At 39.1% G+C, this 71,328-nt stretch overlaps 7 protein-coding genes across 11 annotated transcripts in view; 4 read left to right on the forward strand and 3 right to left on the reverse strand.

Annotated features, from left to right (window-relative positions):
• The first annotated feature begins 13,084 nt into the window (after positions 1–13,084).
• Positions 13,085–16,852, forward strand: LOC147865692 (uncharacterized). Its single transcript, XM_087317468.1, has 2 exons — positions 13,085–13,528; positions 15,433–16,852. Exons 1-2 carry the CDS (start codon positions 13,259–13,261, stop codon positions 16,606–16,608), a joined length of 1,446 nt encoding a protein of 481 aa, XP_087173594.1. The 5' UTR covers positions 13,085–13,258; the 3' UTR covers positions 16,609–16,852.
• Positions 16,853–20,316: 3,464 nt separating this feature from the next.
• On the reverse strand, positions 20,317–33,202 carry LOC147865693 (threonine dehydratase 1 biosynthetic, chloroplastic-like). The gene is made up of 9 exons (XM_087316022.1): positions 32,433–33,202; positions 30,658–30,837; positions 30,297–30,566; positions 23,622–23,828; positions 23,303–23,551; positions 23,134–23,207; positions 20,932–21,049; positions 20,688–20,822; positions 20,317–20,563 (listed from the first exon to the last, which is right to left on the reverse strand). The coding sequence occupies exons 1-9, from the start codon at positions 32,946–32,948 to the stop codon at positions 20,423–20,425; spliced, it is 1,890 nt and encodes a 629-aa protein (XP_087172148.1). The 5' UTR covers positions 32,949–33,202; the 3' UTR covers positions 20,317–20,422.
• A 1,630-nt stretch (positions 33,203–34,832) lies between these two features.
• On the reverse strand, positions 34,833–40,941 carry LOC147865694 (uncharacterized). Its single transcript, XM_087317525.1, has 3 exons — positions 40,848–40,941; positions 40,610–40,755; positions 34,833–35,173 (listed from the first exon to the last, which is right to left on the reverse strand). The coding sequence occupies exons 1-3, from the start codon at positions 40,939–40,941 to the stop codon at positions 35,108–35,110; spliced, it is 306 nt and encodes a 101-aa protein (XP_087173651.1). The 3' UTR covers positions 34,833–35,107.
• Positions 40,942–49,589: 8,648 nt separating this feature from the next.
• Positions 49,590–52,082, forward strand: LOC147865695 (zinc finger CCCH domain-containing protein 12-like). 2 transcript variants are annotated; one of them, XM_087316023.1, is made up of 6 exons: positions 49,590–49,989; positions 50,136–50,302; positions 50,450–50,521; positions 50,673–50,795; positions 50,981–51,322; positions 51,548–52,082. In XM_087316023.1, exons 1-6 carry the CDS (start codon positions 49,782–49,784, stop codon positions 51,872–51,874), a joined length of 1,239 nt encoding a protein of 412 aa, XP_087172149.1. In that variant the 5' UTR covers positions 49,590–49,781; the 3' UTR covers positions 51,875–52,082. The 2 variants fall into 2 exon arrangements, with proteins under 2 accessions (XP_087172149.1, XP_087172150.1); XM_087316024.1 differs by having other exon boundaries at positions 49,966–50,053.
• Positions 52,083–55,064: 2,982 nt separating this feature from the next.
• LOC147865696 (stromal 70 kDa heat shock-related protein, chloroplastic-like) lies at positions 55,065–59,007 on the forward strand. The gene is made up of 8 exons (XM_087316025.1): positions 55,065–55,697; positions 56,176–56,428; positions 56,509–56,588; positions 56,871–57,013; positions 57,299–57,397; positions 57,481–57,670; positions 57,754–58,152; positions 58,249–59,007. Exons 1-8 carry the CDS (start codon positions 55,080–55,082, stop codon positions 58,651–58,653), a joined length of 2,187 nt encoding a protein of 728 aa, XP_087172151.1. The 5' UTR covers positions 55,065–55,079; the 3' UTR covers positions 58,654–59,007.
• Positions 59,008–63,232: 4,225 nt separating this feature from the next.
• LOC147865697 (uncharacterized) lies at positions 63,233–65,841 on the forward strand. The gene is made up of 3 exons (XM_087316026.1): positions 63,233–65,056; positions 65,256–65,399; positions 65,521–65,841. The coding sequence occupies exons 1-2, from the start codon at positions 63,248–63,250 to the stop codon at positions 65,388–65,390; spliced, it is 1,944 nt and encodes a 647-aa protein (XP_087172152.1). The 5' UTR covers positions 63,233–63,247; the 3' UTR covers positions 65,391–65,399; positions 65,521–65,841.
• Positions 65,842–68,090: 2,249 nt separating this feature from the next.
• The window catches only part of LOC147865698 (putative protein ABIL1), a 10,755-nt gene continuing 7,517 nt past the window's right edge, over positions 68,091–71,328 (reverse strand). For all 4 annotated transcript variants that reach the window (XM_087316031.1, XM_087316029.1, XM_087316030.1 and 1 more), the window contains one exon: positions 68,091–68,341. In XM_087316031.1, coding sequence (XP_087172157.1) covers positions 68,195–68,341 — 147 coding nt within the window. In that variant the 3' untranslated portion in view covers positions 68,091–68,194. The remainder of the gene's footprint in view (positions 68,342–71,328) is intronic.

Consider the following 71,328-nt stretch of genomic DNA (forward strand, 5'->3'; position numbering starts at 1 on the left):
GAGCACTGGAACGCGGTCAAATGGATACTCCGGTACTTGAAGGGCACTTCAAATATGTGTCTCCGATTTGGCTCCGGTAAACCTCAACTTGACGGTTTTACCGATTCAGACATGTCGGCTGATGTGGATACCAGCCGGTCTACATCCGGGTATGTAATGACATATGCAGGGGGAGCTGTTTCGTGGCAGTCGAGGCTGCAGAAGACGATTGCATTGTCAACCACAGAGGCGGAGTACATGGCGACGGTGGAAGCCGGCAAGGAAATATTATGGATGAAGGACTTCATTGGAGAGCTCGGTATCCGGCAAGATGAATATCGGCTCTATTGTGACAGTCAAAGTGCCATCCACCTTGCTAAAAACGCAATATACCATTCCAGGACGAAGCACATCCAACGTAGGTATCACTGGATCCGGGAGCGAGTAGAAGATCGAGAGTTCGCACTGACGAAGATCCACACGGCCAAGAACAGGTCAGATATGCTGACCAAAGTACTGATACCCGACAAGCTAGATGCATGTCGAAAGCGGATCGGACTAGTACGACATCCCATGCCGGAGTGAAGGGGGATTTTGTTAGGAAACAGGTCCCTCCAGATGGGAAGTGAGAAGAACAAAGTTAATGAGCAACTCGGCAAGGATGTGGAGTACCCGGCAAGGAAGGCCCGGTGAGAACCGGATGACGAATGCCCGGCAAGTATCGGCCTCGGCCGAATCCGGATGTGGAGTACCTAGCAAGGAAGGCCCGGTGAGAATCGGATGATGAGTGCCCGGCAAGAGCCAGATGGTGAAGGATCGGTGAGAACCGGATAACAAGTGCTCGGCAAGAGCCGGATGGTGAAGGCCCAGTGAGAACCGGATGACGAGTGCCCGGCAAGAGCCAGATGGTGATGGCCCTGTGAGAACCGGATGACGAGTGTCCAGCAAGAGCCGGATGGTGAAGGCCTGGGGAGAACCGGATGACGAGTGCCCGGCAAGAGCCGGATGATGCAGGCCCGGTGAGGAGTGCTCACTGGATGAAGGGACATATTCGTAAATATGCTTCTGAGAGTCCATTGGGGCTATATTTGTAAATAGCTGAAAAGTCATATTAGTATAAATATGACTTAGGGCAAACTTAGTGTAGTGTAGTTGTCATTCTTGTTGGTGCAAGATTTGAGTGCAACCATATATATATATATATAGAGAGAGAGAGAGAGAGTGAGTGAGTGAGTGAGAGACGAAGAGGACGTTGTCTCTGTTGTAACCGCCGCCTATGGCGAAGACAGTGAACAAGAGGTTGTTGCCTCTGTGTTCATCTATTGTATATTGTAACATAGTGATAGTTTGCAGTCTGTGGATTGCCGTGGTTTTTCCCGTGTTTGGGTTTTCCACGTAAACATCCTGTGTACTCTTCTCTTTACTGTGTCGTGCGTACATTATCCGTTTTTCTGTGTTTGATGCTAGACTCAGTTGTGGCCGAGCGTTGTTTGCGGAGCGTGTAGTCCTTTCAGACACTCTCCACCTCCACCTCCAATTCAGCTTTCCACATGTGAGGAGTATGAGGTGGACAAGATTTTGGATTCTCGTTGGCATCAACGACAACTTCAATACTTAGTCCTATGGAAAGGGTATCCCATTTCAAAGGCAACTTGGGAACTAGCCCAACACTTGGAGAATGCACTGGATGTTGTTCATGCATTTCATCACCAATATCCACAAAAACCGGGGAGGCATCTTCGGAGGCGACCTTAGTAGGGGGATAATGTCATGGACATGACAACAGTCATGTCATGATTCTCCTTACCTATTGTATTTAATCGATATGTTTTAACCAATACATCTGATACATAATCATGTTACTTTACTAGATTATTGTAGATTATCTATTCTACATGTAGGATTTTAGAAGCTTCCAGAAAGCTCCAGAAGCTAGAACATTCTAGAATCTTGTGCATGAAAAGGAGTCTTTGCATGGGCTACATTTAGAGCCCATAAACATGTATAAATACAGGGGTTCACCTTGGCCTTAGTCAAGGTGAACAACACCAGTTACGGAATCATAATTCAGTTCTTGTTCTCTTGACTACTTTCTCTCTCTCTTTTTTATTATCATGTCTATGATCTCTCTCTCACTCTCTTAGTATTGAGCCTCGTCTACTTGTCCGTGACACATAGGCGATGCACTTGACTACATTGCTTCTCAGCATCTGATAAAGGCCCACAACGTTGTCTTGACTCTATTTCCATCGGAGTTGGGTCATCCCTTGTAATGGGTCTGGAAACTTGTGGAGGTGTTGCGACTACGGAAGCATAAGTCTATTCTGGTTGGCTACGTAACATTTGTTGGCACTCAGAACATCGCTCAAATAGGCGATTATCACATCCAACAACTCGACTAATGGCCTCTGTAAGCGACTTCGGATCTTCAGGGAAAGTAAGAAGAAGATCTTTGACATCATTTCGCAAACCTTCACAGAATTGATCCATTAAGACCGCCTCATCCCAAGGGATATAGCATGCCAAGAGACAAAAATCGGTTGCATAAGCCGACGCGGGATGATCTCCTTGTTGGAGCCTTCGAATCTTGTTTATCGTTGTCCTAGTGCTATCAGTGTCTCCGAAACTAGCTTGAAACTCCTTAACAAATGCCTCGAAATCCTCCAGCAACGGCGATTTCTTCTCGAGAAATGGTGCAAACCATGCTAACGTTGTACCGCATCGCAAAATTCCCACTTATCCCACACGCGTAGTGTCAGTTGAATATTGATTGGGTTGTAGTTGAATAACCAGACGAACTTGATTCAAAAAGCCTCGAAATAAAGACCTTGTACCATCAAACTTGGCGGGGAGGCTAATCTTTGGTTCTTTAGGGGAGTTCTTAGCCCCTGATGCTTGTTCTCGTAATGATAATATAGTTGCCTCGAGTTGGTAAACCCGTTGTGATAATTCTTCATACTATTGAGCTTTTTCGGCGCTCACATGTTGTAGGTCTCCAAGTAGCCTTTGATTTTCATGCTCTAATGCCACAAATTTATTCGTAAGCATGTCGACCTCAAAAAGAACACACATATACTCCTGTTTGCTCACGAACTGCATAGTTTACGAGGGGAGAGGAGAAGGAAGAAGAGAACTTGTTAGGGTTTGTGGAAGAGGAAGAAATGAAATAAATTGGTTCAAACTATCAAGAGAGAGAGAGAGAAAGAAAGAAAGGGAAATATTGTATTGCAGAGTAAAATGGATTACAAGGAGTAGGCAATAGAGTGCTACAAAATGGCGTTGAACCAATTTAGGTTTGGGATGATTGATAGATCCCCATTTATAAGTAATAGAGAACACTCTAGAATATTCTAGGTCATCCTAGAATGTAGAGTAACCTAGAAGGTTTCTAGAGTATTCTAGAATGTTCTAGTGTATAGAACACTCTAGAATATTCTAGGTTATTCTAGAATGTAGAGTAATATAGAATATTCCTATGATATTAGATTATATATACTAAAACTATATATATGAGAATATTAATACAATTGTTAAGGATTTGACATGTGTACAACAAGGTTGTGGGTTCAAATCTTTTTGAGGCATGATGTGAGTGTCATCATGACACCCACTTGTGGAGTTTTACCTCTTCCTTGGGAAGATCGTTTGTTGGCTATTAGAATTCGTCAATTAGTAAATAGGCCGAACGACATAGCTGAAACTACCAGGAAACAACAAGAAGTTCAATTGAAGAATAAGGATCGATTTGACAAGAGACATTGACTTCAGAATATTCCCAGTAAAAAGGGACATTGGGTTTTGGTGTTTGATAGTAGTTTCGAACATCAGCACAAATCTATTCGAAAATTCTCTCATCGATGGTTTGGGTCGTATCAAGTGGTAGAAGTCCGGTGAAATGGAACATATATTTTATCAGAATTTGATGGAACTCTTCATCGAATTCTGATTGTTGGTAAACGGATTAAACTCTTTAAACAAAGAGCCTCTCTTGTTCCTGACATTTTGCAGGATGTAGGATTAGTGGAAGCTAATTCAAATTGGGAAGAAGATGTTGAAGAAGAGGTGGTTCATGAAGTGGCAGCTACAAATATCCAATTAGAAGCGGTAACGGTAGTTTCTTCATAGGATACTGGTCTAGAAGAGAATGTAAATGACGACTTAGCTTTTCGATTAGAGGGGGTGAAGATGACTCTCGTGTCAATTCCGGAATTGAATGAAGATGATTGGTGTGCATTAGTTGTTCAAATAAAGGGAAAGAGGAATTTGGATGAATTTTCTCCACTTGGCACATACCGGACAATGTGTAGGTTAGGAGGGGGTGCATGTTGTAAAGGGATGCGACCGACTGGTGCCACAGCGATTCCACACTTGCCTCAGCTACAACCACGCATCCCGACTTGGTTCGGTGACCCAACACTCCTTGGAGATCCACCTGATTCGACTCATTGGAATTCATTTAAATTCTAGACTCAAATTTCTTTACTAGTATTGTTATTAGATATTTATCTGCATTATTTTATTGGAATAAATATTGTATAGTCGAAACCATGTAATGTATTGCATGCGCACCACATAACGCACACGCACATATCTCGTAAAGCGTTTTTCGGCAATAGAATTTCTCTTTTTTTACATTCTTTCTTTTTCCGCGTAATAGGATTAGCTACGCAAGCCATTTCGCTTATAACTCTCAACTCTGACGCCATTTTTTGACATTCTATAGCTCGTTTGAAATCTCCTTCTGAGGGCTTTCCAACAAGTGTCTGCACGATTAACTTGGTTACGTCTGCGAAATGTTACAAGGATTTTTGTCTTCATGGGTAGGGTTGGAAGCTGCACGTGGCTACTAGGATACTTTCGGCTCAATTGTTGATTCAATCCTATTCTTCCCTTCCTTCCTTGCTCTCCTGGTTCAGAACCCCAACGGTTTCGCCCGGACACGCAAATTTCTTCAACACGACAACGAGACAATGTAGTTATTGGAGCATAGGGAATATTTGAGAGAGCTAGAGCTGCTCCTCATCAACCTACATCTTGACATCATCAAGGTAAGCAAAACAAACCAAGTCGAAGATGTCAAGGTCGAATGTGTTGATGTATAGGAACAAGATTGAAATGTGTTCTTCAAATAGATCCCCATCGCTCAGTAAGGGGTCAACCATGAACCCCGAGTACATGTATGAACGCAATGCGATCGAAAACTTAAGGATGATGTCGTCAAAGAATTCGCCGTGTGTGGCAACTATTGAGCAAAGAAGTGTGTTAGTTTAAAATAAGAAATGCGGTGGTGGAAGGAGGACTGACCTAGGGTTAAGAAAGAGATGGACACATGTGGAATAATATGGCCTCCCAAAGCCTGATGAGACTGAGGGGCGGACCTCGCATCTGCATTCCACTGCGTCCATTGGAACTACATACATGCAAACCCTGACAATCGATCACATGCAAACTCACGTCTCCTCGACCTGCTCCCCATTCATTCATTCATTCATTCATTCATTCATTACCACTGTAACCTCATGAATCATCATCATCATCATCATCATGCTAGTACAGCTTCAACTTCTCGTTATTCCAAATCCATATAATATAAACACCAAATTCTTCTTTCAATCGCTCTTTTGCCTTGATCCTGGTGCACATAGATCTCAAGAATATCTCCCACTCACCACTTTCAAGGTATGTATAAACAATAAAGCGGAGAGGAGAGCCAAATGTAATTCATATGCCTAAAACTATAAGAGAAGCAGCAACAGAAGGAAGAAATAAATAATTATGCATTAATCTTGTTCTCTCTCTCGGCCCCATGTTCTGCATCTTTGGCCTTAGAAGACGTTAATATATCTTTCTTTCTCTCTCTCTCTCTCTCTCTCTCTCTCTCTCTCTCTCTCTCATCACCGTTAGTCGTGTCCTCATCTCTCTCTCATTCTTCTCTCCCTCCTTTTATGGCTCAAGGAGAAAGAGAGACCGTTACATCAAGCTGTTAAGACAACCGCTTTTGTTTCTCGATTCTCTGGACCCCAAATTTCTCCCATCAATCCCCTTTATTCCTCTCCATCCATGTGGACTTAAAGTACCTATCGAATCACTTCTACCTAGTATTCCTCAACACTCAACTAACACTACTTGATATTTACACGTTTGTACATAAAGACAAATTTCGTGTGCATCCGTGCACACCCCCATTCACACACATCCGGCTACGTGTTCTTCATATGGCCGGAATTCTTCACGACACCGGGTGTTAGGTTTGGGTTTGTCTTTGATGAATTGCTTGTCGACAGCAAAGGATTCTAAACCCTTGTGCTCTGATACCATGTGAAAGTTAATGTGCGAAAGCTTAGAAAAACCGACTCAACAGGATAGCAACAGAAAATAGAACTCGGGTTTAATGGAGAGCTTGAATTACACACACACACACACACACAGTATGTGGGAGAGATAGAGAGAACAAAACAGCATAAACTCAAATTACAAAATTTTCTCTATACATACAATGTGCTCAGAGAGCACTTTTATACAAGTCCTTAAAAGGACTAGCAGAAGTATTGATAAATACTTCAATGCTCGTACTGAGCTACTGACACTAACTCCTAGGATAACTACCAAGTAGTCTAGGAGTGTAGACCTCCAACGGCTTACCGGTTCGCATGTGGGTCTGGCTCTCCGATCTGGCCCTCCAATCTGGCACTCTTCTCTAGACACAAATCCGGCTTTGGCTTACTTAGTCGACCCAGATGAGGTTGAGCTTGTCCGCTCAACAACAACTGAGTAACGTGGATGAGTTGGTGAAGCAATTCATGGAGTGGAAGATTTCTTCCATGTCGAAGGTGCAACATAAGCCACAAGTGTGACGAACTCTTCTGACGAAGGATTTTTTATGCTTATGGTGTGACATCTTGGAGCATTGAAGATTGGAGTGTGTGGAGCATCAAGAGGCTATGCAGAAGAACCACATATTCTACAAGGATCGGTTGATCCACTCATCTGTGACTCTTCAACCACTGAAGACAAATTTTGGGTGAGGAGGAATGATATGTCACGATACGGTGACATAAAATAGGATTGAATTTGCAACCTCACATCAACAATATGTCATGCTCAACCATCTTGATATGAGCATTGTATGAGATTTACTTTGTCTACATATCATTGTATAAGATATACTTGACGTAGGTATACTCTCTAGACATCTAGAAATTTCTGGAAAGTTCCAGAAGGTTCTAAACGGTTCTAGAATTTTCTTCAAAATATTCTAATGCGTGTTCCTCAAGTCACAATATAAATACTTGTAACCTCCTTGGTCCCTTTCAAGGGATTCAACGCCATTCATTGACACATTAATCTAGTATTCTTGTTTCATTCCATCTTGTCTCCATCTTTATCTCTATCTTCATGCTCTCATGTCACTCACAACTTCTAAAGTTACTAACCTTGTCACTTCTAGCCCCAAGTTCATAGCCCGTCGCTTGTAGCCCCATCATCTGTGCTCCGTCTCAGTCCGTGCTTGGTATGTATGTGACATGAAAAAGCTCTTGGAGGAAGAAGAGCTTCGACATGCACAAGCTATTTTCCATTTTACTTCGGCTATTGTTCGACTAATTGAAATTCCAAAGCAAGATCCCACTATTCAAACTATTTGTATTGAAGATGGTTGTCAAAGGACTAGTTGGAATGATCCAACCATTCCCACAGATTATGATGTGATGGTAGAGGAGAAGAGGAGAAGAGAGGACGAGTTGGATCATGAATGAGTTCTGAAGAGGGCCGATTTTCATTCTCCATCCGAAAAGCAAAATTTGGACATACAAATGGCTGAACCAAAACCTGTACAGGCATCCAAGAAGTCATCTCCAGCATTCCAGATGCAAACTGAATTGGAACAAGAGGTAGATGCTTTCTCTTTCATTGAAAATTATGTTCTAAAATAACATATCTCGGTTCCATTAGGAGACTTGTCGGCGGTCTCCAACAAGGATGTAGAGGATGATTTACTGGAGAAGGTGCGAAGGAAGCGAATTTTGGTTGATACAACAATGTCTGCAAAGGAGGGTGGATGAAAAGAAGGATCTACACAAGTGCTAAAGCATGAAGATAATATTCCGATGAGCCACTTTACTCGGAATCATAAGGCTCAGGCAACTACAAAAACGAAACTACAACTTGGTGGTTTATCGGATGCAGTCATGGTTTTGATTGATATTGAGTTGGAGATCAACCTCATGTCCTTGGATGTTTACAAGCAAGGAGGGTGGCTGATAACTTCTAATCATCATTGGAGGATTCGAGTAGCAACATAGTCATCAAAGGAGTTATCGGGAGCTTGCCCATATGTGGAGGTATCAATTGGTGGTGTAACTGTGCTTCAACATTTCTTTATTCAGGATTCAGCCACATATCTAGTTATATTGGGTCAACCCTTCATGGTTGTTGTCTGCATGGAGACAAAGGTGTTGGATGATGGATCAGCCTATGCTAGGATCAAAGATATGGATGGTGGAAGGAGAATATAGTTTCAGACAGTTTGACTTAATCATGAACGAAATAATGATAGTTTACATGTATCCTCTAAATTATCAAGATTTTTAGATAGGACTATTGTAAAACAGTAGTAGTCTGGGACAACAGAAGTCCCTGTATGAGAATAATTGTTTCCGCAATAATAAAGTTTATGTTTCTTATACCAGAACAATCTCATTTTCTTCTGTTGATGATTTAAATCGTAAAAGCCTAGGAAATGTGGAAGACATTCGGGTGATGTTTTTTAAATATCAGATTCTAGAACCAGATGATCAAGTGTCAAGAGTTATGGAGGAATTATCCTTTGTGGATACCATTGGGGAGCTGGAAAATTCTTTGTATTCAAATGAAGGTCAGTCATTTTTATTCCGGCCAATTCAATGGATATGTATACTGAAATTGCAACATTTCAGAATCGGATGGATATGGTTACTCGCGTCTGTACAAAATATAAGACACTGGATTGGAAAGTTTGACCTATAGCGGAACTTTTGCCAACTGATAGCATAGATCAACTCAAAAGAAGAAAGCAAAAACCAATGTTACAGGATCCGAGGAAGATTGTTCTTTGCAAGGAAAGCTTCAAATAGGAGGGGGTGACTTCCTCAATCGAGCTGAAGAAACCCAATTTTGGAAGATGTTATCTCAACATGGTAAATCCTTTGCTTTTTCACCTTCAAAGATAGGTTGTGTGGACCGACAACTGGTGGAGCCAATCATTATCTTTATTGTCCCTCATATGCCTTGGAACTTGGTGCCTAGGATGATTTTGACAATGGATTCTTTTGTAATGAGATTGGTGTACAAGTGCCTAAATTTAGAGAGGAGGAATATGAAGGGGAGTTACTGCAAATTGGGAAATTCCCGCAAGCACAAGAAGGAAGCCTTGATTGGACACCAAAGGATTTTTGGCTATTCAGGAAGAAGGCTTATAGGTTTTTCTTGACAGATGGTTATCTTTGGAGGCTTGCAAAGAAAAGTTAAGGATCCTCCAACTTGAGCTATCAGTTTACAAGTTCAGAAAGATAAGATTATTTCATATTTTCATGATAGTCATTGGGTTGGACATAAAGGAGTGTTAAAACACTTTTTTGAAGATTAAGGATCGGTATTGGTGGAAAGGAATGTATGCAGATATTCAAAGGTATGTGGAATCATGCATTGAATGCTAATGTATTCTGATGATAGGGTGAGAGATGAGTTGCATCCGACGTACTCACCTTTATTGCATTATAAGTGGATGGTGGATATAGTTCATATGCACACTAGTCGAAATCAAATGAAATACTTGGTTTTTGCTCGAGAGGATTTGTCCAACTTGGTGGAAGGAAGACCTCTCTGAAACAAGTCTACATCGGCCGTTCTAAAGTTTTTATTAGAGGAGGATGTAATTTGTAGACATGGTAATGTTGGGCAAATTGTAACAAATCGAGGGGAGCTTGATTTGCATGAGGTTCGAATGTTCTTCCAAATATTCAAGATCCGATTGACTCTGACTATTGCATATAATCCAGAGGGAAATGGTAAAGTGGAAAGGGGCCATGGTTCAATTGTGAAAGCTTTGGTCAAAGCATGTGATGGTCGAATTTCTATGTGACATGACATGCTACCTTATGCTCTCTGGGCTGATAGATGCACTCACAACTCTGTTACGGGATTTATGCCATCAAAACTGCTTTTTGCTCAGAAGCTTATTATGTCAACAGAGCGGATGATTCCCACTGTCGAGAGAGAGTGTGTGTGTGAAAGAGAGAGAAAAGGAAATATTGTATTGCAGAGTACAATGGATTACAAGGAGTAGGCAATAGAGTGCTACAAAATGGCGTTGAACCAATTTAGGTTTGGGATGATTGATAGATCCCTATTTATAAGTAATAGAATGTAGAGTAACCTAGAAGGTTTCTAGAGTATTCTAGAAGGTTCTAGTGTATAGAACACTCTAGAATATTCTAGGTTATTCTAGAATGTACTATATATAATATTCCTATGATATTAGATTATATATTCTAAAAATTATATATATGAGAATATTAATACAATGGTTAAGGATTTGACATGTGTACAACAAGGTCGTGGGTTCAAATCTTTTTGAGGCATGATGTGAGTGTCATCATGACACCCACTAGTGGAGTTTTACCTTGGGAAGATAAGATGGAACGTGAAGGTTTGTTGGCTATTAGAATTCGTCAATTAGAAAATAGGCTGAAGGACATAGCTGAAGCTACCAAGAAACAACAAGAAGTTCGATTGAAGAATAAGGATCGATTTGACAAGAGACATCGACTTCAGAATATTCCCAGTAAAAAAGGACGTTGGGTTTTGGTGTTTGATAGTAGTCTCGAACATCAGCACAAATCTATTCGAAAATTCTCTCATCAATGGTTTGGGTCATATCGAGTGGTAGAAGTCCGGTGACATGGAACATATATTTTATCAGAATTTGATGGAACTCTTCGTCGAATTCCAATTGTTGGTAAATGGATTAAACTCTTTAAACAAAGAGCCTCTCTTGTTCCTGACATTTTGCAAGATGAAGGATTAGTGGAAGCTAATTCAAATTGGGAAGAAGAGGTGGTCCATGAAGTGGCAGCTACAAGTATCCAATTAGAAGCGGTAACAGCAGTTTCATCACAAGATACTGGTCTAGAAGAGAATGTAAATGACGACTTAGCTTTTCGATCAGAGGGGGTGAAGATGACTCTCGTGTCAATTCCGGAATTGAATGAAGATGATTGGTGTGCATTAGTTGTTCAAATAAAGAGAACGAGGAATTTGGATGAATTTTCTCCACTTGGCACATACCGGACAATGTGCAGGTTAGGAGGGGGTGCATGTTGTAAAGGGATGTGACTGACTGGTGCCACAACGATTCCACACTTGCCTCAGCTACAACCACACATCCCGACTTGGTTCGATGACCCAACACTCCTTGGAGATCCACCTAATTTGACTCATTGGAATTGATTTACATTCTAGACTCAAATTTCTTTACTATTATTGTTATTAGAGATTTATATGCATTATTTTATTGGAATAAATATTGTATAGTTGAAACCATGTAATGTATTGCATGTGCACCATATAATGCACATGCAAAGTTTCTCTACATGTGTGTCACATGACCCACAGGCTTTTATATAACGCACACACACATATCTCGTAAAGGGTTTTTCGGCAATAGAATTTCTCTTCTTTTACATTCTTTCTTCTTCCACGTAATAAGATTATCTACGTAGGCTATTTCGCTTATAACTCTCAACTCTGACGTCATTTTTTGACATTCTATAGCTCGTTGGAAATCTCCTTCTGAGGGCTTTCCAACAAGTGTCTGCACAATTAACTTGGTTACGTCTACGAAATGTTACAAGGATTTTTGTCTTCATGGGTAGGGCTAGAAGCTGCACGTGGCTACTAGGATACTTTCGGCTCAATTGTTGATTCGATCCTATTCTTCCCTTCCTTCCTCGCTCTCTTAGTTCAGAACCCCAACAGTTCTGCCCAGACACGCAAATTTCTTTAACACGACAGCGAGACAATGTAGTTATTGGAGCATAGGGAATATTTGAGAGAGCTAGAGCTCCTCCTCATCAACCTACATCTTGACATCATCAAGGTAAGCAAAACAAACCAGGTCAAAGATGTCGAGGTCGAATGTGCCGATGTATAGGAACAAGATTGAAATGTGTTCTTCAAATAGATCCCCATCGCTCAGTAAGGGGTCAACCATGAACCCCGAGTACATGTATGAACGCAATGCGATCGAAAACTTAAGGATGATGTCGTCAAAGAATTCGCCGTGTGTGGCAACTATTGAGCAAAGAAGTGTGTTAGTTTAAAATAAGAAATGCGGTGGTGGAAGGAGGACTGACCTAGGGTTAAGAAAGAGATGGACACATGTGGAATAATATGGCCTCCCAAAGCCTGATGAGACCGAGGAGGGGCGGACCTCGCATCTGCATTCCACTGCGTCCATTGGAACTACATACATGCAAACCCTGACAATCGATCACATGCAAACTCACGTCTCCTCGACCTGCTCCCCATTCATTCATTCATTCATTCATTCATTCATTCATTCATTACCACTGCAACCTCATGAATCATCATCATCATCATCATCATGCTAGTACACCTTCAACTTCTCGTTATTCCAAATCCATATAATATAAACACCAAATTCTTCTTTCAATCGCTCTTTTGCCTTGATCCTGGTGCACATAGATCTCAAGAATATCTCCCACTCACCACTTTCAAGGTATGTATAAACAATAAAGCGGAGAGGAGAGCCAAATGTAATTCATATGCCTAAAACTATAAGAGAAGCAGCAACAGAAGGAAGAAATAAATAATTATGCATTAATCTTGTTCTCTCTCTCGGCCCCATGTTCTGCATCTTTGGCCTTAGAAGACGTTAATATATCTTTCTTCTCTCTCTCTCTCTCTCTCTCTCTCTCTCTCTCTCTCTCTCTCTCTCTCTCATCACCGTTAGTCGTGTCCTCATCATCCTCCAGCCATTCTCTTAGCTTTTCTTTTCTGTAGTCACAACGGTATCTATTTACTATAAAATGCACAGAAGATGTCATAATTAGGGGGTTTGTGTAGAAAATTTTACTGATCAAATATGCGCTGTAGCTAGAAATCGAGCTGCATCAGAACTTCACCAAACAAGGTTCAGATTGCTGATTTTACTCAGCAGCATAAAATGCAAGAATCCGAGATCAGTTAATTGATTGAAAGGTTTGGCCCAAATTGCAGACAAATGGATATGGATATGGATATGGAAGTAAATATGCCTAGTCTGGAAATTTTGGATCCTTTCATGGAAGCCATAAATCGTTCAGTTCCAGCTCCGTTTCTTATCAAAACTTATCAGCTCGTGGATGATCCGGCAACTGATCACATTGTTTCTTGGAGTGATGACAACAACGCATTTGTTGTTTGGCGGCCTCCAGAGTTCGCCAAGGAAATCCTCCCCAACTACTTTAAGCACAATAATTTCTCAAGTTTCGTACGTCAATTGAACACATATGTAAGTAGCACTTATATTCTGAACCGTCTAATTTGAAGCTCAAGATAAGCACTGCTGAAATATTTCCCACATTTTGAATCGGATGAATTAAGTGGGACGTATTTAAATAACCTCTGTGTGCCCAACACTAGGGAATGAGCCTGGCCCATAATATAATTGACCTTCTTCCCACTTGTATTACACTGCTTAGGAATATGGAAATAAATCGTAATTGTGTGTTTTGAGGAAGGAGGGGTGGGGATAGATTAGCTTCACGGACATATTTATATCATTATGATCTTCATTCATATATGTAACTACATTTTGGATGTTTTGATTTCGATAAGAGAATGCGAGAGAAAGTAATAACCAGTCATCATGATCAATTAGAACTGGGACTAAACCTTAAACCCTAAAAACTATATCTTATTTAGGTTGGCTTGGGGCACTAGCGTTCTGTGTGCTAATTATAATTACTTCAATTGACTTAACTATATTAACATACGTCTATATGTCTATTCCCATCCACCACATCCCACATTATCTAATATTAGGACCAGTGTGCCATGATAAGGTTCATGTATAAGGTGATATGACTCTGTCGGAAGGTGTAGTTGAGCAAATTTTGAAGATTGGAATAATTGGCCATGATAAAAATAATAATTATGTATTGTTTGTCAGGTTTGAAGTTCACGTATTGTTTGTAAGTTCAAATTTGAATATTCCTTCCTTCCTTGGGGTGGGGGTGGGGTTTCTGCACATGAGGAAATTAATAGTGCTCTCACGGTTAATTGAGCAATGGGGACGCATTGGGTGCTGCACATGAGGAATCTTGTATTATTTATTTGGACATGGAAAGAATGTTTGCTTTCCTAGCTCCAATGTGGTAAGAATCGTCTCGTCATCGTCATGTAGTAAGTATGTATGTACATAGTAGTGATAATAAAAATATGCATAAAAACATCGCGATGTTAATGTCACGGCATCTTTTTTGAATTAGTTAGTCAGTATATTTCTTATATACATAGAATATAATTTGAAAGTCACTCATTACATACTAAAAGATCAGGCCGCAGCCGACACATTCATTGGGTCTCATAAGAATAAGAGACGTTCTCGGGTTCACCAGCAGAGAGAGAGAGAGAGAGAGAGAGAGAGACAGTGATGATGACCATATTCTCAAAAGCAGAGCAGAGCAGCATTGATTGGATCGAAGTCCAGCTAAACTTTGAAAAAAATGAATGACTAGTTAAAGTGCAGTCTGTCTGTATGTATGTATGTATGTATGTACGTATATAATAAATAATATGTAAAAAGTAAGAATAATTTCCCGGTTTCGGGACACTCGATTCGATGTATGTATGTATGTATACACAACGAACGTGTTTGATTCCGTCTCGTCTTCTTCTTCATTCACTCTTTACGAAAAGGCAAAAGCGAGACGCCACAGGACTTACACTTGCCCATGTCATCATATCCCACAGGTTGAAATACATACATACATAACTCACTCCATGACAGACACTACTTTACTACAACATCCGACCTTTGGGATATGTATGTAACCTTGGCTTAGTGTATACATATATATGCATGTATGTATGTATGCATATATGTATATGTGAACTTCCACTACTACATACGGATCGGATGTCTATTGATACATACGTATATAATATGTATATACATATATGTATATGTAACGTACTAGCTACTGGGATTGGTTGGGTGTCATTGTTGGCGTTTAAATTTTGTGATTAACTGCAGCCGCATGTGTGGGCTGGGTGGGGTAATGATATACGTACCATACCGTATATACCGTATGTGTATTTATATATATATTATATATGTAGTATATGTACATAATTATATACAATTGTATATATATACATATAACTCATGAACCGTTATGTTAGCTGGTGCAGGGGTTCAGAAAGGTTGTTCCAGACAGATGGGAATTTGCAAACGATTTGTTCAGAAAAGGCCAGAAGCACCTCCTCACAGACATCCACCGCCGCAAAGGCAGCAGCAGCAACAGCAACAGCACAGGCCAGCTACTAGTTGTACCCACCTCCACCTCCACCTCCACCTCCACGTCTAGCCACATCCCACCAGCTATATATTATCATAATTATGATGATGATAATGATCATCACCACCTTCTCTATGATTCCAACTCCTCCTCCTCCTCCTCCTCTGACATAGCTAGGAATGAGGAGGTTCTTGCATTCATGTTAGGATCATCGGGCACCAGAGTTGGCCATTTCTATTCTCATAATAATAATTATAAGTCAGCATCATCAATATGGGCAGAAGCTCCAGGGAACTATTATATTACTCACTCCGGCCATGGCGCCACAAATAATATGCTTAACACAGCTAATGGTACTAAGATGGATTCCATTCTATCGTGCAGTAGCCCACTGACAGGCAGTGCTGCTGGACAAACGCAGCACCTCAGAATGACATCGGAGGAGGAGGAAGAGGAGGCGCAGAACGACAGGCTTCGAAGAGATAATACATTGCTCCTATACGAGATCAACCGTGTCCGGAATCTGTACAACCATGCTATCTCTTATCTGCAGGATCAACATGAAGGATACAATCCAGAATTTAGGATTAAACAAGATGTTGAGATAGTTCAGGCTGCCCCACCACCAATTACTGCTGTAGGCATAGCGCCACCATGCCCCGAGGAGTCGGGGGCCATTTATCCTTCACCCACTAACATCATATCAGCAGCTCGTTGCAACCGCCACAGTAGCACAGCTGCTGCAGAATTAATTCAAGACTTGGTAGATTCCCATGTGGACCCCAGAAGTGCTGCAGCTCGTAATATAAGCTCCCACCTCCAAATTTCCAATTTGCATATCTCACAAAGTCATATAGCCCTACCATATGATGATGTTTCTCCTCCTCAGACTTTTCATTCAGATCATCATGCAGCCCCTAGTACCCTAGACGCAACGACTTCTCCTAATACTACTTTATTGCCTATTAAATGTAGGATTAATAATAACAGTTCTGATGTGAAGCTCTTCGGTGTCCGCATTGTGTCAAAGGGAGAAGTAATTGGTAATGCCACTAATCATGTGACTTAGTTCTAGTAGAGTAGGCGGCAGCAGCAACATTATGGACAAGAAGTAGCGCAATGCTGGTTTGGCTTGCCTTGCCTTGCCGTGACTCAACATATAGTAGTAGTAGTAGTATTGGCTATATGTAGATTTTCTGCAGCTTGCACGCCATGGCATGGCATGGCCGTGTAGGAGTTAAAAAGAATGGATTGTATGATGGAGACTCTTTACATAATAAACTTAATATATCATCGATCCAAAATTCAAATTGGGACAATGTGCAACTTGCCAATATGGATGGATGTCTTTTATCTTAAGTCTACACAACTTTAATGAGCCTCTATGTCCCTTTATATTTTTACCTTTAACTTGTTTTTTTATTTGTAATCTATTTATTTAATTTCACACTCTCCCTCAACCAATATCCTATTCTTGACTTTGTGGAATGCAAATGAACCCTACATCTTCTTTCTTGTAGTTCTCCATATGTGTTTTTTTACTAGAACGTGCCTCTATAAAACAAAAATGGCCCTCATTGAGGTTGATTCTATGATCAACTTCCATTGTGTCTTTCTTTTGTGCATTTAGGTCGCTAAGAAGGTGGTACTTACAAGAGATATTTCGAATGTTGTATGGGTTTTCGAACGAGCTTTATATATGATCGATTCCTACAATATTATAGCTCCAATGTATCATTTTATCACTTTGATCCAACTTCCTTCACTTACAACTATTGTAGTTGCAACATATTGTAGTTTGGTTGATGACACCGAAATTGTTGTTTGTTTCTTGGACCGCAAGCATTGTTCCACCTCCTAGTGTATAATAATAGCCATTAGTATATTTACGATTATCCACTCTCCTCCCTACCCATAAGTGAAGTTAGTCCAACTTATAAGTTTAGAGGAGGGATTATAAACCCATCCACTTAAAATAAGTTGGGAATATGAGTTTGATTGTGGGTGTTATATCTAGGCTTCTTTCTCAAGTTGGCCATCTAGAAACGTCATTTGAATGTCCACATGATATGGGCTTCAAGATCATTGAGCTCATTGTAAATGTCGATGAAACTTCGATATTTTGGGGGGTTTGCTTGATGTGGATGTGGGGCCACTACTACATAAGAGGGCACAAAGCAACATGCCCTTTTTAACAAGAAGGTTAGAAAGCATGAATCACTAATAAGACGTTTGTTTCGCATTGCTTGCCAAAAGTTAGTGACGTTCTTATACTGAAACGCAATACCAAACATTAGGGTAAAAAAGTTTTAAAATAAATTTATAAGGGAAGGGGAACCCGTAATCCCCCTTTTCTCATTCACTTGATTGTTTCTCACCATCAAAAAGAGCAGACCACGTCAAAGCAACCCCAACTATCCTCCAATTTCTTTACCAAATGACCTACACACATGTGCGTAGGTTTCAAGATATTCACTCATACACATAGATACGAATACAAGTATATACATACATTCATTGATATTTCATACATGCATACATAATTACATTACACATACCTACCATTCACTCATGCATACAAACACACACATAATATAGATAGATAGATAGATAGATATATGATATCACATCTAATATATACATACAAACACATTATACAGGCATTGATAACCTTACACACCAAGTATCCTAAGGGTAGGGACATATGGTGGATTGAGCGTCGTAGGAATTGTGCTATATAAAGGGAGGGGACCAGATGCCCCTCCTTCATGACGGCAACTTTAGAAAGACGGTAAAGGGCAAGCCTATGGGGTCGCTTCTGAGACTGGATCACCAGCACTGAAAATCGTATCGTATGTACATCGGATGGTTCGGTGTCTTAATCATTCCTGCGCTACTAACCACAACCTCTGTATTCATCATTGCTTTCGTTGCAAATCCCTTCGTACATATTGATGGTACTGTCTTTGGTTCCTTGCTATTAACATCTCGAGGCACTGTTGAAACTCTATAGGTGAGGTTATAGAAGCTACTTTCCTCAAATCCACGATTGAACTACCACGGTATAACATGACATAATATTACATTCTGGCACTATGCGACATTGTGGGTACATATTTTATGTTTGTCTCATGTCCTTCAACCAAGCTTGATCGATGTGGTTACGCATCCTAGATCCATTCTTCTCCTTAAGCTCTTATTCTTTTCCTCCTCATCAGTTTGATGCGTAATGTTACCTTCATCCACGTACATAATCTCATACAATTATTCATTTATACGCATGTATATTATAACTTGATTCATGCACATATATATTTTCATACACATTCCATATACACACATCATTTATAATATACATAAACATACATATACACATGAGATGAACGGGACTTGGCTGAGGAAAAGACAAAATCATTAGGTGGGGGATTGAAATTGAGATCGCTTAAATAGGGAACTTAAAAACTTATGTTCAAAAGCATGAAACTAGCATTTACATTGTATCTAGAGTCCTCTACTTATCCTACAAATTATCTAGAATTATCCTTCATAACATCTAGGATACGCCTAGATAAGTTGATAATGTTGTCATGCCCTTTGAGACATCGTACATGCATGTACTTAGAATAAATTCTTGGTTTACTTCCTCTTGTTCATAGGTTAATAAGATATGTTGATCTATGTTATCCCAAAGTATCAAGTATACACAAAAATGAGATCACATTAGGAAATATACATCATGTTTGAGTTGGTCTTTTGCATCTAAACCACCAAAAACACTTGTAAGCAACATGTTAACTAATGTAACAGCATAAAAATTCTACATAATGCCATAAAATGTGTCATGTTTCATGCATTCACCAATGACATCTCCATGCAATGAAGTAATCAAATATATCATATACAACATAGATAATGGACACCTGATTACCTTGCTCCACCTAAAGAAAGTAGGTAATAGGCACCCAATTACATTCCTCTAACACTAGGACGAGGGAGGCACATACACTGTTACTTTTCTATGAGGTCAAACAATGACAGTTTGAGATATGCTCATCATTCTCGCTCTTTTATAATAAATATAGCATGCCTTACATTGATTCAGATTTCTCATTGATGTACCTTACACAACATAGCATACCCAATTAAGATATAAAATTTATCATTGGACAAACATATCATCTTCCATTCCTGGATATATGATTCTCTCTTCATGAGTACAAAGTAATTTTATGTCTATCAAACATATCATCTTCCATTCTTGGATATATGATTCTCTTCATGAATACAAGGTAATTTTATTTCTGTCATAAAAGCACAATGTTGGCTGATATTCAGAATCATTTATGACTACAATCCTGTCTACCTAATGTTATGCCATAAAATTCTACATAATCTTGTTCATTCAGAATCATTTATGACTACATACCGCCCATTCTAAACCCCACACCCTTTGGCTTTAATAATCGTATGCTTGCCACAGCTTAGGTCTCATCTAACTTTGTCCAGAAATTTTAGAAACTCAATATGCAAATTATTAATTCAAATCTATTATTTTGGAAAGTGACTTTCTCCATAATAAGTTAGAATTAAATCAAATCCAATAAATATCTTAATAATTATAGAGGGGCAATGATCATTTTAAACACTGCTAATACAATGAACTCCATTTCAAAAATATATATATTAAAATCAAATTCAAATTCAAACATATACATTCCAATCGTGTATAGTAAATGAAATTCAATGAATGACTTAATAATTTATGTAGGGGCAATGATCATTTTAAATACTGCTAATGCAATGAACTCCATTTTCAAATATATAAATTTAATCTTATCTCACATTGAACAGGAGCTGTGCAGTAAACCCAGGATAAAGTTAACTCAACGCATTAATAGCTTAAATGCAGCATTGTTACACTCATTTGCATAGTCATAGCCTAGGAGATTTGCACATTCAATAAATTCCATCTCATCTTGTTCCAATATTTGCATGGCAACCAATACATTCGCACCCATCTCACCCTGAACAAAATTATATGGTTTAGTTAGAATGACTTAGGGAACCCACAGAACTGGTTTAGCCTTCATCTGATGCCAATAAATATAAACACACCAAAAATGGTACATATGAGAGAAAACTGTTTACCTGACTGCGATAGTGAAACAAAGTGATGTTCCACCTAGGACTGAAAACATTTAAGAACTTCATGAGGGCTCCTGGCCTCTCTGGAAAAACAAACCTATATAGAATCTCGTTCAGCACATTGGTCCGCCCACCCATCTGTAGAATATGATACATCATGAGAAAGAAAAAAAAAACTCTAGAAATGAATCTCAATTTAACCAATAGAATTCTGTAGGCAGTTAAGTGGTAAAATGAATATGCTTACCAGATGACGGAGATGATCTTTTGCCAGATCATTACCCGTAAGGTCATGTGTTCTTAATCCAGAACTTTCCAATCTTCTGAACATCAAATCAAGTTCTTCTTCCATGTGAAGACCTACACTGGAAAACACCCCCTTTCTTAGGAAGGAATCACACACAAGTTATGTTGATTTCGTGCCAAGGTCAAAAATGGCCTCATCATGGACGATAAAACATCTATTCTATTCTAATCTTTCTCTCTCTCTCTCTCTCTCTCTCTCTCTCTCTCTCTCTCTCTCTCTCTCTCTCTCTCTCTAAGGAAATGTAACTTAAGGAAATGCAAACATGGGCAGAGATGGCCAAAGATGCCAAAACTCAAGCTGAGCATGCCCAAAAAGAAAATAACGCAAATGCTCCATGGATAGAAGTAATGAAAAAGCAGAACGGGGCATCAGTGGATAGGCTAGAAATGATGAATGCTACATTAGGCTAGAAATGAACTTCTTAGGGCTTTTCTTACTAGAATTCAATGTACACAGGGAGAAGTTGAAGGACAACAACAGGGCCACACAAGCTCATCAACAATGAACTATAACAGCTTTCTTTAGCTCCATTACAACTACTCATGCGACAAGTCAATGTCTCCGAACTAGGATATTGTAAAGAGGTTACAATACATCAGGTGGAGCAATTTTGCAGTGCATATAAGTCCACCATGATGGACCAAGATCTGACCACCGTTGGCATCGACAGATAAAGGCCATTATCTCAAGCCATTGCTGGTTTCCCTAGATTTGTAGACCTGTCCATTCTGGATTGACCTATGCTAGAGACAATAAAAAATACAAAAGATCTGACTTGAGAATCTTACTTCTATAGATGACAAGGCCTTAATTCTATAGAGTGACATTCACAAGGCCTTGATTCTCCTTACAGGAGGCTTTCCGTGCTCAACTTTGTCATGGATATGCAGTCGTCAGAGCTCCTGAAAGACAATAAATATTTCCAAATAAGATGTGCAATAGGGCATTGAATATACTGATGTATATTAACTATCTTCCAATTGAACAGTACGAAAGAAGCATGTGCTTGATGCCAACCCTCGCCTCTTGAGGGCTGAACCTTTAGTTTTAGGAAGATCCCCAATTATCATTCTCCAAATTGACACCTTGGATCAAAATGGCAATTGATATTGCCAATTACACTGTAACATATTCCATCCTGCTGCATCACGCTTGCCTACATTCTACTCCCTTTGTGATTTAGATGAGGGCCATGAAAGTTATGCCACAGAATGATGATACAACATACTAGTGCTTAACAATAACAATCTTGTGCCATACTTCAAACACCAATCCATCCAAGGTTGGTGATCTGCCTTCATAAGCAAACATCCTCATAACAATGTTATGCTTTGCATGTTTTGCAAGATAAAACCATAATTTGGTGGACTACATAACCATCTTTTAACATCATCAAACTCTAAAAGCCTACTACAAAGATCTTTTAATGAACTTTTTAGAGTTTGATGATGGTGACCTACACTTACCCCAAAGATGGCCTACTACAAAGATCTTTTCATGAACTTTTTACTGTGCAGATTCATACAGAGATGGAGGTTCATGGAAGTCTACATGCCCCATACTGCTTTCAAACCAATAGGCCAGCTCAGAGCTCCTCCAATCATCTAGAGATCAAGGCAAGACAAGTACTTAACATACCTAGAGCGAAAAGAGTTAGCAAATTATGTGCAGGACAGATCAAATGTGAGGAAAATTTAGTGTGCTGATGCATAGCTTTCAACCACATCATTAGAGTATGGTACCCTCTACACAGCCTCCACAACAAATTCAACAAATGATGGAGAAGGTGAACCCACAACAGTTTGGCCAAATGTTTCTCAAGATTCAAAAGCAAAGGGAATCAAGCCTTACATTACCATGCAGGATTCATTTAGAAGCCATAGAATGGGACAAGACATTTTTTTTTATCCCTTGCTACTCAGAGGAACATTTAATTGCAGAAATCCACCTCATGGGTACAGGTATGTTCATTAACCCTGAAACTTCTTCTTCCTTTTAGTCTCTGTAACATGATATATGAGCATATGTTTGACAATAGAATGCCTATTTGACATTTAGAGTGTAAAACATGATAGATCAGAACCACTGAAAGAAAGACTTCCATTATTATTCCTGTCATGACGTGTGAAAAGAAAACTATACCTGCAAAGAACGAGAGCGTTTTCTTTACTATCATCATACCTATACTTAAATTCAGTAACATTCATGGGGCCAACCTGAAAAAATGCTCAAATTTATCAATCTTCCATAAAATACCATTTATTTGTGGAGCTATAAATGAAGACCAGAGATACTTGCAATAGTCCAATACCAGTTCCATAAACCTTTTGAATGATCCAACCTCTTCTGGAATGAATGTGACAAATACAGCTTCTCTTTTTGCACCCACATCAGCAAGCTCTGTTACCAACCTTAAACGTGCAAAATTCATGTTTGCTCCACTTGTTATTGCCACAACATTTTTGGAAGATATCCCATAGTATTTGCAATAAGCCAACGCACCAGCCAAAGAGAGAGCACCAGCTGGCTCGAGGATATTTCTTTTCTCTTCAAACATATCCTGATAAGAAGAATAATCCACGTTACCCCAACAGTTGAAACAACATTCAACGCCAATGTATACATCATACCTTTATAGCAGCACAAATTGCATCTCGATTCACAAGAACAACACCATCAACCAAGTCTTTACAAATATGAAATGTTTCCTCACCGACACACTTCACAGCCACACCATCTGCAAAAGTTCCCACTTGCTGAAGAAAAATGCGCTCACCATGATGTAGTGATAAAGCCATTGCATTTGCATCTGATGGCTCGACACCAATGACATGCACCTGTAATTAGCAAATCCTTCAATTATGCAACGTTGTGTTCGAATGGGTTTGTCGGGGTCGGTCCCCGATATGGCTTGCGTCGGAACCCATTGGCTTGAGTCGTAACAGGCAGTCCGCCGACTACCCCATGACAGTCGGTGACACGACAGAATTGTAAATAATATTTTTTTTAAATTAAAAAATAAAAATAAAAATCAAATCTTGGCAGAAACAAACATAACAGAAAAATCAATCTTGTCATCATTAATTCTTGGCACTGTCCCTTTCAGACTATAAATGGACAGGCACGCTTATGATTCGGTATTCATTACGAGTGGTGGCCATTGAAGAGCTATTAATAGCAGATTCTATTTTTATAACGTTCTGTCTTGAAAAATGGATCATTTTTCACAAAAACTCTTTCGGCTACCTTCTCTGTCACAGAAAAGCACAAGAAAACACAGGCGAACAACGAGCGCAACAGACAACAGCACACGTAGAGCACTTTGACTCTCAACAGATAATGCATTTCTCAACAGATATGACAGATGTGCATTTCTTCACATCAGTTAGAGATTGAGGTAGGTAGATAATGCACGCACACTCCTAGAAGAAAGAATTTGCTGATTGTTGTCATCAGGGAGTGGAATTTGAGGAATATTATATTTTCCATTGCATTGTTTTTCATGAAATAAGAGGGAGATTTCATTGCCTCTTTATCCAAGGCTTTGGCCCACTACACAAGGTAATGGAATATGAGGACGAATGACGCTTGGGGCTGTTCTTGCTAGATCAAGAAACGCAAGAGAAGTTGTTGGCCAACAATACAACCACACACGCTCATCGACAAAGAACAATCTGAACTTCCTTTAGCCCCATCACCCTTACTCATGACACAAGTCAAACAAGGGCTACACAGGTGGGCTTCCAACCAGGACATTATAAAGGGATTACAATAGAGCAGGTAAATAGATATTTGTGCATGTCAGCCCCAGTCTCATGGACCAGTATCATCGACAAATAAAGACATTATCTCCCCCCATCATAGGTGTAAAGAATCTAACTCTAGTAGAGTTTAGTATTCAGAAGCGTAGTGTGTGTGTAAGAGAGAGAGAGTGAATGTATAAGCAAGAGAAGGAATTACAGAGAATAACCAGAAAAATAAGAAAACACACAGTAGGGGGATGACAGCTTATGCACTTAAGAGAGCTATATTAATTATCTAAAGATCATCAACTAAACTAAATGGCCAAAGGGGGTTTTATATACAAGTCCTCAAGGGACTGCCCTATTAAATGTGTTGGTGGAATCTAACCAAGATATCCACTTGAGTACGATTTTGTCATAAGAATATCTAATATTCTTTGACCACACTAACACTCGACAACTACATGGATTACAATAAAGTGTGCTCACACACTTTTTCACACATCGTCCTTTTCTTCATAAACACATGTTCACACAAGTTGAGCTTGATTCTCAACACGCCCCCTCAAGGTCAATTGTGTGTCCTCTTAAGCTTGAGTGTCTTGGTGTAGTTGAAGACCCAACTGCAGTTGGTCGGACTACTAGACCGTGGTTTTCCCATTGTTCCTATGTACTCGATCTTGATCTAGCAATGTCAATCTTGCCAATCCAAAATTTCGAGCTTCAAAAAATCCAGGCTTTGGAAAGTCTTCCTCTAACTTGCCGGGTCAAGTCAATTAGATGTGCCGGCCTTACTTTGCCGATGCCGGTCTCACTCTTCCTCTTGTATCCTGCTGATTCTCCATGTTTTCCTTCGTCTTTGTACTTTTACTCTCCCCCAAGCTCAGCATATCGAGTGGTCTAAGGCCTAGATCCACTGAGAGTTGTCGTAGCTTGTCGAGACCTAGCGCCTTAGTGAAAATATCAGTCATCTGCATGCATGTGCTCACGGATGTAATGATAGTGCACCTCGATGTGCTTAGTCTGGGCGTGAAACACCGGATTCTTTGCAAGCTGGATGCTGCTGAGATTATCACAGTGGATTAGTATTGGCTTGTTCACCAATTCGTTGAAGTCTTTCAGCAGTCTTTTAAGCCATACAGCTTCGCAAGCAGCTACAGTTGCGGCCCTATACTCTGCCTCAGTGCTCGATAGAGCGATTGTTGGTTGTTTCTTGCTGCTCCAAGAGACTACTCCACTACCGAGTGAAAACATAAATCCCGAAGTGGATCGCCTATCATATGCATTGCCTACCCAATCAGCATTCGTGAAGCCTTCGAGTCGAAGTGGTGCTCCACGCTTATAGAAGATACCATAATTAAGTGTTCCACTAATATAACGTAACACTCACTTAGCACAATCCATGTGAGTGTTGCGGGGGATTGCCATGAACTGGCTAAGAACCCCGACCGGATAGCTGAGGTCTGGTCGGGTGATAGTTAGGTAGATAGGACTCCCAATTATTTGGCGATACTGTTTCGGCTTGCAGAATTTTCCAAAATCTGCAGTTAGCTTCATATTTCGATCAAGGGGTGTCGAGATGGACTTACACTTGGTCATTCCGAACTTGTAGAGCAAGTTCAACACATAGTGTCGTTGTGAGAGTAGGAACCCTTCTAGAGTCTGAATGACCTCGATGCTGAGAAAATAATGTAAGTCATTCAGATCCTTCATCTCGAACTTTTGTAAAAGCGGCTTTTTAATCTTTTGTATCTCGGTGAGGCTTTCTCCACCGATGACAAGGTCATCGACATACAAGATTAAGAAGATGGCGCTTTTGGGATTGTTCTGAACATACAATCAGTTATCAAATTTTGACATCCGGAAGCCAATGTCGTGAAGATATGATGTGATCTTTGAATGCCATGCTCTTGGGGCTTGCTTCAGTCCATAGAGCGGCTTCTTCAATCGGCAAACTCCATGTGGATGTTTGTTTGATTCAAAGCCAAGTGGTTGCATCATGTAAACTTCCTCCTCGAGCTCACCTTGGAGGAATGCGTTCTTCACATCCATTTGATGCAAGTGCCATCCTTTCGCTGCTGCGAGAGCAATTATTGTCCTCACAATGGTCATTTTTTCCACCGGGGCAAATGTCTCCTCATAGTCTATGCCATGGGTTTGAGCATACCCTTTGGCGACTAGACGAGCCTTGAACCGATTGACCGTGCCATCCGTATTATGCTTTATCTTGAACACCCAGTGGCAACCAATTGGCTTTTTCTTGATTTCAGAGGATGGGACTAAATCCCAAGTATCGTTGTCAAACAACGCGTGCATCTCCTTCCTCATTGCCTCAATCCACCGGGGATCTTGGGCAGCTTCTTTGTAAGTCTCGGGTTCTTGGTCTGCTGCGAGGTTTACATGGCCAACCCTTTTGTGCAACAACTCAATATCAGACTCCGCCTTGAGTCCCTTTGCATACATTGTTGTGTTAACCTCAGTCGCATCAAGAATAAACATGTGACCTTCTCTTCTTGCATGAGCGATAAGTTGGCCTTTATCCTCGATGAAGCAACCTTCCTAGTTGAATCGCACTTGCATTCCTTGTTCGACAATTTGGCCAACTGAGACCAAATTCTTTATGATTGTCGGGACATGCAATACATCCTTCATGTAGCCCTTGTTGTCGTGATTGTTAAGGGCCACATCTCCAATGTGCTCAATCATGTGTGTGAAGTCATCACCGGTCTCCACCACGCCGGGTCTCTCGGGTTCCCTCAAATTCATGAACCATTCTTGATGACTTGTCATGTGATTTGAGTCACCTGAGTCCACGAACCATACATCATCAGGTTGGGAAACACTTGTTATCATGCTATTCGCCCGGTGTCGCATAACAAACATCGGCGCTTTGTTTTCTAGGTCAGCCATCACAGCATAGTTTGTTTGCTGCCGGAGTGAGGCCGTTGAGTCATTCTTCTTCTTCCGACACTCGGCTTCAAAGTGGCCAGGCTTTCCACAATACCAGCACTCGGTTTGTTGGTTCTGCCTGGTTGATGCAGGCTGGTGGAAGCTCCCCTTTCTACCGGAATTCCCTCGGCTGTTTCGACCTTCTTGCTGCGTGGAATTAAATTGTTGTGGACCTCGTCCACCTCTTCCTCGGCCATTCCTCCCCCGATTTCCACGACCACGACCGTGACCTCGACTGAGATCATCATGTGTAAATAGCATCTGCCCATCGGATGCTGTGCTTTTCGACCGTGTATGGTTCTCCTCAACCATTAGCATGGATTGCAAGTCGAAAAAGCTTGGGGGGTTCTCCCTTGTTGTTATGGCAGTTCGAAATGAGCCATATTTTTGTGCAAGGCCGCCAAGACAGATATGCACCATCTCGTCATCATCAACTGCTACATTGATGGAGCCAAGTGAATCGCATAAGTCTTTGATCCGGAGGGTATAGTCCGTCACGGACATATCCCCTTGCCATATATTGTTCAACTCCTGCCAGAGTCAAAGTTTTCTCGCTGTGGTTGAAGCCGCGAAAATCTTCTTCAAGTTTTTCCACGCTTCTGTTGGGGCTTTCGCATCTCGAATATAGCTTAACATGTGATCTTGCACACATGTTGCCAAACAATACATTACCCTACTAGCGCCTTGCTGCCATGTGGGGTAGTTGGGACTTGTAATATCGGGGGCTGTTTCCTGAGCTCCCTCGATATAACTCCAATACCCTTGCCCAACTAAGTACTGCTGCATCTTATATTCCCAAGATGCGTAGTTGTGCCTGTCCAACTTCTCTGTTGGAAGTGCGCTACCCATCTGTGCATTCATTTTTCTGATTTAGCTTGACTCGTATGATCCTGTTAAGGTGAGCCTCTTGCTGTGCAAAACTGCAGCGACAATAGCAGGTTTTAAAACAGCGTCTCTAGCTGCTCACACAGTTTCAATGGTAGAGCTCAGTGAAGGATCTCTAACCCTCATGCTCTAATACAATGTAAAGAATCTAACTCTAGTAGAGTTTAGTATTCAGAAGCGTAGTGTGTGTGTGAGAGAGAGAGATTGAATGTATAAGCAAGAGAAGGAATTACAGAGAATAACCAGAAAAATAAGAAAACACACAGTAGGGGATGACAGCTTATGCACTTAAGAGAGCTATATTAATTATCTAAAGATCATCAACTAAACTAAATGGCCAAAGGGGGTTTTATATACAAGTCCTCAAGGGACTGCCCTATTAAATGTGTTGGTGGAATCTAACCAAGATATCCACTTGAGTACGATTTTGTCATAAGAATATCTAATATTCTTTGACCACACTAACACTCGACAACTACACGGATTACAATAAAGTGTGCTCACACACTTTTTCACACATCGTCCTTTTCTTCATAAGCACATGTTCACACAAGTTGAGCTTGATTCTCAACAATAGGTGCTTCCCTCACTTTGAAGATCTCTCCATTTTGACTCAACCTATGCTAGAGATCTTTCAAAGAAAAAAATTACAATATATCTGACTTGAGTATTGCATGTGTACATGACGAGTCTTTCATCAATTTTAAGTTACAATTATTTTGGTTCACCGTTCTCAAAAACAATGTTTTAAAAGATGTTAACGTTTCTTTCTTTCTTTCTCACAGGCTGATTTCAGCCTTTAATAGACATTTATATATCTTTCTTTCTGTCTTTTTTAAAATTTCAGATATAATTTTCTCAAATCATAGAAATCGAGTCCTGATGGCAGAAATTATTACTGATGAAACTAGTATCTCAAATCTTTTTTTATAGCTAAATTTATCATAGAAATCGAGTCCTGATGGCAGAAATTATTACTGATGAAACTAGTATCTCAAATCTTTTTTTATAGCTAAATTTATCATAATCTATCTAATTAATTGGTATTTAGTGAATCCTAATATATAACACCAAATAAGAAAAATGATGATGCCCAAATGAAGCTCCAATAATGAAACATGAGAGAATGTAATGTTTAAAATAATTTATGAATTTATTTATTTTAATCCATTTGATACTTTCTGAAACAAAAGGAAATTCCAGAAACAAATCTTACAAGCCAGGAAACATTTCTAGTGGCATGGCTTATGTATGCTCATAGAATATACAGAGAGTATACTACACCAAAGATATCAAATCTAACAGATATGAAATGGATGAGATTAGTCAAGTAAACAAGACTATTGTCAAGATATACAGCTAAGAAAAAACTTAAGAAAGGAACTCCTGATATCAAATGATTTAATGAGACAAAGTCTCTACTACTAGCATTCAGTTAACGTGCTTACCCACAAAATAACAAAGATCTACTAAACATGGAAAAAGTCAAGAAAAATAAAGAAAAATCTCATCACCCAAATTTCACCAAATCTAAGACCAGTCATAAACGAAGTATTAAACAACCTATCATAAAAAGTTCTTATAATTCAGAGGCACACTAAATGAAAAGAAGTAAAACATTCAGAAAGATTACCTTCATATATTATCTTTTTACTGTTACTTGATTTGTAGTCAAATGATTAGTATATGGAACATAGTTTGCAAAAGACTAAAGTCACAGAAAATTACCTCAGGTCGGACTTGCTTCATGTAAGATGCAATCCCAGCTATCAAGCCACCACCTCCAACTGGAACAAAGACAGCATGCAAAGGCCCTGAAAATTGCCTAACTATTTCCATTCCAATGGTTCCTTGTCCAGCTATTACATCTGGGTGATCAAAAGGTGGAACAAATACAAGGCCCTCTTTACAGCTCCTTCTTTTGGCATATGCTTGTGTCTCATCATATGAATCACCTACTAGGATAACAGTTGCCCCCAGTCTTTCCACAGATTTCCACTATGAGTTTTACACATGCTCCAAGAATAAGAACACAATAAAATTGCACAACTTCTAAACCCAGAGGTTGTTACTCTACTGAAATTTGAACCTTAATTTCCGGTGTTGTCACGGGCATTGCAATGACAGCATGACAGTGCAGTTTGTGGGCTGCTAATGCAACTCCTTGAGCATGGTTACCAGCAGAAGAACAGATAACACCTCTCTCTAACTGCTCTCGAGAAAGATTTGCCATCATATTATAAGCGCCACGTAGTTTGAAAGAGAAGACCTGCACTAGTACATATGAGCATGTTGTTGGATAAATTCTATACTCTTTCACACAAAGATATCATTCTTTAATAAGATGAGAACTAGATTTTAAATAAAGTTGTCAATAATGAGGTTAGCAATATCAAAATATGAGAAGACAAATCAAAACCTCACTCTCAACAGAGATAGCAAAAGATGTTTGCAGAATCAAATAAGAACATGCACATGTGAGGGGAATCAATGATGTTAGAAGATTAATCTAGACTAGGACAGGAAAAATCAAAGAAAATAATGCATTATCAAAGTCAATAAATGTTGCACATGTCAGAGCTAGACCACAGAACTGAATCCGCTTAACCAAATCAATAGGAGATTTACAATTCACACGTATCCTGCCTTCTCCCTCTGTGAGGGGAATCAATGATGTTAAAAGATTAATCTAGACTGTGACATGAAAAGCAAAGAAAACGTTATGAAGTGAAGGACTAATGTCACAGCATAGTGTAAGTAGCTGCAAAGAGGAAGGTCTACAGATTGTTGGTTATAACAGTTCAAGAACTCTGCATGTGTGCATTTATAGAGGGCCTTGGTAACATATATTTATTTTGATTTGTTGGTCTCAAAGATAAGACAACACTTAAGATGTAATGTCTTGTTTGGTCTTATAGGCCATTTTGGCCTCTTAAAAGACGTTACTATATTTTTCTTCTTTCTTTCTCCTAAGAGCTATTGGACATATTTAGGCCATTTGACTAGAGTGAATTGAAGTGCCATAGATGGCATTGTAGTAAAACAATATACGTTGGTTCTTAAAAAGATATTTCTTAGGGGGCTCCAAAAATTTAAGAGCAAGTTCTCCTTTATTTTTTCTTTTCTATGTACCTCAGCCTTTTATTTCTCCTATCAACCCTGCTCCAAGTCTACCATTACACATAGGTATTACCAGAACAAACATCTTGGCCTCCTTTCAATTGGTATCAAAGCCAGGTTATATCTTTCACAACAAAAGTGCTGCAAACAAAAAAGAGTATTGATACTGGTTTAGTTTTCCACACACTTGAAACTTTTTGGAGAAGTTTCATCGCAATAACAGGTCCAAAACAGGAGGAATCCAACAAATACCTACTGTTTGTGAGTATGCCAATGCTAGAAAACTTTGTTGTGACAATATACATGAAATTCGTTCAAAATTGTTCCTCACATTCCTCTTGGTGCCTAGTACTCTTTTAACTATTATTTTTACATAATAGCAATAATACTAATTGTTGTAATTAAATTTTAGATTCTGGAATTTAGTTTTAGAAATTAATTCATTAAAATACAATTTGAGTGAAAATGGCCAACACCATGAGTGATTTTCAATCATAAGCTTTGATTCGTGGAAAGTTATGATGTGTCGCACCCAATTTCTTAAGGAATGTGACCATACTTTGAAAAGTGAGAAGCCAACTTAAGGAATGTTTCACAGTTCACGTTCATTTAATGCATGGCATATCGTTCTGTGAGAACTAGCTTTAGTATGAGTGAGCTGTAAACGTATACGCATATTTCCTCACATGTTTCCAGAAGTTCACAGGATAATTATACAATATTAGCTCAAAAAATGGTGCATACCGATTGCATATCTTCCCGTTTCAGAAAGATGTTTGCACCCATTCTCTCGCTCAGCTTGGGTGCTAATTCCAAGGGGGATTCAATAGCCACATCATAAACTTTAGAAGAGAGGACGTGAATGAGATAATTAGACATAGATGAGGAGGGGAGGTTCTTATATTGGCGGTTGACCAATAATAAGCCTGGAACCGCTTGCAGAGATTCAGGAGCAACTCTTCGAAGAGGAAGACGATCCGAATGGGCAGGTGATGATCCCTGAACCGGCCCTTTGATGTTCGGATTGACAGAGACCAGTGCATTTGCATCCTCTTGCACATGAGACATACCATATTTTTCCGAATTGGTCATTCCATTGATCCAAAATCCTTTCTTCTCATGATGTGAAGATGAATTGCACGAAAGAAAACGTTCGAGCTTCCTATGCCTATCATATGCAGCCAGTTGCAGAAACTCTGTACCAGAATGCCCATGAGCGCCGAAGAGGACAGGACAAGCCAACATGCAGACAACACCCATCGTTACTCAAGAAAATTCAAAACAGATCAGATCGGGATGTTCCACATTACAGCCTCCAGATCAAAAATCAATAGCAAAGTTGTCTCTTTTTTTTCTAAAGATTCTTTCTTTCCTCCTCTTTATGCGATCGTGCACACATGGTGTGTGAGATAGAGATGCAGACAGCATCCATCGTTACTCAAGAAATTTCAAAACAGATCAGATCGGGATGTTCCACATTATAGCCTCCAGATCAAAAATCAATAGCAAAGTTTGTCTCTCTTTTTTTTCTAAAGATTCTTTCCTACTCTTTATGCGATCGTGCACTCTTTTTTGTTCTAGAATTTCTTTCCCCCTCTTTGTGCGATCGTGCACACAGGATGTGAGAGACAGAGAGTTACGAGATGTGTAGTGAGAGAGAGAGAGAGACAGAGAATTAAGAGATGTGTATGAATGAAGTAATATCGAGTTGAGGAAATTGGATTTCAAACCCAAGACGTAGTGCTTGTATTGCAACAACTTACCACTAGAGTAGGCCAATCACAAAGAACAACCTGAAGATTGGCCACTACCCAAGAATTAAGAAGAGAATAAGTAACATATGAGAAAGGCCGGATCAAATATGTTCGTTCTATCTCTCACTCTATGTGTGACCATAGGATCATATCTACTTCTCTATATATTTTCATATATATTGACGTTTTAAACATGAACATGCAATAGAGTAGGGATTTCAGTATGACACTTAAATTGTCATGTCCACCTAACAAGCCACTATGCTTCTCACTAATTACCTTATATGTTGTGCATGTGAGAAGTAAGCGATATTCATCCATCACTAGGTTTTTCATTGCGTACCTTGCATACTTTTATAATAGAGTAGTTATGCCATGATGCTACCTCAATACCTCACTTGTGTGAAATGAGTTTGAAGAAGTATTTAGGCTTTTTGAGAGCCAAGTCTCATGGGGTAGTAAGATGTGGTTGGATTTATTTCTAGCATAACATACATTCCAACTATTTATTGATTGGACACTAATACCAAAATATATGAAGCTTTGCATCACTAGTATTAACTCTCCCTGACAAGTTAAAGTGGGGTATTGTCTTGGTTAGATTGCCTTAATTCCAGCATTTTTGTTCTGTCCATGTTAACAATTAGCCCATCGATTTTACAAGACGTTTCCAATACATCAAGTACTACATATCATCCAGAGTATATGAGAATAAAATAGCATAATTGGCATATAGGAGTATAAAATTAAGGACTTGCACGAGTTTTGGGTAATCTAATCCTTCTTATTTTGCAGTCTTGAGAGAAATCTCTAAGGAAACAAGGAAAGAGTAGAATAAATGAAACTAACTTGGGGAAACTAGGAGAGATAGAAAATTCAGATAGCCATATGTCATTTGTAATTTGAACATCGACAATCACAAGATATTTGGATTCAAATTGCTCTCATTCACTAATTTTTATTAGTCCTTTGGCCTGGTTTGAAAATCGCCAGCTATAGAATGTAAAACATAGGACTGGACTCGTGATCAGTTTGTCATCGTACGACAATTCCTCCACCTGATATTTCGCTCTCCCTCACCTGTCATGAAAGGTATTAAAAATAAAACATACAAAGGTGCAGATCACGTGACAACTGCTGACTATAACTATGTTACTTTTTCTATATTTGTGTGTTTCTCTCTCCCATGACCAATGTCGACTCTAAAATTATAGCAATCCACAAAAATACCCTTTCTAAACCTTTCGAACTCCTTATTAAACCTAACATAAACACACACACAAAAGATTGAAACCTACAGCAATCCACAAAAGAATGCCCTGTGTAAACCTTTCAATTTTCTCAGCAAAACCTACATAATATGTCACATGGAGACAATTCATGCATCATATTGACATAAATAAATTTCTTTCACGGGATGCCATAAAATTCATTCAGTATGACAACTTTAATGCTGCAATGTCAAATTTTCTTATATGCTGATCTTAATGGAAACGAGAAAATCCATAGGAATGATGGGTAAAACGTTTTTTATCAAGTCTGTCTACAACTCTCTGACAGGACATTGAATTGAATAAGATAAGTGAATCTTGTTGTATTACTTGCTTCAAAAACTTGTGGTCGCATGCATGAAACCTCCCTGGTACATATATTCATCAAGACCAATCATTCAATCTTTGGCTTCCAAAGATTTTGCCTGTATTTCTCTGTATACCTCATAATCAACCTCCTCTGCATGTCAGCACATGATTATTAGCTCGAGAATATGTAGCGTTTCTCTTGATTTAACATGACCAGGTAACCATACATGCAAAACCAATTGTGTGTAATCAAGATTCAAACGTTGTTAATATCACATTAAATCAATTTAGGGAATGTCATTTTCCGTTCCTTATGACAGCAATAGCACGTCTTGTTATTGTTTGCATGTTTGTTAAACTGTCTCTGAATATAAATGTCAAGGAGAATTACTAAAGTATGTTAGATATGCAAAATAAATTTTAAAAATATGCTTTTCTAAACTACCGATATATGCTGTGTCAAAGTTAGGCACATGAAAATTCCGAAGCAAAAAATACTTCTACTTTTAGAATATGAATAAAGTTTTTAATTTACAATAATTAAAAACTTTATTTCTCATTATAAGATTTAACTAATTGGTCAAATTAGAAGCTTCAGTTTTTAATTATGCTTGAGAGTAAAAACTGGACACGTTCAAATTTAGACAATTCAAGACTTCTGTCAAATTTTGCCTTGAAGTAGAATCTTGCTTTGCTAATGTGAACTTCAATTCTATGCTAAATTAATCAAGATGACTACATAGATTAATCTAATACCCTTAAATATGATGATTAGGATGATTAAAAGTATACTCTAAACATATCGTAAGCTCTATGTTACTTACACTTGTTCTTGATTATGTGTTTGATCTTAAATTTCATGTGATTAAATGCATCAAGATTGACCGAGCATAAGTAGGTAATTTTAAATACAAGCAAGCATATTTTTGAGTTATAAACGTATTTTAGTAATCTTTCCTATATACTAGCTATGATTATAACTCTTTTCTAATCAACATGCAAATACTATCAATTATGATTAATCCAACCTTGAAATGTTATGTTGGTCTTATCTTGCACTTGTTCTCAATTTATTGGAACTATACATGTGACATGTAAACAAATATTCAGCAAACTATTCGCACATGATACATCTTATCTATCTTGGTTACTCTAAAGTTCGTACTATTTCTCATTATTAATGTACGTTAATCTCTATCAGGACATCAGCTATGAAATGGTTCACCTCTCAAACAATGCACTCACATAACCATTTACGAGAGTAAAGTTCGCAGTTTCAAAACAACAGTTTAATGTTTGTGTGTGTGCATGTCTTGTGTACACAGGTGCATATATATCTATTGGACGAAACTGTTCTAGAGTATTGTTCCACATTCTCCCAAAGTTATACTAGTCGGAGGAGGATTCTTCCAAATTTGGATAACAATGTAGAAAAAATTAGGATTTTCACATAACAATGTACACATGTTTAGAAAGAGTCTGAAACCTACACATCCTAAATGAGGAAAGAGCATCACTGCAATCAGGTCATGTGAACTAGAAGGAAACTACTGATCTCTAGAATCCCCTACTTACATTTTGATGCTGTCAAGGTCTGGCAACGTCGTGTGTGACCCTGTTTTCAAAGTAGAATAGGTTTTCTTTGTTAAGGACAGAGGAAAGATAGAAATGCTAGATTTCTGTTGGGTAGAAACATTCAGGTTGCATGAAGTAACAATAAGGCAAGGCCACTAAAATCACGCTAGAAAGAATTGCCCATAAAACTTTTGAAAGATTGAGGAAATAAATAAAAGTGGTGCATGCTTACTTTTCAGAAATACAACACAAGTAGCAATAAGGAAAGGCCACTAAAATCACATTACAAAGAATTTCTCATAGAACTTTTGAAAGATTGAGGAAATAAATAAATAAAAGTGGTGCATGATTACTTTTGCAGAAATACAACACTATTGCATAACTTTCCGCATCACAAACACTGTGTGAGAAATGCTGTTAATAGCAACAGCGGAGCAATTGTTAGAACAAATTAGACACAGCCAAGCTGTGAGAAGGCTGTTAGACAACAGTAGAAAAAATGGTTGCAAAGAGTAGAGACACAGCCAAAGAATAGAGCTTATTTTTAAGTAGCAACTGCTGGTATAGCCTATTTATACAAAATTGGGAATGGTTGTTTGGTAGTTAAGAGACTCTTGTACTACCAAACAACTACAATAAACTAGGAATAAAAGGGAATATCTTGGAAAAAGTGGAAGAGAAAGAAGGCATTTAAAGCGTTGTAGATTCTAGAGAGAGAAGGCATTTAAAGAGTTGCAGATTCTAGAGAGAGAAGAATCTAGGAAGAGTAAATGTAAAAGAGAGATAAGAATGATGAAAGAGAGTGTAGGTCTGGAGCATAGTTCTAGCCATACGTCCCATTCGTGTCATACTCAAACGCCAATATTCATATCATACTCATACGTGAAAAGGCTCCAAGTATGATTGAAATCCATACGCGGTACATAGATATATTATATATACATATGGTGTATATGGTGTACATAGTGTGTGTGTGTGTGAGGGGGAGAGAGAGAGAGAGAAAGAGAGCGTGTGTGGTCTAGAGAGAGAAGCCCTGTTTTGCATGTGTGAGGAGACAGTGATTGAGTGTATATCTAGACTCTAGAGAGAGAGAGAGAGAGGAGCTATGGGTTTTGTCTGTGTGAGGGAGTATGTAATATGTATATTAGATATCTAGATTTTGTAGAGAGAGAAAATCTGTCAGTTCTCGTGTGAGAGAGAGAGAGAGTGTGTATGTGTGTCAGATGTCACTTTTATTCACAAAATATTATGAATATCAAAAATTAAAAAAACCCAAAAAAAGTCAAAAAAAAAAAAAAGCCAAACGAATATCGCGTATCATACGCGTACGTTTGCAAACGTTCGCGTACGTCCAGTAAATTGGACGTACGCGAATATTAGGAACTATGGTCTGGAGCTAGCACCCTCCAACACAATGTATAGACTTTAGGGACTGCCTTACCCAGTTATTGAGGTTTCTTGTGCTCTGCACATGTTGCTGCTTCGATAAAGTTTCATGGCAAAGAGTTGCCTCTGAAAGGGGTAGAAACTTTGTAAGCAGGCTAGGAAAGGCTAGCTGGTTGAAAGTTAGACAAAAGTCAGAAAGGAAGAGATCTATTTATAGACCCAATTTGAAGTAGTTGGCTGGCTGTAGCCTTCCAATAGCCAAGTCCCACACCATGCCATTAAGAACAGTATGTTGCCAAATGATGAGCATTGTAATTCTCCAACATACCATTCCAGCTCCCAAGTGACAATGTGCTTGATGGCATATAGTCCTGTATGCATAGCGTCTGGCCAAGGCTCATCACAAGAGCCCCACCCACTAATGTAGGCCGAGCTAGTTGTAAACTGAATGTGGGATCTAAAGAAAAATTGTAAGAAATTGCCCCTCCCCCGTCAAAATTTATTGTTTTCTGCAATGGAGAGGTGGGATGTGGCTGAATCAGATCCTCCGGTTGGAAAAAATCCATGCAGCCAGATGAGAATATGATGGAAGACAACCATGGTCCCCATGGAATATGTTTCTCCTCAAAAGGTGAAGGTGCCTGAATGCCATAGAAGATTCTCATCATCAGATGAGATATAATCAGGATAAAGGGGTTCTCAAGGACATCAGGTGCATGGAGAAGAAATAGGAATAGATGTGGTAGCAGAAGATGTCTCCCTGCAGCTGAAGGTGAGACAAAAGATAACATCATGGCATACCACTGCAGACCTCATGTCCAGATCATGAAGGTAAAAACCTTGACGTCCACGCTATTCCAAGAAACACTTCAAAACTTTGGACCTAGCTATTGTCGCTGTCTAATGGTGAAAACCTTTTTTCCCTTGCTTTTTTGAACAGGTGGTCAGATGAGTTTTCTTAAGCATGTGATGAAATGATATGTGAATCGACCTATGGATGCCATTCTCTATTTTATATTTTAACAAACTACAACTTGTGGAGGTGGCATATAAAGATTTGGAAGTGAATGATGGTGGATTCTGACCACCGTAATATTCAAAGGGTCTCATGTCTTTCACAATGTGCGTGGATATAAATAAACCATTGTAGAGCATGCCTCAGCCCAATACACATGCTCCAATGATGCACACTAAAGCATCTCTGGAGCCACCTCCATGATGGTGCTGTTTTTGGAGCTTTATAGAATGTAACAGCTGTTAGCTGTCATTAGTACTTGCTCTTTGAAAAAGTTATGAATCTTGTGGAAGTGAACTCTCTTAATAAAATATGGATATTTGATATTTAAAAGAGAGAATCAGAAAATAAATCATATGTATTTTTATAATATGCTTTAATCTATAGCAAGAGATATGAAACACCTTCAGATCGTGAATGAAAAAATTGGCCTATCAATGGTGAAAGATGATAAATATAAATACAAAGATAACAAGCTCAGCCGTCCAGGCTTAGCATTTTAAAGATAAATAACAGTGCTAATCCTCTATTCTTTTATACTACAGAGGGTTTGGATAGCTCTCTTACTGTTGGATGTTTTATCTAGTGTGGGCTCAGCCGTCCAGCCTAATCCTCTATTCTTTTACACTACAGAGGGTTTGGATAGCTCTCTTACTGTTGGATGTTTTATCTAGTGTACTTCATGTACAATGTAGGATTGTTTTTTCACTATACAATGTGGTTTCAGAGAAAAGTCACATCCATATCAACAAGGAAATACATGTTACGCCAAAATGGTGCTATGTTGAAGCTATATAAATATGGATTCATGTGAACGGAAACTTCGAGGTTCATTACATCTTAGTAAAGATAATGGAGATGATAAAAAAAACATTGAAAAGAATACTTGGTATGGCATTAAACATATATAATATACTTGATATTCGGTCATTTCGGTTTAGCCTATTTAAGGGCAAACGAGATATTTCAAGGCTGAAATGTTTCACCGCAACCACCCCCAAAAGGCTACGTTTTGTGTGGCGAATTTGAATTTGGCTCTTGTTCCTTATCTCCAGGGTCAATCAATGCATTATAGCTAAGATTGTCTGAGGAAATAGAGGTTGGATGTTCCTAATATTAAGCTCAAAGCAAGGGTCCTGTTTAAGAGGGGATCACTTTCTCAGCTTTTTCAGTTTTCTTGCACTTAGAGCTTTTTACGAGCTTTTACTCCATATTGACCATTTTTTTCTTGCAAAATGGCAAAACAAATCGGATTTGGGTTTAGCATCATTACCATCTTCAGATTGAGTCCCAGGAAACCTTCTTCCCCTTACCAAAGTTAAGTGATCACTTCACAAGTTTTAGCTTTATGTTACTAAAATGTATTTGAGCTACACATAAATTAAATTTACTTAGTGTTCATATGCACTTAAGTCCGAGAATAAAATATCAAGTGTTAGCTGGGAGGATTGATAAACCTAAGGAGAAAATACGATATTAGGAAATATACATCGCCTGTTGTTTTTCTTTCTTATTGGAAAATATTCTAGATAAGGAAAAGAATACAGCACCTACTTGATTCCTCCTAATAATGGAATTTACTTTTGCAAAGATTCAAGTAAATGGACCTACAAGTTTACAAGGAACCCCGATCTTCTTTAGCTTGGTTCTCTTGACTAGGACCAACTGCTCCACGCTCTGCACCTCGGTGGCCACCTTCTCAGCGTGTACCTCGACACCTTGCCCAATGCCTTTCAAGAAATCCGCGACACTCAAACCTAAAGTCAGGATTTTATAACGTTAGAAAGATAGATATATTCATGAGGGGAGCGAAGAAAAACAGAGAATGTGAGAGATTTATATAGCATGCCTTTCGCTTCCTGGGATGCTGCTGCTGCTTCTGAGGTGAAGAGACGGGTGGCGCAGGCGGTTCGGTGCAGGCGAAGGAGATTGAGCGCTGCCATAGCCGCTGCTTCCTCTTACAATATTTGAAGACGGAATGTTCGATGGGGTAAATTGTAATTGATTGAATTCGTCTCACCACAGAGATGAATCGTTCATTCTCTGAAGCTTCCTTTTCCTCTTCTTTTTGCTTTTCTTATGGGAATCACGTGATGTGAGTGAGCTTCCCAATCTCATTATTATTAACCCACCACTGCCAGCATCTCAAGTTGCAGGGTTTTTTTGAGACAAGATGTGGCTAGTAACCATGAAGTAATCCATGATATTAGGCCTAAGGCCATTCTCATCACAACAACATTGGATTCCATAGCAAGCATAAGCATATGCAACAAAACTAGTTCATCAACGATTTGTTGCTCATTTTAGGAGGATGGGCTATATATATATATATATATCAAGGTTCCTCATGTCCATCCTTTAGTTCTCTCTGTTGTTCTAATCGATGTACATGGTGCCATGACATATGGTCTATTCTCAAGACTTCCTTCTTTTGTGAGCAATATCAACCTAGGAAAGATTGAATCAAGATGGTGTGTGCTCTCTACAATGGACTACCTGACCATCCTACATACTTGCTCTACTAACACGGACACCTTAAGTTGTTTTTTTGTAGCAAAGCCATATTAATGTTAGGGATTTTCAGTTTTTACTCATCACAAAGGGTAGAGTGCATTTCAACCTCTTGCACATATTCATGTGGACTTTGCTTAATTATGTATCAAACGAAAGGAAATCATTAGCTCTTGGTTCAACCAAATTCATGGTATCTTGGTTTGATATATCCCGACTATGCACATGTTGCTTCTTATGAATAAGGTGAACACATATTTGCATTTTTCAAACTTCAACTCGAGGTTTTGGATAAGCATCCATGTGAGGTGGTAAGGATTGTGTCTTGTTGGACTTCCTCTATCATTGAGGGAATTTTATTCCTTCCAATTGTGTGTGTCAAGGTTTTCTACAAGTAATTGTGAGCCATTTGTTTCCTCTTCCTCTTAATGATGTCATGTGCTTTTGTAAATTTAGAGACATACATTAGACACATGTGTCTACTTATACTCCAATTTGTTTTTAGACTATAACTACTAACAAGTGCACACTCATCTTCCCTTTTCGATTGGGCAACCTAGTAGTAAATTATCCTAACCAAAACCAGGACACATAGCCTCTCATTGGAACCATGTCAACCAACCGGTTGTGGAGAAGGTAGTCTTGGTTTCTTAGCTTGTTGCGAGTTGGAAATGTCATAACATGATCAATTGGCATTTTGCACAATCATGCTTGGTGGGCGCTCACTAACAATGTGGGAACCCTAGCAGTTGAAGCATTTTATTTTAGGCAAATGTATAGGCCTCAGGGTTCACCTCTTTGGTCACGAGTGTCATTTGTCAAAATATACACAAGATAGATGGCGCCATTTATTTATATCTAATGTGAAACACTTCTCATTGTAGCCACATCAAAGGTCCTATATCTAGATATTACAAGGTTCCCTCAACCAAAGACTTGTTCATATAGAAAATATTCAAGTTTTACCGGGCATGCCACAATCCTAGATAAGGGTAGTTGTTCAAGCAGGAATATAACAGGTGAATTGTGTGGGAGGCCCTAGGATATGATGTAGTCTGTTCAACATATGATGCTTGTCTGAATCTCCCATTGAGGGCCCTCCAATAATTCTCAAGGCTATGAATCACAAACGCTTTACATCAATTGCAAATTGGCTATGTTCTCTCAAACAACATATTCGAAGGGTTTCTCTAGTGTTTTTTCGAAATGGTGAGTAATCATGGGTAGTTGTGATAGTTGTTCCCATGTTTTTTTGTCGCATTAGTGGGTGTCTACAAACTTATCATCGAGTCTTTAAACCTCATAGATAGCATGCATGCTTGAAGTTTTAAACTTGTTAGCAATGACGTTTCATATTTGTCCCACCTAAGAGTGGTTCATAAGTTTGTGTAATTGCCTTGAATTGTTCTAATGTTCGTAAGTGTTGCTACATGGGGCAACTTCTTGTTGTCATTCACATAACCATTAGGGGAGTGTTTCTTCACTTGCAATTCACTAAGGTTAATAACATTCGATAGATAGACCAGAGAGAGGTAACTAATTCTAAGTTAAGCATGCTAATCGTTGGGAACATAGCCTTCTCATTCTTGTGGGTATTTTGTGCTTTGGTTATTGGTGGAGTCTTAGTGGTTTGGTATCCTATTAAAGGTTCCTCATGGCTAGTAGAAAGTTCTCGCAAAGCTAGTCTTGGTTGTAGTGTCAATGAATGCGGTGGTTGGTATGTACTTTGTGTTGATAAACCTTAGTTATTTCCACATTTCAACATCTCTATCTATATTATCAGGTTATTGCAAGAGTCCATGCACGGATGGATTTGATCTTAGCTAGTATTTCTTCATGGAGTTTTCCATTGGCTAATTGGTTGAACCAAAGATGAATCTCTTTGTTTAGGGATTTGGGTTTAAGGAGTGCATCTTCTTTAGTGCGCATGAGGTCATTTAGTGTCAACTTTGGGCAATCCATCTAAAGGGAGGGAAAGGTGGATATACTAGTTGATCTCATCTCACGATTTTCTTCCAAGCCCATCATAAGTCTTTTTGTAGTTGGGTGGTATGGGAGTCACACTTTCTGTACTTTCCAAAGGTTCATTTGAACCTTCAAAACAAAACCGTTCCATAAACCTATTAGCGGACATGGCTACCTTAGTGTAAGTTTGAGTTTTTGGATAGGGGTGGGGAATTGTATGCAATAATCCTACACAATGAGACTTACCTAACTTGTGTATAGAGATACGTATATAATGTATTTTACTATATTTTGTATATCAGTGGTGCGTTCTATATATTGCCAACAAGATGATTCACTAGGATGGCTCACCATGATCAAAGTTATTCATAACTTTTACATGATGACTCTGAAAACTCAACAAGATGGTTGAAGACAACTCTGCATGATGATTTTAATTGAGGATGTTAATCATAACATGTTGGTCCATAGTAGGATCTACATAATAGTTGAGGTTGAGGTTTAACCTCAACAGAATGCTTTACTATGAATTCTATACAATGGTTCAAATTGAACACTCCAACTGATCTATTTGTCTCATTCAACTCAATCTACTTGTCTCATTCAACTCAATGAGGTCTTCCATTCCATGAACTTCGTGAAAATAGGGAGGCCAACAACATAAATTTAATAAAACTTTATTGGAATAATGAAGGGAAATTAACGATAATTAATCACACAAAATACAAATTTAATCAAAACTAACCAAATTACCAAAAATGGGCAAAACAATTAGGGTTTTGAAAAAAATGTTTCTTTTCACTAGTTCGTCATAGTCGCATAAATGATGATGCTCAATGTAGTGTTTAATGAGATACAAAGACATTAGGTATAGCGTTGCCCTATGGGTCACATTTCAACAATGCTAACACCTTGTTTCATAGTGGTGAATTAGTTTTCTTCCTAGATGAAATAGAATCCTATCTTTTCAGCACACAACATTGGTTTTTCTTTTGAGCACATATTGTCTTTATCTTGGTATGGGCACATAGCTTTAGCAAAATGTATTTTGACGATTCAAATCTAGCAAACATTGCCTTCACACCACTTAGCCATTGTTGCTCTACCTTTGCCTTTCGATAACTGGTAGTGGGTTTTGAAACCTTGAAGCCTCTACAATGGTGTGATGTGGATGGGCAAAGGGAGGAAAGTACTTCCTTGGCACCATTTATCTATTGCAGCTCTGCTTTTTCATTTCAATAATTGTTAGTAGTTTAGAACCCTTGAAGCCTCTACAATGTCGTGATGTAGATGGACAAAGGGAGGAAGGTACTTAAAACCCCTAGTTTGGGGTAGGACAAGGTTCAAGGTTAAGAGAGATACTAAAGGCAATCAAAAGGAAATTAAGATTAAACCAACAAGCCAATATAGCGTAATTGAAAAGATATAACTATTGGAATGGTCAAATCTAATATAGACTACAAAATATGGACAATGTATGCTACAAAAAGAAAGTTACTATCTTGGTAAGTGGGCTCTTAGAACCTATACAAGGCGAAGGAGGGCTCGTTGCCATGGATTATCGTTTTGGTATTGAAGAAACTATTGGAACCACATATCCAACGACATAAGTGATTTGTGACAATCAAGAAACGACCAAGGCTCTTCACACTTACTCTCAAGTCTTTCTCGTTGTTCCATTGATTTCATTTCTTCCTTGAATCTGACTGAATCTACCCTATACAACAGGCGTGATCTTTGTAAAACTAGGTACTAGAATGAGTTGAGCACAATATTTTGATTTTGAAGAATCTATTTTTTATGAATGATGTAATTTGGTAAATTGTAATTGTTACATGATTTGTATCTTTTTGACGATTGCTAAGGAATTTCGTATCGAAACATTTGAAAATTAAGCAAACTCTAAGTAAAATTTGTTATTTCCATGGATGATGAAATTCAAGTTCAAAACTTGGAAGGATTTATTGCCATTGCCAACCTCACACTAAGACGATTGTGATAGAATTTTTGGCTAATTGGTCACCTTCTTTTGTGCATAGCAAGAGAGAATTTTCTTTTGGCTAAGTTATCTTTAGGGAATTTTCTCTCTAATTGGTCACCTTCTTTTGTGCATGTTTGGTTTGGATATTTTACTCTTGTTGGTGTTATGATAGGAGTAAAATGAACATCATCGCAAGGAGACTATTACTATTTTGATGTATCTAAGGAAGGAAGATTATGGCAAATTGATGTGGAATCGTCAATTTGGCAAACGACATTGCAATATCCAGTGAGAGTGATTGGAAAATGAGGTAAAAGGTGGATTTTAGATCCTTCTCCTTCTGATAGTATGTTATTTTGCCAACTATGGGTATTTAGAAAAAAAATCGTTGTTGGACTTGCATCGGGATCCATCAGATTATCTTTGGAAACATACAAATCCTTCGTTTCATACTAATTTTTTTCAATTTTTTCAATATTCTGTGAAATTGGGAAGAAAGTTGTTTTTAAGTAGGAAATTGCATCCACCATCCGCTTTGAAAGTGTGGTTGGCGAATGGGGCCTCTTTAATGGATGATCTAAATATTGGAAGTTGGAGTATGCAGATTCTCAGGAAGATTGTACTTTTCCATTGGTTAGGATCCATTATGCACTACCAGTTTAGGCTTGGTTATGACAAGTAAATAGTAAGTTGTGTGGATTTGGTTATGGATGTATGATGGAATCAATTAATCATGTATTGTGGTCTTGTCCTAAAATTATGCAAGTATGGATGAGAGTACTAAGGTTGTTGATACTGATACATGTTAATTGTGTGATCACTTGAGGTGCGATTAGGTGGGGCATTCTAGAGGGACAATTGTTGTTATATGAAAAGGAGGATATAGTAGAAGCCTTTCACATAGTTCCTCCTCATATACAAATGGTTCAAATTGATAGTTTGCAATTTAGGGATGATATTATTTGGAAGACAATTTCATCTATTCTGATGTGGCTAATTTGGAAGGCGTGATGTACATCAGTTTTTGACAACGTCACTTATGATGTTTCTATTATAATTGTTGAATTTAGGTCGTTACTTATTCATACATTACATAGTTAGTACGAAAGTTTTACAGGCAATGTTGATGCTATTTTCAGGAAGCAAATGCATTTTAAAAGGTTATGTGATTCAATGCTCATTTTTAGGGAAGATGGAGATCATATAATATGGATGTATATTGTTCCTGTCATTTTGGGAAACAATGCCTACTAACTTCGTTTATGGACTCTGTTACTACAGATGTTGGTGGTATAGGTTACATTGCATGCTCAATTGCAATTTGGGTGGAGTAGACCATAAAAAATCTTGGAGATATGGTGTACAAATATGTGTAGTTCTTATATATTCACATCAAATCGGCTATGATGTGAGCAGAATGGAGTCGGTTGGTATACTCCTTTATCCAATACAACTTTTGTATTTCTTATGATTTTGATAATACTTTTGAGTAATCGTTGCGGAATATAAGTCATAATGAACAAACACTGTTGAAATACGAATCACAGGAATATGCCAAGGAAAAACAAGATGAACAATGGTGCACAGAGATTTACGTGGAAACCCTAAAACGGGGAAAACCACGGGTGAACAGAATTTCTTCACTATACGAAGTGGATATACAACACCGAGAGGAATACAACACTCTGTTGAGTGTATCAGCCACACAGGGCTCTTCGCGTCTACTGTTACTCACACAACTATGGCGCGGCTCACACCTCTCTCTCTTACACTCTCACAAGTTCTCTTACTCTGTTCATCTCACTAACACACACACACACTAAAAGTTTTCCCTAGTTGCATATATGCTTACGCAACTTTCTGGTTATTTACGTACGTAGCCCTCATGGGGCGCTCATTCAGACTATTTACAAATATAGTCTCCCGAGTTGGCTATATACACGATTCCGGTTTCGGCCTCGGCCAGTCCCTCATCAACTCGGCTCCTTGACTGTCGGCTTTCCGAACGGTTGGATCTTTCTCTCACTGGAGGGACATATCCCAACAAATACCAAGGCATATCTCTTTAGGGGAAAAAAAAACATTGCAACAATGTGGGGGTAAGGTAATCCATGCCCAAATATAGTTCATCATCAATACATAGTGATGATTATGGTCTCATTCACAATCAATGCTATGTAGCCAAGAATGTCAAGGGTTGTGCATCTTGGACATAAAAAACAGTTCTAGAGTATCGTGGCAGAATTTCATTACCAAAGTTTGGACATGCCAATGCATGTTGTATTTGGCATGCACCATATGTTCAATAATGGAACATAGCTAGTCTCGTTATAATAGTGAGTGGGGAACAAATGAGGTATAGAAGAACAACTTTCATAACACCAAGTACAAAGAGAGGTAGAACTTCATGGGCACCTAGAAAAGAAGAGAATAACTAAATATAAGTTCTTCATTCCTTGATGAATCTTCATGTTACAACAATGGATTGTTATTGCGGCCCCTTTGAGGCAACTCCACAAATACATAAGACCATTCCTATATAGTCTTTTCACACATCTTAGGATAATCCCTATTCAAGTCCTTACATTCCCATAAGTTTGTACACCTTAGCCAACAACGATGATGATTCAGGTTTTCAAGGGCTACATACTTGGTAACACCGAGCATCACAACAAGGATGTACATAAAATTAGCATAAATGTGAATGATGATCCCTATTGCATAAGTAATAAATGTTTTGTAGGAATCCAAGTTGGCTTGTAAGAAAGTTTATGAGAGTATAAATTTGGAAAATCACATGTAATTATTCCTCTGGCATATATGTGTGTCATCTTAAATGGTAGGTTACTCGCAATTGAATATCATCTCAAAAATATACTCGATTCCCACTCCCAAATCAAAGAGACAGACCATAGAGTAGAAATTACAAGATAAGGGTAGACTTTATCTATCGAGCTTGCCTTCGTTTATGTGTACACGAGGGGGGGGGGGGGGGGGGCACATAATGAATGAGTTGGTTGTTCAACATCCTTTAACCGCAATGTTAGGATCATCCGACCATGTATACATAGACATAGGTTAACCAAACATGTTAGGACCCTGTAATCAATCAACATGCATTAACTACTACACTAGAAATTAGTCCCATGCATCTAATAACCTGCCCTTTTCCTCCCAACTTGTCCGGCCTTCATTGAGACCCACTATGTTTGTTACACTTAGTCATTTGTGCATACATGGAGGTATTTTTGAAATGGCCTTCTCTCGATGTTAATGGACGAATCTTATTAGGTGGTTCTTGACTATGACTACGGGCACCCTACCCCACCCTCTCAAATTTCATGGGGGGGGGGGGGGAATAAGGTGGTGCATAACGCACATGGTCGTGGTTGTAAATCGCTACTCCAGCCAGTATTAACTATGTTGTAGTCTACTATTGTGTCTTGATAGATAGCGCGAGTCTCTTCTTCTTCTTCTTCTTCTTCTTCTTGGTTGGCTGGGCTTTCTTTCGTATACATAGGAAAAAAGAACAAAAAAGAAATCTCGTGGGGTAGCAGCAAGCGAGGAGCTGCCACGTGGCCCAAAAACATATCCCCACCAAAGCAAAGATCAAGCCCCTCTCTCTCTCTCTGTCTCTCTCTATGTGTGTGTGTGTGTGTCTCTCTCTCTCTGTGTGGGTCTCTCTGCATCTCTGCCTTTTCGCCCTTTCCTTTATTTATACTTTCCTTTTCCTTTTTCCTTTTCCTTTCCTCTTCTCTCCTCTCCTCTCCTCGCCTTTCCCTTTCCCCTTTTGTTTTTTTTTTCTCTTTCTTCTCCCATTCTCCCCCAATTCGCTTTTCGTTCCTTGTTCTTGTTCTTGTTTTGCTGGGCTTCTGCTACAGCAGCAGAGGCAGCAGCTCGCCTCGCCTCGCCTACTGCTGCTACTGCTGCTACTGCTGGCGATCGTAGTTACAATAGTAGTAGTAGTGATCTTTGTCCCTAAATTATATCCAATCCGCGATCGCACATTCCTAAATTTATGCAATTACGGTACTAATGCTCTGATCTCTTTATTCTAGATACTCATCCCTCCATCAAGGCGGCTAAAACTTGCTTAAATTCATACATCCATAGCTAGCTAGCCCCCCCCCCCCCCCTGCAGCTCCAGTCTCATCTCACGCTGGATCCCTCACACCCGTACTGTATCCTTAGATTCTCCCTCGCTCCGGTTTTCGCAAGCACAGTACGTAGTACTCAACCTCTGCTACTTCCAGCCGACCATCATCAATATTATGCCTTCGTCGTCGCCTCTCTCCATGGTCCAATGTCCTGTGGTCTAATCAATCAATGGAGACATTCACCAGATACTCAGTCCCCCAAATTAATCCCAACGACACTAGTAGTCCAGATCAGCAGCACTACTCTGATCTCGGTACTCATCATCGTCATAGTCGTCATCATCATCATCATCATGATGCAGATTGGGCAGTGCAGCAACAGCAACAGCAACAGCAGCTCTCACTTGAATCTACCCATGGTGATGCTGGTTTGGAAGGTTATTTAACAAATACGAGCTCTCCTCTCCATGTTCCTACAGTGTTGGGCTGCATTTAGTTGGGGTAGATCTGTTACAGTGTGTATGCCCCATCTTTCCATGTCTCGGAATCAGGAGAAATTGCTTTTTTGCTTTGGATTTTGCAGAGGCAATGTGGCGAATGACCCTGCAGCCGCCTCAGATGGAAATCTCGGCTGATGATTTGCTATACCCAGAGCGGCCTGGTGAGCCGGATTGTTCCTATTACATGCGCACTGGCTCCTGTGGCTTCGGCACCAACTGTAAATTCAACCATTCCCCTGCACGGAGGATGGTAGCACTTCCTCTTTTTGCACATACATATGTGTATGTACATACATATATATACATACATGAGCCAATGTGGCGTTTGCATATTTTTGTGCATTGAAATTTGTAAGCTGTTGGTATTTCTTATACATGTCAAAGCTCTAACAATCAGGTCAAGGTGGGCCAGGCCTCGATTCGGAGCAGAGGAGAATACCCAGAACGGATCGACCAACCAGAATGTCAAGTATTTAACTGCTGCTGTTGTTTGAATTAATGGAATGCCCAGAAGTTACTCTTCATACTCATGCAAAAATTGGTCTTTATTTCACATACATAATCTGTGTGCTTTCAGCCCATACCTACACTTTAATACATTTATCTCCTGCATTTGTCAGTACTATCTAAAGACGGGCACCTGCAAGTTTGGGGCAAGCTGTAAATACCATCACCCTCGGGACAAAGCCGGAATAGCCGGGAACTCCCTGCAATTGAATGCACTAAATCTGCCACTGCGTGAGGTAATACTAATTTAGTTGAAATGCTTCATGATCCAGACGATTTAAGTTGCTATTATAGTTCCATAACCACCCAAAGGAATCCATAATAATATTATATGGCATTGCCGGAATCAATTTTGGACATTCATGTTAAGCATGCATGCATGAGTAGTAATGTTTATCATGGTGAAATTTTTGGGTGGCAGGGAGAGAAGGAGTGTGCATACTACATGAGAACAGGGAACTGTAAATATGGAGTGACTTGTAAATTTAATCACCCAGTAGTGCAGCAGATGGGCGTGGGGCGAGGCCTGCCGCTACCTCGTCCCATGTTGGTGCAGAATCCTGCAAGTGGTCCCCGATCAATAGCACCGCCCTCGGGATTATTGAGGAGCATTTCGACCCCACATATAGCATACCGACAGGCTGGATTAAGCAGCTTACAAGCATGGCCCCCTCCTTATAGTTTAATGCAGCCACCCAGCTTTAATGCAGGCCCATCAAGCTTTATTATCTCCTCTCCACAAGGAGCATGGAATCCATATCAGGCAAGCTATAATTATATTCCCTTGGTATACAACCCATGTTTAATGCAACGGTAACTGCAAATAGCAAACAATGTACGTGTACATAGAGGAGGAGGAGCAGAAGAAGTTGCATGTGCATAATTTGATTGCTAACTCAATGCTCAGGGTCTAATTTGGGCTCCTACCATGGTGACCTAATTATAAATGATGACTATGAGCTTGTGACATTTGCATTTAATCTTGCAGGCTTCTCTCCCAGGGATGATATTCCAAGAAGGACAACAAATATTGCCCTCAAGCTATGCATATGCTGCAGCTGTTAATCCATCGCAAGATCCTGTGTCCATGAACGCGTATCCTTCGTTCCGACCAGCTGGAGGGGATCAATTCACAGCCACCACCATTCGACAGGCTGCTACTAGTAGTAGTACAAATGCCTCCCTTGGGCAGAATGAAAACACATACCCTGAGAGACCGGGTGAGCAAGAATGCCAGTATTACATGAGGCGAGGGGAATGCAAATACGGTGCACGATGCAAATTCCATCATCCAGTACGTGATCAAAGTAAGTAATTCAGCTCTACATCATCAGCCTGCGACGTCTTTGTGATTCGGCTCATCTCATCGAGTTCGACATGGAATTTTTCACATCCTCTGTATATGGCTTGCCTTGTACAACTCAACTCATTCATTTTTTGGTTTAATTTTTTTTTTTCCAAGAACATGCTGGAATGTCCTGCAATTAATTTTTCTGGAAGCAAAGGCCTTCCTTAATTCGCATGATTCATATCGCCGGGCCAGCAGTCAGCGTTTCCTATCTTAAATTAATACCGGTCTTTGCCATGGTATATGGATCCAATATCCTAGGTTAATATGCTTTGAGCTTGTATCACATCATTGGTGTACAGGCCCATAGAGATGTTGTTAAGTGTCTGCATGATAGGTGCTCCATCAAAATTTAGTATAGTGATGGAATGTGATCATGTGTGGGTTGCATTTGTTTTGCAGAGATATAGCAAACCATGTTTTCCTCATCCCAATCGGAAGTGGCAATCCAGCAAAATGATGCCAAGTGGTATCATTTCATAGCAGAGCCCCTCCCCTGCCTGATAAGCCCCAAGAAAGTGATGCTTGCTTGCTATCTCGTCGTCCGGGCCCAAATAATTCTGTGTGTCATCAGTTGTTATGATACTCTCATTTCAACCTTAAACATAGGGATCATGGTATCCACAATATCGACACGACGTCTGCATCCACTGAGATATCCGCCCAATGAATAAGTGGTTTTGGGTAAGGCTATAACAGCTTGGAGAAATGGAGCCCTTCTTAGTTGGAGAGATGGGAGGAAAAACATGTGTATAATTCATTAATTGGATAGAGTTATTTTTAGTTAGCAGAGCTCCTTAAAGAAAACACATCGATGGCTTTCCACCAAACCTTCTCCATTGCAGGAATGGAAATATATTCTAACATACTACTATTATTTTACTCCCTTCTTCCAAATCTTTTACGTTTATTGCAAAGTCTTACTGAAGGAAATGATCTATTCAGAGGGGAAGAAGAGAATGCCTGTAGTGCAGAAGAAATCAATACATACAAACAAGCCTAGGAGAAGAAATTGTTTTTATGGGGGTCCATCCACGTTGTTGTGTAAATCTTTAGATCCGCTTGATAACTAGGCATTTTGTTGGGGGCTAAGCCTAGGGGGTTCTACCTGGGCGATGAACACTTGCACAACAAACACAAAGCCATTATCGAAAGAGATCTTCACAAGAACAAATGTTGGAATCCCATTTGTCAAATTTTTGAGTGAGATGAAACATAGAGTAGCTGCAGCCCTTCCCTTGATGATGGTGTTTTCCAAGTCTAGGTCTTGTCATCGCGTGTGTATGTATAATGTGAAGATAGGAAGGAGAGATGGATTGACGGTTGAGAGGGAAGGAAAAAATGGTGCTAGTGGTTTCTCATGCCACATTTGATGACTTCTTATCCCACAAGAGCAACATGGAGGAAGCGGCAAAGTGTTGGTAACGAAGCAATTTAGGTCCAACCATTAAGAAGAAGGCAAAAGTGTTCACCCACGTATATTTTTCTAGGTTCCCCTTGCCTTTGGCTCAACAATTGCAAACATCTAATGAGCATGGAGATTTCTAGAAACTCTTGTGTGGTTGATGTATATTATCAAGTTGGTTGCATTTAGACCCAACTTAAGGCTTACTCTGTTGTTTTTATTTATTAAAGATGTCCATACATGTATGTATATAGAACCACACCCATGTGTTATGAAGAGATGCTCAAAGTAGTGTAGCGGGAGTGGATTTTACATTATGAATTCTTGAGAATAGTAAAGCCCATGCTATGTGTGACATGGAAGCATTGTGCATGGTTTAATTGGCAAATCATGTAAATTGTTCAAGTTTTACACCTCTCTTTTTAAAAATGGAAGTAGAGAATTAACCTTAATTTCCAAGATTTCCCAATTTGGATATAAGTAAAGAATGAGTGACTATCTATGACATAGGTGACCAAGCACATCCTCACATTGCTGGATATTAAATACTTGTGGATGATTGGCAAGCATTGTAGGCATTTTCACACAATACAATTATCCCTCACCTCTCCCTCTCACTTACCTAGTTATTTCTTAAATTATCTCAACATGCTTTAGTGACCAATTTCTTTCACGAGGAATTCTTTCGTTGTGAAGCTATGCTATGGTCAAATGCAAGTAGTTGGCACACGAAGTTGATATGTTGCTTGTGTCTGTAATAGTGACCAGTGGTGTTGTAACATCACAATTGTTAAAGGCCTTGCGGGGCCATTGACCTAAAAGTAGACTCAAGTAGTTTGATGGATCCAATAATGAATCACATGGTAAAATAATGTTATGTTTTGCTTTAACTCGGAAAAAAAGGCGTCATAACATGAGAAATGTGGCAAAAGGGGCAATCCCTCAACAATTTTGAAAGCCGTATGGCTACCGTACGAGAGACCAATTTGTTGGGGGAGAATCAACAAAATGGGGGGTGCGTGTTTTGCCACGGATCACTAGAAAAGAGACAACCACCAAAAGGAAGAAGGTGAGAGTACCTGTACACCCCACACCAAACAAACAAAAAGGAGTTTCAAAGATATTTTAAATAAATAAAACCCTAAACACAAAAATGCCTCATATATGTATATGTCCACGTGTTCTTTTATTGAAAGGATGGTCATGATTCATAGGCCTCTCTCTCTCTCTCTCTCTTCGTAATTGGACTTGTACAAAGTATGTAGTAAGTGGAAGTCCGATAACAACTCAGTGGTGAGTTGTGACCCCATGTGTGTGTGTGTGTGTGTGTGTAAGGCCGCATTGCACGTCATCGAAGAGAAAGGAGGGGCAAAGGGAAAAAGGGGGGAGGGCACCTATCCAATTTTGTAAAACTGGACTCTCTCTGCCTCTGTCCTATGCCCACTTACTTACTACCACTAACTACTACTAACTCTGTATGTATGTATGTATGTATGTATATATGTATCATATGTATGTATGTATGTATGTATGTATCATATGTATGTATGTATGTATGTATGTACTAAATAAATATAGCAGCAGTAGCGAAGCAAAGATAAGAAGAAGGAAGGAAGGAGCGAACGACATCCCCCCTTCCCTTTCCTTCATCGTCTTCTTTCTCCTCCTCACGCACGCACCCTCGCTCGCTCACACAGACACACAGACACAGAGAGAGAGAGAGAGAGAGGTACGTACGTACGTACGTACGTAGGGAAGGAAGGGAGCATGGCAGGCGCAAGCGCTCAAATCCTTGGTCAGTCAGTGGGCGACACCCCTGCAGCAGCAGCTGCCTCCTCCTCCTCCAGCATGGCGGCGTGTTGTAGGCAATCTCACCTACGCACTCCCTCCTCTTTCTTCGGCTTGTCTCTGCCTCAGAAATCTGGACTTTTCTCTCAAGCTTCCCTCCGCCACAGCATAGACATGGGCCGCACCCCCCTTACATCTCGGCGCAGTCACAGGGTGGGCAGAAATGGCCCTGTTCGCGTCGTAAGCGAGAAAGTGGTGGGGATTGATCTAGGCACCACCAATTCTGCCGTTGCTGCCATGGAAGGAGGAAAGCCCACCATAGTCTCTAATGCAGAGGGGCAGAGGACCACCCCCTCTGTTGTTGCTTACACCAAGGCAGGGGACCGTCTCGTGGGCCAAATAGCCAAGCGCCAGGCGGTTGTGAACCCTGAGAACACGTTCTTCTCTGTCAAGAGGTTCATCGGACGGAAGATGAATGAGGTGGATGAAGAGTCGAAACAAATTTCGTACAAAGTCATCCGAGATGGGAACGGGAATGTTAAGCTAGATTGCCCGGCCATCGGCAAGCAATTCGCAGCAGAGGAGATCTCTGCCCAGGTATTATCCTTGCACCCTTGCCCCTTCTCATCTTGTAAAACAAAATATTGACACATATGCCACTGTGATTCAATAAGTTCCCCAAGTTCCAAGTTGTGGTAAAGATACTGGAATATGTCCTTTACTGATTGTGCCAACCATAGTGGTGTGAAACACTTGAATTTAAGGGCATGGTTTAAGACCTGCAAGGAAACTTTTTATATGACATTCAATACAAAGGATATTTTTTTGACAACTTCCACTGCTAATTGTGGTAGTTCTCCATAGTGGCATCAATTAAGTAGAGAACTTGAATTTCAGCATATATAGTTTGATGATTTGAAAAACGGAAGGGTTCTTTTTATATATATAAACTAGTATTAAGGATTGAGAAATTACCTACAGTTTATTTTGGTGGTCTATGTAAAAAGAATGCGCAAGACTTTGTTTAATTTGGCCTCTTGCCTAATGTCCTCGTGCTTGTTATCTTTCCCACTAGGTTCTACGGAAGCTTGTCGATGATGCTGCCAAGTTTTTGAATGACAAGGTTACTAAGGCTGTTATCACTGTTCCTGCATATTTCAATGATTCTCAAAGAACAGCAACAAAAGATGCAGGGCGGATTGCTTCTATTGAGGTTTTGCGGATCATCAATGAGCCTACTGCAGCATCGTTGGCTTATGGGTTTGAAAGGAAGAGTAACGAGACTATCCTTGTATTTGACCTTGGTGGAGGAACGTTTGATGTGTCTGGTAGGTGTGTTGTGCTTCAGGCGCTGGATTTTTATGGATAGAAGGTATATTCATGAGTGTGTACTTAATACTTTTCGCAGTATTGGAGGTTGGTGATGGAGTCTTTGAGGTGCTGTCCACATCTGGAGATACTCACCTTGGTGGAGATGATTTTGATAAGGTAATTTGATAATCTATGCCCAACTATATTTTAGGGGATTTGTGGAATTGTATTTAATATGCGTCTCATTAGCCCTTAAAGGTGGGAAATGTTTTGTAGCTCTATCACTCAAAATCACTTAAACCTCTTAAAATACTTGATTTTCATAGTTTTTAAGCAAATTTATCATCCAGAAGTTTTTTTTTGCCCCCACAAATGTGGACCTTTCTACTATTTACCAATGTTTTTTTACCAAACAACTTTGATGCTGACAAATTTGATCTTCCTAATACTATTAAACAGCGTATTGTGGATTGGTTGGCATCAAATTTCAAGAAAGATGAAGGCATTGAACTCCTCAAAGACAAGCAAGCACTGCAAAGGCTTACAGAGGCTGCAGAGAAAGCAAAAATGGAGCTGTCAACTTTGACTCAAACTAGCATCAGGTAATGCTTTAGTTCTTTTCTGGTCTGTTTGACACTTACTGCCAGTGTTCACAGAGTTTTCATATTATTAATCAACATTGTTTCTCTTCCGTGCTTGAAATGGTAGTAGGTCAAAAGGTCTGATTTCTGTAGAATTTTGCACTAAGTCTATATATTTCCATTATAGAAAATGGCAACAGATAAGTTGAAAACGAAAACCTGGTTTTGGAGAACATTGACACCATGTTTCAAATACTACCTATTATTTTCATGTTCTTTATTTCTTTGGGTTGTCATTTTGTGCAGTTTGCCCTTTATTACTGCTACAGCAGATGGGCCAAAGCACATTGAAACTAGCCTTACACGAGCTAAATTTGAGGAACTATGCTCTGATTTGCTTGATAGGTGAGTATTGTGCTTTATTTTGTGTCCATTTGCCCCGAAAAGCGGAGTGTCAAATTTGTAGGTATTCCTTTTCATGTCTGTAGATGTCGAACTCCTGTTGAAAATGCACTTCGAGATGCAAAGTTAAGCATTAGTGATGTGCAAGAGGTGATTCTTGTGGGTGGTTCTACAAGGATTCCAGCAGTACAGGAATTGGTCAAGCGGATGACGGGAAAGGATCCTAATGTTACTGTTAATCCGGATGAGGTTGTGGCTCTTGGAGCTGCTGTGCAGGTAAACTCTTTTTATATGTTTGGTGTATCTGTGGTTAACCTTCTATTTTGTTCCACTTTGTAAATTAACTTGGTTCTCTTCAGGCTGGTGTCCTTGCTGGAGAAGTCAGTGACATTGTTCTTTTGGATGTGACTCCTCTCTCATTGGGGCTTGAAACCCTCGGTGGTGTAATGACAAAGATTATTCCAAGGAATACAACACTACCAACATCAAAATCAGAAGTCTTTTCAACGGCCGCTGATGGTCAAACGTCTGTCGAGATTAGTGTGCTTCAAGGAGAACGTGAGTTTGTCCGAGATAACAAGTCACTTGGGAGCTTCAGATTGGATGGGATTCCTCCTGCCCCAAGAGGAGTACCACAAATTGAGGTTAAGTTTGATATAGACGCAAATGGCATACTCTCTGTAACTGCCAGTGACAAGGGCAGTGGGAAAAAACAAGATATTACAATTACTGGTGCAAGTACGTTGCCAAAAGAGGAGGTAATTGTCTCTGCCTCAATTGGATGGCATCATGCAGATTCTTTAAAGAAAGCTTGCTTTTAAAGCTAATGCTTCAACTTGTCTGTTCTTTTCTAGGTTGAAAAGATGGTTAATGAGGCTGAAAAGTACAGTAAAGAGGACAAGGAAAAGAGAGACGCTATCGATACAAAGAATCAGGCAGACTCTCTGATATACCAGTCTGAGAAGCAGATAAAGGAGTTGGGTGACAAAGTGCCATCTGAAGTGAAGGAGAAAGTAGAAGCCAAAATCCAAGAGTTAAAGGATGTGGTGGCTGGAGGCTCAACGCAGGCTATCAAGGATGCAATGGCAGCTCTCAACCAAGAGGTGATGCAAATTGGACAAGCTCTATATGGTCAGCCTGGAGCAGGGCCATCATCGACTGGAACAGGACCGGAAGATACTGCAGGGCCTAATAATGCTTCTTCATCCAAACCTTCAGGAGACGATGTGATTGATGCTGACTTTACCGATAGTTCATAGGTATGTGGGCTAAGGAAAACAGCAGTATGCAATTCTCATTGTTCATTATTTGCTTATGACATCTCCAAGCTCCACCATGTTTTTTGTGATCAGCGTATTGAGTTACATTTATAATCAGGAAGATTTTGCAACATGAATAATATATAGAAATACATTTGCGGGTCCATTTTTTTGGGGCTTGGCATTTGGATATATCAGAAATTTAAAGCAGCATTTGAAATGGGGTTTCGTAAACCAGTGTCATAAGAGAAGAAACACATCTATTCAGGTTACTTGTGTGGTCGTCTTACCCTAATGTATTCCTTTTCAAATGTGCAATTGAATTTTTTGGCTTGTGGAGAGCCATTGTATTTTGTTGAGAGTTGGGAATTCCAATCTGTTTTTAGTATTGTTGGGTAAATGGAAATTGTTTGGGTCTAACAGTTGGTTCAAATTCAGGGCTTGAATTTACGTGAAGTATTGAAGGTAAAATTTTCAAGCTTTGTTACTACATATTCCTAATTGCATGAAGCAATCATCAATATAAAGTTCAAGCCTTGTTATTATATACTAATATAGAGTAAACATTTCTAGTCAAATTCAAAAAAGATCTCAACAATGAAAGTATTCATGCTCAAGCTTTTCTATTTGCTTTTCTTTTGAGGCGCTTCTATTTTCAGAATTATGGAGGCATTTTGCTATACTAACATTCTAATAATAACATTGATAAACCACCGAATGAAATGGACCATTATTGGAAGCAGTTTCCTATACTTGCTCTCCTGTGAGAAGGGGTTATGTGGCAACTCACCATGTGAAAGCACTTTGTATTGTCGATAAGATTCTATTAGACTTGCTTATAGGTGAACCTAAAGTTCAAATGATATAAACCAGCTGCATGATATATACACCTTGTGGTTTGCTACATTAAACTTATCGGCATAAATTTTGAGGTTAACAAACTAGCCAAAGTGCTGTTGAAACTTTTAATTCACACAATTAACGTTGGGATTGTGCTTTGTATTTTATGTAGTGTTAACCAAACGAAAGTTCGAGCCCCAAAAAAGTATTTCTAGTAACAAAAAATGGGTGTGTAGAGTTTTGTTTGGAAGACCAATGGGTCAAAATTAGTGAGTGTGACAAGCCACTTGAAGATAATTGTTAACTTTGTAGGATGGCTAGTTTCCTCTTATGAGAGGAGCCAAAGTTGTGATCACGTGTTATGTATATTCTGTTGCAAGATGGTGTTGAATTCCAATTTGCCAAAATAATGGGCTCATGAGCCCTTATGCATTATATCTTCCATTCTATACTAAATGCATGTTGTAGCCTCACATCATACATGCATCAAATTGAAAGCAAGTGGATCACAAGAATGTATGAGTTTGAGTTGGTAGATGACAAAATACATCATAGTACATTTACCTATATTACGGGAAGAGGAAACCATAAACCTTTCACTATGCATAGCATTTTGACCAAACAAATATGAGTGCATTATTTGTATGTCCATAAAGACCTCTCTATCTTTCATTGAGTGCATAAAGGCCCGATTTCAAGTCAATTTGTTGATAGAATGCCCATAATACATATCGACACGTTTTTTTTAGTAACATTGTTATTACTAGTGGATAACCTCGAAGTGAGGCCAAAACCCATAAAGAATAAAGAAAGGTATACAAGTGTCAATTAGACACTGAAGAGCTTAGAAGCACTCAAAATAAAGAGTGTAAATTCGCAACGTGATGTCTCTAAGTTGCAGACACTCAAATAGAGATTGCCTTGAGGGATTGATTAAAGAAGCCAACTTCATGTAGTTGGTTTTGATAAAAGACCTTATTATTGTGGGTGTCCAAATGGTCCAGAGTGCCAAAAATCTTGTCCATTGGAGAAAATAGGCATTGTTGGATAGGGTGCGTGGAATTTGTCCAAATAGCCAAAAGTGCTTCCCAAATCTTTGGCCAGGAAATCTATGAGAAAAAGATGCACTCAATCTCTGTACAAATGCTATAGTGAATGAGCAAGTCCATAATAAGTGTGGGATTGTTTTCGATCGTCCACCACATTGTGCACAATGTGGTGAGGCTATCAATCACTTTTGAAGATTTGACCCAATCAGGAGCACACCCAATAGGCATCTCCATAGGAATACTCGTTGCTTAAGTGGAAGACCATAGCTCCATAAGCTTGTAAGACTAAATTTCCACCGGGACTGTGTTTTGTGTAGGTGCCATCATGCATTTGCATGTCCATATCAACACTTACAATATCGCATTAGTTTATACCAGAAGGTAGAGTGGCTCCCATCTTTGCGTATTAGTTGATGATTTTATCACGTTATGCTTTGTGGCTCCCATCACATTACGTAACTTTTTGTATGCAACTGATCTAATAAATGAAGGGCTAAAATTCTAATAAAAACCCAACAAATTTGAGGTGGTAAGATAGAAAAGTTACTTGTGCATTGTGGTGGTTTGATAAGAGAAACCATGTGTCACTATATGTATAGGGAGAAAATGTTATTTCAACTAGTTTTTAGAACAAGGACTCTTTGACATGCAAGCACATGGGTTTTGTTCACAACCATAACAATGCATGCTCTTTCAAATTCAACTAAGATTGTCCATATATCTCATGAAATATTATGTATCTTTACAACATTCAATGTTGCAAAATGTTGTACTCTATGTACTATTTCACAAATTCATGGTCTTACATGTTTGCTTCTCTTGATACCAACACACATAAGTTGTTTAATTGAAATATTCCATTCTCTTTTTCCATGAAAGTTGGTACGTGAGATCGAACATTGAATTTACAAAATCCCTCTCTTTACACAATTATCAATGTTTTGACTTAAACAAGTAATATTCGAGGATAAATTATGGTGAAATAGTTTGTGGTTTTATTTCATGGATCTTTTTAAGGTCAAGTGATCCTTTGCTTTTGCCTTATAATTTATTTGGTATAACTACTTACCCATGATGTCTGTTGTAAGTTAACATGGCATGCATGTAAATGGCTACAACAAGACATCACATGCATTGATGGAATAATTTGATGCACATCTTCTTATTCATCAACATCTAGTTGTTTCTAATTAATGAAACTCTACAATTTTGGATTATGAAATAAAGACTTGTGTCACAACGATCTTCAAAAAGAGGATCCTATGAACAATATAATGCCTTCTTACAAAAGCGAGAGGTACACATTGCCTACATTTTTATAGAAAACATTTATGCGTACTGACGATCTATCTGTATATTATGTACAAGAATACACAATTGTGAGTTCAATTTGAGATTTATGGGAAGTCGTGAAACTCTAGATTATGTTTGATTTTATATCACGGCGACGAAATCTTTTGTTGGAGAATGATCATACATATGTACATCAACCTACACCCATGATATGTTTTGACTTTTGTCGAAAAAATGAAAAAATGAGAGTAGCTAGTGGAGATCCAGTACAAGTCTTGTAAATATTTTAAAAAGAAAAGGTTGTCCCACTATAAAAGACAACGATAATTATTTTCTTGCTATTTTTGCTTGGGTAGTAATTTTCTCATTAGTACAAGTCTCATGATTCATTCCTTCGTATGAAAAAAGTACACTTATTTTCGTTGGTAATAATTACCAAACATGTTAGCTGTTAAAATGTGAAACCAAAATGCATGAGCTATTATAAATCTATTTCAAGGCTCATAGAGGCGGAAACTTCCCGGCGAGAACGAGCATGTGGGGATGAAAAATGACCAAGGAGGAAATGGGAAATTTAGCGGGGTTTGCACATGAGGGCAAGTGAGATGTAGAAGTTGCCGGTCATGAGTCATGCATGACTCGTAAGACACAAAATAATAGATGGAGTATTCGAGGAAAAATAGTGGATAAGTTGGAGTAAAATGTTGGATGGTCGAATCGAAGTTGGGAACTTGGGGTGGGGCACCATAATGATTCATCATAGCAACAAACAAATGCATGTAGCTAGCTATATGGGGTTACAAATATACATATGGAGTATGCGCGCACAAGTTTGTAGACAGATTTGTATAATAACAAATACAACTAGTTTTTTGAAGGGTAACTTTGGAATTGGCATATATGTACTGTGTACATAGTATCAATCAATATCATTTTGTTCGGATTGTGATGGTCTGTCATGTCTAATGCTAACATGGATGGGAATGGGAATAACAAACACATTATAATTATAACTATAATTAGAAGTGGAGTTGGGTGGAGGGTCGTTTTCTTTGGATTTTTATTGGATGGATGGATGGATGGATTGCTTTCCAACAGAAGCCACCAAAAAAGAAAAGAAGAAGAAGAAGAAGAAGAAGAAGAAGGGTAAATAAGTTATGTAAATCTTTCTTTGAATCCTTCCCTGCGCGAAGAAACAAACAAACAAACAGAGGATTTGTTATGTGGAAAGAGACAGACACAAACGAAAGACGATAAAAATAGAGCAATCAATCGAATCCTTGCCGTCCTTCTTCTTCGTCTTCCCTGCTCTCTCTCTGTGTTTCTCCTCAATCCGAGAGCCTTGCAGAGAGAGAGAGAGAGAGAGAGAGAGAGAGAGAGAGAGAGAGAGTTAGCAAGAGGAAAAGAAAAGCATGTCTCCTGGAGAGCTGAGGAGTATCGGCACGCATACCGTTGGCCACCCTGTTTCTGAAGGATTGGTCCATCCGCATGGAGCTGATGTTAAGGCTTACCCAGCCTCAGCAGAAGAAACCGCCATTCCTTCTCCTTACAGAGAAGAGTCAGTTTCATACAAAGTGGTTGTAGAAGGTGTTTCAGCCATGGCCACAAATGCTTTTGATGATGAACCGGAGATTGTTAAGGAAGCTCTTCCATCTCTGATTGAAAAAGAATCGCATGTGGAGGTATCATCCATACCCACAAGCGATGAATCGGAGATGGATAAGGAATCTCCTTTATCTCTTACTGAAACAGAGTTTCTAGCCGAAGTTTGTGGATTAAATAGCAAGCTCATCAAGGTGGACGATTCATGTGAAAAAGAGTCTCTTACTGAAGGAAATTATCTATTCAAGGGGGAAGAAGAGAATGCCAAAACAATCCTAAGAGATGATCAGGACTCATTACCCATGGTTGCAGACCGTGTGAAAACAATAGTCGAGGAAGAACAATCACCATTAGTAGTTCCACCGGCCCAAGAAGATTTTGTTATAGGAGAGCCGGTTAGGGCTATTTCAGAAGTGGTATTAGATGGAGATCTAAAGGATTCTGAGATGCAGATAGCACAAGTCGAAGGATACCCTGGTGGAGAAGGTATTGTCATTAAAGCTAACCAAGACCAAGAAGACAACCCCAAAGAAAATCCATCAATGTTGATGGGGATTGCAGAAGATGACAAGAGTCCTGAATCTACTCCTGCTGAAAGATTTATATCAGCCCACGGAATAATGCTCGGAAACGGAAATAACCAGAACTCTGTTATGGCATCTGAAGCTAGCATCGATAGGAAAGAAGGCGTCGTAGAAAAAGCTCAACTAGAGGCCAAACTGGTTGTAGCATCTGCTGTCGATTCTAAATCTCTCATGTCAGAAGAAGTCATCATATCAAAAAGGCTTCCCGTTGAGGAACCACAGTCATTGCCAGTTCCAGAAAACACTGGAAAGACAGATAGTAGATCCATTGAGACTGTTGAAGGGTCTCATAAGGTCAAAGACGCCTCTGATCCTGCAAGCGACACTTCTCTATTCGATGAAGCTGTCAAAGAGATTAAGAACCTATTAGTGGGGGAGGGACCTTCGACAGAGTTGAAGAGGATACTCTCTGTTGGTGAAGCTACTCATGCAGCATTTGGAGGGGATTCCCAAGCTACCCATCTATGTGCATATAACATCTCTTCAACAATGCAAGGGGTACTAGATACCCAGCTAACTACATCAATAGCCCCAAATGATGAATGCAAAGATTCTGATGATCTCGATGTGGAATCTGTTGAAATCTCTCAGAGTCTTTTGCCTGTTATTGGTAACCTTGCCACGGTGGAGAGGACGGATTATTTCAAGAAATGTAATGAGGAAGTACCAATTGAAAATGAAATAAGGAATCTCAAGGGAATCAAATACAATCAATCTGCTTCTATCAGTGTCAATGAGGAGTCCCCAGAATCTTATCAAGCTGAAAATAGCAGTGTTGAGGTTGATTATAATCATGCAGATGAGGTGCAAAATGATGTTCCACAAGTTGTTGCTGTGACGTCTTCAGACATTCCATACCTAAGTGGAACTATCTGTACTGAAAATGAGAGTGAGTGTGACGAGAGCACATTGGATCAAGAAGAGATGATTTCCCTTCATGTGGAGGAACACCCACATGGTTGTGTAACTTATGAAAATGAGGATAAATATATTCAATTGGTTAAAGATGAAAATCATATTCTGCAGAAAGAACAGGTATGCAATGATCTGACTACTTATATATGATGTTTCCTCTTATTCTCAATTCTGATATAGTTTTAAGCGATCATGTATGAGTGTAATTCTTATGTTAGCTGCAAGATTTCTCTTCAACACATTAATGTAGTATTCCATCCACAATATTAAGCAGCTTATCATGTTATACCTTCTTGTCAACATGTCTTGATGCTTGCAGGATTATTGCAAGGTCAATGGTGATGTGACTGAAAAAGAGAACATCAATATTGGTATGAAACTACCTTTGCTTGTGACAGGAGTAGCTATTGCTGCTATAGGTGTAGCTGTAGCATCTCTCAGTAGATGCCGTTGACAAGAATGGGTATGATGTACATGATCTTTACCCATTCTATTTATTAGCCTGCATTGTATTATCGATGAGTTTATGTGATTTGTGAGATCTCAATAAAACAGAGGTTTTAACATGGTTCTTCTTACCACAGGATCCTCTGCTAGCTGCTTCATTATGGATATCTCTATCAGAAGTTGTAATTATTACTATACAGGTAGAAGTTTGAAGGTGTGGACTGTTCTTTAATACGTGAATTGAAATTCCTCATCCAGAAAGATTTGGCTGTGGACAGGATGATAGGCAAAGCACCTATTCTTGTCCCATGTCATAACTATCGGTTACTATGAATTCGTCGATCCAAATACTGTAACGTGAAGAGTAGTTATGTGCAATTTTCTTTTTCCTTTTGTATGTCTCTGCAATTAAAAAATGGACATTATAAAAACAGAGAATAAATTGATATGATTTTATATATGTATGTGCCATTTTAGTCCATGGCCGTATATTTTATCTGCTTCTCATTAGCATTTCCATCAGATCCAACCAATCAAATTAATGTCATTGATCATTATGGACTACTGCTGCTTGCTCACTTATGGTTTCGCCTATACATCAGTTTTTTTATAAGTTGGTGGGATATATTGCCACATTTGGACATAAATGTTATTTAAACTAGATCTATTGAACCGATTGACTAGATTTTTCTATTGTCCTAGTGGAATGATATCACCCATTGTTAGGCAGCCGGTTTGTTAATCATAATTTTTAAGGGTTATTTTGGTCAATTTGTATATATGGTGAGATTTTACTTGGAAATTGCAGTGACAAGATTGGGTAGATGCAGCCTTTTGAGGAGGGAATGTTGTTAGACAATGTAGTGGTGAAAGAATGTGATGCATCCAAAATGGATACAACCAATATTGGGTCATTGTCATTAGATGTAGAACACCAGCCCTTACACATTGTGACAAAAAATTCACACTTTTATCAATTGCATTAGTGTACAAACGGACAAGAAGTATATTATGCAACCTTGCTGTGAAAAGGCTTATCTATATGCAAATGTGGTTGAGAGTTATGACATGAACATCTTGCTTAGTATAGATGTGAAAACAAATTGGAAGCAATTAAAGGATGCTCTCGAGGTAGGGCATTGATATTTTAGTATATGTGTAGGTGGACATCGAATGCTTAGAAAAAAAAGTCAAGAATATGTTGGATAATAGATTGCAAAAGCAAGCTTGGAACATAGTATACATGACACAAGAAAACACTGAAATTCTCTCATCAGGTTGGTTGCTTTACATTATGAAATGGTTTAAGAGATGAGTAGTAAAAGATCTATTGGAGCTCTCCAATAATGCTATGTGATCATTGAGGATAGCTTATAGAGACACTAAGGATGAAGTGGCAAAATCTAAAATGTCAAAATGTTAACCCCCAATATTTGCCACAATGTAAGGCAAACATACAAGTATGTATTCGATTGCATTTCACTACCCCCATGAACCTTGGCTCTTGAAGAGCCTTAACAATTCTTTGAGCTTGGTCTCACGAAGAGTTTGAGGAAGCATCATGGCAACTTGGCTCTTGAAGAGCCTTAACAATTCGTTGAGCTTGCTATCACAAGTTTGAGGTTAAGGAAGCATCATGGCATCATCACCCAACGATGAAGAAAACCTAGTGGAGGATAAATATTACTTATCGCATGCTCAACATATCCACGCGAAATATGATGACTTGTTAGTTGGCACCAGAATTTAATTGTCATACTCAAATGTCAACAAAAAATTGTGAACTTTTTTTTCATGTAGAGAGTTTTTAGTGTAGTGTAGTAACCCCCTTCTTACGATGGAGTTGCATAAAAGATGATATGTTATTTGGTCTCATAGATCAAGATTGGCCGCCTCATGGATGATAAAATATCTTTTCTATTTTAAGTTGAGATATTGGAAAACAAAATTGCTCGATAACATTTCTAAAAAGCATGCATATTGCTAAGACATTGTGTTGCAACCTTGTTGATGGAGATGAATTCAAAAGTTGATGATGCTTTTAGCATCAACAGCCCACAAAATATGTAAAAAGTCCAAATGAAGGGCATCCAAATAGAGACAAATCATTGCCACCAAAATGTGCTAAATTTGATACACATAATGATTCTTCTAACTGATGGAGTTATGTCAATAATTTCTCTTTATTGGGCAGACAATTTCTCTTGGGGCTTATCAAAGAAATTGATATGTGATTCTTCGTTTATAAAAATAGCTGCATTGAGACATTTGCTGGATACACATATACATAAATTAGTATTCATATTTTCTTAACCACCAAGAAATTGAAAAACACAACATATGGACACTACGCAAAACATTATCGTTTCATACATGTAGCTTTATGGCCAATGTTCTCCACAATTATTTTTGCGTTTGAATTAGAATATAAATCTCGCTCTTTCACGAAGAATGCATTTTGTTCCTCCCCTAACATTGACAATCATGCACAAGGTTCCATCCATTAACTTCTTGATGTACCTTTGTTTCTGTTTCCAACTAACACATCCCACCAGCATTCTATGTTCCCATGATGTGAAGAGCAAATAAAATCACAATGCATCCATATCAAGTTGTGATATCCTAGTTTACAGACACATGAATGAAAAGAAACCTAAATGCGCCAGGATTAGCATCCAACCACACATCCAATTTGCTCAATAAAAAAGGTCAAGATATATGTAACTTAATGTCACTTGATTTCTTTATAATAAGCTTGAGACATGTCATCGTTTCAAATTATTTGGTTTCTCATTTCTATCCATGATAACACTATATTTGTTTATTATCAATTTTAGTCCTTCCTATTGTTGTTTCTATAGAGGATGGAAGCGCCACCTTATCTTGAGTTATTTCCTGCTCCATATTTTCAGACATCATTAATGATAGCAAGGAGTTTGATCTACACATAGAAGCATCCTGAAAAACAAAGGCTGTGAATTCAATCTTCAAATTGAATGATTGGTTACCAGCTAACATCAACTGCATAATAATATTTCCCATGAATCACAAATTTTCAAAGACTTCGGTTATATAAATTAATTCAATCCTTTTTGAGATGAAAATAGATCATCTTAAGACACATTTAGGAACATTTTCTTAAAAATACAGAAAGGGCGCTGACTCCTGAAGCATGCAACATTTTGTTTCACTAGAATAAATCTTTTTTTCAGGTAAAGTTTAGCTATTTAGAAGTAGTCAAAGAAGTTCCAACTACACTAGTCACAGGTCATCAAACACAACCATTATCTACAATTCCATTGGATGAGACAAAGACGTCTATTATGTACACATAACGTAGGTGAGGGTAGGTCGTTAATATTTACATAAGTGAAGGGTATGTTCACTAATGTTAAAGAGGGGACTTATATGATTAGATAGAAGGAATCATAGATGCATGCATTGTCATGATTTGAACAACCAATGAATGGAGAGCCTTCTAGAAAGGCACATCTATTCAAGGGGCCTAGAAACAGGTATAAATATGAGGCATGTTACCCTCATAAGCACATTAAGTCGGAAGGCTGCTGTCTTAGACACCGGTGGTGCGGGCTAGGCTTTCATCCCGACGATCATGTTATCTCTTCCAAGGTATTAGTCAACCTAATATCCGGTGGTATGGAACGTCAATGGTAGGTTGGCTATGTCTAGATCATAGCTCGGGGGTGGTCGGGTGGAGCGGGTTCTTCTATCCAATCTATTTTCTTTCTTTTTACTTTATTTTGGTCTATTGATTAGTATCAGAGCAGTTACTAACATTTTTTTTTGTTGTTTTGATGTTTTTTGCATGTGAGCGATGGGGATCTAACAATTCTCGTCATGCTCTTCACAGGATCAAAACAACATTCTTAACCCGATATTCTTCTTTCTCAATCTCTCTCCTTTTCTATGATGCGTTCTTCTCGGTCGAATCACATTTGTATTACATTTTCTTTTCTTTCTTTCTTCTTGCTACCATGCTACGATTTTAATTATTATTGTGCATCGGGCCGAGCGTGTTTGGACTAATCGCACAAGCTCAACTCATGGCCCTTTTGCATATTGCGATGTATCTCCCACTCTCCCCACTCTTGCGCCATCTCTTACGATTATAATTATTCTTGTGCATCGGGTCAAGCGTGTTTAACCTAATCGCACATGCTCTCCTCATGGCCCTTTTGCATATGATGTTGAGTATGCCACCCTTCCCTTTACTGAGCCCTCACTTGGCCGATTCTATGGGATGTTGTGGCCTTGATGAGGTGTATGTCGCTTACCTATGCCACTCCACTCTCTATTGAGCCATCACTTGGCCGATTCTATGGGATGTGGTGGTCTTGAGGAGGTGCATGTCGATTACCCTAGGGTTTCTTACATTATGGCATGCTTAATGTTTCATACACCTAATTGATTATTATTCTACCTATTTTCTAATTACACAAGTTATCTTCTCCCTTTCTTAAGATTTTCTTATGATATTCATCTACCTACCCACACTTCACAGTTTTTTTAACCTTAATTTTTATGTTCATCAACACTATTTACGTGTGTTTCCCTATTGGGTAACGATTTTGTGTAGTCTATTTTTTTCGTATTGAGTGGGCATCATGCCACTTTTTAAATATTTTTCCAAAGTGTCCTCTAGGTTCAACTCATGTAATTGAGCTGTAGAACTCGATTAAAAACACATGAGTTCCCCTATTGATGTTTAAATACTCATAAATTTGAGTACTATATCTTTGCGCACAACACCACCACCATTTGTATCAACTTGTGGCTTATGTCACAATTGTGTAAATTACAATCGCCATATTGGGATGGATATGTGCATACCTCACACCATCCATTTATTTGTGGTATTTTTGTTTCGTAAACAACACATGGTTTTTGAACCTTGTTTTTGTCACTGCTTGACTCATATAGGTAGTGAGTTATTTTTCTCTTTTTGTCATAACATTTTCTTGTTACTCACAAGACTAGAATATTACTTTGAGTGCATTTGTTTTTGCACGTAATACACTTTCTCAACCATATCAATACATGCTGAGTTGGCATTTTAATATAAGGCTAACTAGGAAATTACATTGATGCTAGAACCATGGTTGAGCCTCGGGAGCCACCATGATTATTCAAGATAGAGATCTGAGAAAGACATCTTTGCTATGTTTTCTCCCATGGTTTTTAAAACACCATAATGTTACTATAGTTATCGGATCTCGAATCACATCTCATATATTTAGAGGGGTAAAGACATGAGATGCTTTCTTGGATAAAGTTATTCCAATCAAAATTTCAAGCATTCATTTTGCTTGTGTATTTTCTGAACCTCCTTATTTATATTGTATACACACAGCTTGCATCATGGAACAAGTTTTGAACACTATTGGAGCGATCTCTCCAACCGAGACCTCTTAACTCCAATCCGCATCTTGCACACAAGCTGAGATCACTATTGAGGAATTGCTCACTGCTACCTTAAATCTATTGGCCGAAATTAGGCAAGCCAATATGGCTTTAGAAAAGAAATTCCAAGAATTGACTATTGACTCCAAGAAAGAAGGTGAACCTTCTTTCGTAGTCACGCCATTCAAGGGAGATAAGAAAGAAAGAACCAAGGAGGCCATTAACACTTGGCTTGGTCGTTGGGAGTCTCACTTTGAGCTCCATCCCAAGCCTGATGCTATAAAAATTGGTTATGTCGATCGTGAGTTCGGTGGCCGAGTTGTTGCTTGGTGGCACAACCTAAGGACTGCAAAGAACTTACCCACAACTTGGGAAGGTTTCATTGATGTTTTTAAGAAACAATTCTTGCAGCCACCTTCTTAAACCGAACAAGCACAAAACTTGCTCACGTTGTCGAGCAAGCCATTTACCTCTCTCGAGGATTATATGCATCATGCTTGGACCTAGATCCAAAAATCGGGACT

Source organism: Azolla caroliniana, unplaced genomic scaffold, assembly GCF_043228905.1.
Source record: "Azolla caroliniana isolate FFs.n. ecotype wild unplaced genomic scaffold, voAzoCaro1.0.p SCAF_3, whole genome shotgun sequence".
Lineage (NCBI taxonomy): Eukaryota > Viridiplantae > Streptophyta > Polypodiopsida > Salviniales > Salviniaceae > Azolla > Azolla caroliniana.

Excerpts from the sequence above, each read along its gene's own strand:
- LOC147865692 (XM_087317468.1), top strand. The coding sequence starts at position 13,259 with ATGGATATGGATATGGATATGGAAGTAAATATGCCTAGTCTGGAAATT. Across the intron at positions 13,529-15,432 it reads TACGTCAATTGAACACATAT|GGGTTCAGAAAGGTTGTTCC; the intron begins GTAAGTAGCACT and ends TAGCTGGTGCAG.
- LOC147865693 (XM_087316022.1), bottom strand. The coding sequence starts at position 32,948 with ATGGGTGTTGTCTGCATGTTGGCTTGTCCTGTCCTCTTCGGCGCTCAT. Across the intron at positions 30,567-30,657 it reads TGACAACACCGGAAATTAAG|TGGAAATCTGTGGAAAGACT; the intron begins GTTCAAATTTCA and ends TAAAACTCATAG. Across the intron at positions 20,564-20,687 it reads TGTTTCACTATCGCAGTCAG|GGTGAGATGGGTGCGAATGT; the intron begins GTAAACAGTTTT and ends AATTTTGTTCAG.
- LOC147865694 (XM_087317525.1), bottom strand. The coding sequence starts at position 40,941 with ATGGCAGCGCTCAATCTCCTTCGCCTGCACCGAACCGCCTGCGCCACC. Across the intron at positions 40,756-40,847 it reads AGCATCCCAGGAAGCGAAAG|GTTTGAGTGTCGCGGATTTC; the intron begins GCATGCTATATA and ends TCCTGACTTTAG. Across the intron at positions 35,174-40,609 it reads TCGGGGTTCCTTGTAAACTT|AGGAGGTTGATTATGAGGTA; the intron begins GTAGGTCCATTT and ends GCTGACATGCAG.
- LOC147865695 (XM_087316023.1), top strand. The coding sequence starts at position 49,782 with ATGGAGACATTCACCAGATACTCAGTCCCCCAAATTAATCCCAACGAC. Across the intron at positions 49,990-50,135 it reads TGGTGATGCTGGTTTGGAAG|AGGCAATGTGGCGAATGACC; the intron begins GTTATTTAACAA and ends TGGATTTTGCAG. Across the intron at positions 50,303-50,449 it reads ATTCCCCTGCACGGAGGATG|GTCAAGGTGGGCCAGGCCTC; the intron begins GTAGCACTTCCT and ends TCTAACAATCAG.
- LOC147865696 (XM_087316025.1), top strand. The coding sequence starts at position 55,080 with ATGGCAGGCGCAAGCGCTCAAATCCTTGGTCAGTCAGTGGGCGACACC. Across the intron at positions 55,698-56,175 it reads CAGAGGAGATCTCTGCCCAG|GTTCTACGGAAGCTTGTCGA; the intron begins GTATTATCCTTG and ends CTTTCCCACTAG. Across the intron at positions 57,014-57,298 it reads TTGACTCAAACTAGCATCAG|TTTGCCCTTTATTACTGCTA; the intron begins GTAATGCTTTAG and ends CATTTTGTGCAG.
- LOC147865697 (XM_087316026.1), top strand. The coding sequence starts at position 63,248 with ATGTCTCCTGGAGAGCTGAGGAGTATCGGCACGCATACCGTTGGCCAC. Across the intron at positions 65,057-65,255 it reads ATATTCTGCAGAAAGAACAG|GATTATTGCAAGGTCAATGG; the intron begins GTATGCAATGAT and ends TGATGCTTGCAG.